At 42.4% G+C, this 72,089-nt stretch overlaps 2 protein-coding genes and 2 non-coding genes across 4 annotated transcripts; 3 read left to right on the top strand and 1 right to left on the bottom strand.

Annotated features, from left to right (window-relative positions):
* The first annotated feature begins 14,522 nt into the window (after positions 1-14,522).
* LOC128715914 (neuronal acetylcholine receptor subunit alpha-7-like) lies at positions 14,523-64,784 on the top strand. The gene is made up of 13 exons (XM_053810836.1): positions 14,523-14,673; positions 34,169-34,308; positions 38,754-38,798; positions 47,692-47,801; positions 48,356-48,536; positions 51,420-51,495; positions 56,901-57,095; positions 57,256-57,342; positions 57,425-57,534; positions 61,861-62,006; positions 62,074-62,196; positions 62,264-62,402; positions 64,503-64,784. The coding sequence occupies exons 1-13, from the start codon at positions 14,523-14,525 to the stop codon at positions 64,653-64,655; spliced, it is 1,656 nt and encodes a 551-aa protein (XP_053666811.1). The 3' UTR covers positions 64,656-64,784.
* Positions 14,951-15,841, top strand: LOC128715915 (uncharacterized). The gene has a single exon (XM_053810837.1). It carries the CDS (start codon positions 14,951-14,953, stop codon positions 15,839-15,841), a length of 891 nt encoding a protein of 296 aa, XP_053666812.1.
* Trnap-agg (transfer RNA proline (anticodon AGG)) lies at positions 16,364-16,435 on the top strand. Its single transcript has one exon. It is a non-coding gene; the product is annotated as a tRNA-Pro (tRNA).
* Trnal-uag (transfer RNA leucine (anticodon UAG)) lies at positions 54,567-54,646 on the bottom strand. The gene has a single exon. It is a non-coding gene; the product is annotated as a tRNA-Leu (tRNA).
* Positions 64,785-72,089: the final 7,305 nt, after the last annotated feature.

Here is a 72,089-nt window from a genome sequence, read left to right as displayed (position 1 = left end):
GTGTGTGTGCGTGCGTGTGTAAGGCTGTTAAACGAGTGAGCGTTCGAAATGCGTGCATAGTGAGCTGTGAGGATATCCTTTCTCTGCCCGTCCAGCTTTGGACTGAATGGTGGCTAGGCTGCGAATCTACAGCAGTTAGCAACGTTTAATGGAAAAGGTAATAAGATACAGCTGAGTGCAACAGTAAGGACAAATTTGATCTACAGTTCTTTCAGTTAATGTATGTTTTTTTCATAGGGTTTTCATTATGTTACAATGAGATGTTGTGTCGTTCTGGTATTTTTGGAAAAGTTAACATTTAACACTATTGTTTCTTTAATATCGGTTTTTATTTGCATTTGTAAAATAGTGTACTATAAATGATGAGTTTTCACAAACCACAGATTCGAATTTGGAAAACATTTGTCGTCGTTTTTTTATTGTACATCAAACAAATGAAACAACTAGTCGTGCACTTTTTTCTTTTCCTTTTGCCCAATGCCCTTGCCAATGTGTCTCCTGCGAGATGTAGAACAAAAGAAACCCCGTTTTGAAATCACGGCCACCCACACACAAACATGCACTGCGTACGATGTTCTACTAACACCATTACCCAGCTGGTAGAATATGTTCCGTGGGTGAAGTGAGAGATTTAGCTATTCGTAGTTAGGTTGCAAGAAGGTTGAAGCATGTATCTTTCTAAAACACACCTTGTTACACAACTTAATACATTTGAGTTAAAGGAATGTGTTGAAAAAAAAAATCATGAAACTTTAAAGGAATTGTTTGATCGTTTTGAGCGCGTAGAACATCTCTTGAACTAGGTGGTGATTTTTAAAAAATATAATATTATAAAACTTTTTGCTGGATAATTGATTATTAAGGCCTGGATAATAATAATGATAATGATTTCAAGAACAAGAATAGAAACATAATGTCAAGATATTACATTCTGAACTTTAGGGTAAGAAAAAAGGTTATCTAAATAAGGAGTAGTCAAACTATACACTATGCACTATACAAGCGATGTGTCCTATTTGTGTACCTAAAGACTTGTCGATTTTTTATTCGATAGTTTGAATGTTTTTCACATGTTTCATTTTATTACTTTAGTGTTTTATGATACTGCTTCAATTCGCAGTTTTGACCGTGTTGTATATCAATTAAAGTTTAACATTTACTGAAGGAGACTGTTGACGTTCACTTTTTATTGTCCTTTTCTTCTAATACTTCTTCACTAATATTCTCATTATAAACCCATCACAATTGCTAACAAATATCAAGGTCTATGCTAAATGCGTGTGATGCGATATCAAGTCCTATGATAAAACGATCAACGCGTTTACCGATGAACACTCGCCAGATGAACGCACCGCAACCGTGAAAAGGACACGGGTGAATATAAACGCTTCGTAGTGTGCGTGCGTAATTTTTCTCCTTTTTTTTTTTTGGTTGCTCGATTAATACGACTTTCAACACACCCACACATGAGTGAATTCATGTTGCGACGGACTCTTTATTGTACTACCTCAACACCAACATAATTCTGTAGGGACCTGTACAGACTGTGCTGTGCGGCTGTGTGCGTTCTTTCTCCCGAACGCTCCTATCCTGCTCCATTGTGCGGTACGGTTCGGAAAGTTTGGGGCTCTGGAAAAATCGCTTACCGAATGATTGGTGCTTGTATTGGTGACTGAATGACTTTATGCTTCCCATGCATACCTCCGGCCATACCGCGGCCGGTGCCTTCCGTTCCGTTCATCCCACCATCCGGTGTGAACAATGAAACAAGTGAAAATTTGTCCTTCAAAAGTGCGTTCTTTAAATCGGCCATTCTACACCTGTGTGATGTGTTTACTTTGTCACCTCCTTTTTTTTTTGTTATTATTGTAGTGTATGCGCCATGATTTCCTTTTTTTTTGCAATTCTTTTGGAATTCTTTCCTTGTTCGTGTTTCATAGATATCACCAAAGGACGTTATTACGTTAAATTATTGGAAATTTGTGGATATTTTCTCTGCGTCGGCTTTCATGGATACTTTTAGATACTTCAGCATACTTTTTGGCAGCATGTTGGTGGAGAATTGCCACACTTGTGAAGTAAATGGCAAGCATTTATGGATGCATTCGCTTCCATCGGTTTAATCATTATCCGTTCGTTGTGTAATCATTTCGTAAATAAGCAATCAATTGTTTTGATGTAAAAAAAGATAAATATTTCGTTTTAGACAAAACCAGGATCCGAGTTATCTATTTTAGCTAAATTAAATATGCTTTTTAAGTATAGGACATATTTTATTCATAACATTGCTAACTGAAATAATTGCTTTGGATATACGAAGCATTATTTACACAAAAAATCAAGGATAAAATGAATGTAAATTTAAGATTTGGTAAAGATGAACCACGCAGCAGGCCCTTCAGGTTTCATAATGAAAAACCCAACATTATACTTACGTTTGAGCATTCCAGCAATGACTATTAAATTCCCTAAGTTCATTTATCAGTGTCTGCTAAACCCATATTGTTTTCATTTGCTTTGCAACAGAAAAATTCAGCCGTCTAGCGGAACAGAATTTGCGGTTTTTATCAATTTATTAGTGAAAATCTTGTTTTTTTGCATGGTCCGCATGGCATACAGACTGACACTGGTTAATTAGTTGCCAATGCGATACAATTTATGCCGCCGTAATGAAACCGCTCACTCAATCAGTGCACCAAACCCAATCGGTCAATTGGTACGCTTCGAATCAGGTCAGCTCCGGTGGTTTTCCGGTGATTTTAGTTCGAAAAAATCCCCCTTTTCTATCACCCCGTTGGGAGGCATTCCGATCTAGTTGGGCTGATAAAATGGCCTTAAGTGGACAGAAGGAAAAAAAAACACACCCACACACATAAACGGCTTACCCACCCATATATAACTCTTACTGGGAAAGCTATCGAGTACGAACCTCCGAATGCATATTGTTGCTCGTCATTTTGCAACCCAAACACGTCCAGTCATTCGTGTATAATTTTGTCAGCCAGAAGAGCACGGGTTGGGTTGCCGTCCGCCCGGTACGTGCTCTCTTTTTTTTTCATCCCGCCACAACACAACAGCTCGCAACGTACATTACAGCGGCTCATCGGCTGCGGGCGGGATAGTGCGGGCACGGGTTTTAAGAGCCACTGTTGCATGTTTCCGCATTCCTACCGTGCTGCCGTGTCACGTGATGCTTCCGTTTTTCGACTTTGCGAGTTTACTCACGGACCTGTTTGTCTGCTTAGCTGTTTGCTTTGCATGAGTATGCAAATTCTCGATCCAGACCCGTGAAAGGATGTGTTGACGAGCGATGGCAGCGCGAGCAGAGCTTAGATCAGATCATCTTCAGGCTTCGTGCTGCGAGCCTTTCAGCGGCATTTTCTTGTTGCTCGCACGCTGACAAATTTCACGAAATCATGCCGTGAGATTGGAATTTCCTGGAAGCAACAATGCGATGCGCATAGGTTTAATGTTGGTTGAATTTTGCTAGTTTGGTTTTTTTTTATATTCAAGCTTTTGTGACCTAATTCTAGTCTTTTCCGTTTATAAAACGACAATTTGTTTGGCACTTAAATGGGGCTAGGTAAAATTAATATGGATTTAAGTAAAATGCAGGTTCAAGTTTTAAATGATCTTTTAATACATTCATACAAAAAATAATTTCCGAATCGTTAAATGGTAATTGATAAATAATGTTAATAATAATTGGATTTTGAATTATTTCCTGTTCTTAAGTAATGAATGAAATGAAAATTGGCCCTGTTTCAAGAAGTATGAATATTTCATGATGAGATTTCCGATGAGATGCTAGAAATTTCAAATAAATCATAACTCCAGAGCATTGATTTGCATCCTTAATCGATTGATTGTATGCAACATTTGCTCATAAATAATTGATCAAAGCTTGATGCTTCAGCGTTGTTGGATTTAGTTTCCGGCAGTGCCAGGAGTTTTGTGCAAACTGAGCAAAAAACCTTTCCGAATGATTGGCGCTGCACTAGGCAAAAGAACTCTTCATCCAAAAGTGTCATGTCCCGCAAGCTGACGCAGCTTTGGCTAATGTTTCGCTGATTTCGCTGCAATTGCAATAATGCTCGTTGGTTGATTTTTTTTTTTTGGCGTGTGTGCACCACTCTGCCCGTTACCGACAGCCTCCCGGTGGATGGATCGATGCGGGAGGCATTGGGAAATGCGGTGCATAATTAATCACACACCACTGAACGTAAACCAAACGCGGTGGGGTTTGCTTCCACCCTGGCCGTGATGTGGTTGTGGGTGAGTTGTTAGGTGGGAATTAAAAATTGATTCTATCAATTACGAATGTACTGCACTGGTTGGCAATAGATTCGCTTGCATCTCAAAGCGTGTTGCAAGCGCTCATTCCAGGAAGGAAAGAGCATATTTTCCGCTACCAAATCTTTCCTAAAACTCGTGCTCGTGCTCTCGGTAATATGTTTTTTGGTTCTGTGGTTTGAGATAATGTAGGAGCCTTCTGGTTTTGAACTTCATTAATAGATGATGCAGGGAAAAGTGCATCGATAGCCAAACCGTCTCTCTGGTTTCCGGTGAAAATCTGGCCATTTGTGGTCGTTGAGGTTTAGTGAATTTTTCATAGCCATATTCATCGGTCGGTCCTGTGGAGGTGTTAAGTTTCTGTTTGACTATGAATAAATGATCACCCCCGAAAGGATGCAGAAAGCGATGATATTACTTGCACGAGGAGTTTATAGGAAATACTTACCCATGTAATAATTGAGTAATTCGTGTTAGCTTTTCAAAATATCCGAACGGCCCAAATATATGGCGGTCCGGTGGCGGTATTGGTAGCAGCACTTGGCTTCACACGACAGGATTGGTCCACAATCCCGTTCTGACCAATCCTCCGTACGCAGGACATACTGAAAAAATATCCACCAAGCCATCTTCATATATAAAGTAGTTAAAGATAGAGTGGTTTAAGGATTTAATATGAATGTTAGTTTGTTGATATTACAAATTTAATTTCAAATTGCGTATACTAATAAGGTTAGACAGGAAAACTTTTGAGCTTAAGTAAAATATAAAAAAAACCATTGAAAGCCTTCATTGTATTGGTTTATCGTATTGTTTATTTTTCCAGCTTCTATTTCAGATATGAAAATAAAAGATATATTTTCAAATAAACTTCGCGTCGGTGGAACCTGAAATGTATGAATGGAAACCTTCCTTGTTAACCAAATTTTCTTTCATCGCTTATTGCGTCTGTTCTGAACAAAAGTGACCTTAATGTAGTACCATTCGAAGATCTTTCTAATTCGGGTGAACAGTTCTCCTTTTTGTCCGTACTTTTGCAAATATTCCCTGGAGATCAACCGCCAACGCAGAATGTCACTAGTTGACAAATGAGCTCTGTGTGTACCGAGCGTATTCTGCACGTCGTAAGGCGTCCGAGAACGTGTGACAGTTCACAGCAAGGGTTCGGCAAACGCCATTGCGTTCCGGTTACGCACATGTCGCAATGTTTCGCATGTTGTTTGCATGACTGTTTTGCCGTTGTTACATATTTTACCGGGGATGGGCTGTCCCGGGAAAGGTGGCGGGAAAATTTCGGTCTCATTTGCACTGTTTTGTGTGTGACGGTCGTAATGAGGAAGTTGGTGTCCGCAAGTTCATATATGTATCTGTCAACAATGTAGTCTATTTTTTTAACATTTTTCTTTAACACCATTTCGGTAAGATTTATATTAGAAATAAATAAGAAATTTACAGTAGAAAATATTTATTTTTAAGTATTTTTTAATAGGATTTTAAGAACGTTTAGCGATAGAAATTTGATTCGATTTCCCTTCGATAAGTATTATAATCTGTAAGTAAAATTAAATTGTTATCCTCCTTTATTTTCTACGTATAAACTATAATTTGCATTTTTGTGCAAAGGTAACAGAAAAGTGAACCTCACAACTTCAACTTTATCATGCGAAAAATATATAAATGCTTCAAATAGTAACATGTCTTTAGCAAAATTTTCTTCATTGACACTGAGAACACACAATTAATCAACAATAAAAATACATTGGTGACTTGTGTGGTCTGTTATTTTGTAGATAAGGTTAGAGAGGGCTGTTATTATTCACATTTTCAACCTTTCTTGCTACATCATTGGACAAGCCCTCCTTGAACTTTGAAATTGATAGTACCAAGGAAGGGATGGAAAATGTCTCAAGCAACGCATAATGGCACAATTGAATAATGGCAAGTTGTAGTTGAAGTATTCAAACAAACTTTGGACACGTTTGTCTTTGCGGTAGCAGACCTTTCTTTAGGCTGTTCAAATCAACCACTCCCGTTCAGTCAGGATCTCCGTTCGGCAACCGTGCTCTGAATGGGAAAGTTTCAAGCGCACAATACGAAAGGCAGTCCTAAGTGAACTATTCTCTCATGTGTGCCATTCATATCATCGTCATCATCATTCCATTAAGACCGAGGTACAGTAGTTACACGTTGATGGGTGTAGAGAATGTGTCTAGTACGTTGCATATAACTGTGGGTAGTAGCTCGATATGACGAGACCCATCCGCAACGATGGTTCCAAGCCCGGCCCGAACGTAATGGCGATAAAGTTTCCCTGGCTTGAAGCGTATATCATTTTAGACGAATTTTAAATGAGCACTCGCACACTACAACTGCAAAATTTCGTGTTACGGCAGCAGGAACAGCAGAACACTGAGACACCATCCGTCGTCAAACTGGTTTCGTTTCGCAGACGAATGGAATAATTGATTATTATTTGCAGAAACGTTCCCTGCCAGCGTACGTGCATGCAGGCGAGAGGAATTAATTGTTTCTACGGGTGAAAGAATAATGCATCGGCTTCAAATGAGGCGTTGGAAACTTTGGGAGCGCACTAATTGTTGCCGGCATAGATGCTCTTTGTTTTGCGAAAGTGTAATGAAAGCAAGATTCATCGTGGGCTCTGAATTACTCTCCCGCTGGGCTGGGAAATGTGCCATCGAGCCTCGATCATGGTGGTGTACGGTTTGGGTTGGGTTGGGAAAAGATTTAATGCCTTCATTTGGGCAAAGTTTACACATTAGTCCTATTTGAAAGGTGGAAAGGATGCTACGATGCTATCAAGTATTGTCATGAAATGATACCTGCCCCTAAAGTGTAGTGAGTTTGGGAATTAAAAGCTGTGCTGAGTGAATATAATTGATATAGTCGAATATGATGCTTACATGCTAGCGTAAGTTTGTTTACAAATAGGCTTATCATGGACTGTGAGTGAAACATATTTTAGCTTTAAATCCTATATTTATGTTTGGATTGTTTGTTCAAGTTCTTAACACCTACAAGTAGACAAATATTAGTAAGACATTTTACAGATAGGATTGAATGCACTTTAACCCCCAAGATTACCCCAAGATTCAAGCCCAAGAGATCAATAAGGAACAGCTAACATATAAGTGAATTAGACTCATCCTGGATAATTAAATTAAGGACTTGTCTTCAGATCTCAGTTTCAAAAATTTTCCCGATGTCTTTAACAGAACAAGATGATTATATCTTTCTACAGGGTTCAAACCTTTAAAACATATGTTTTGATTTGTTGTATAAATAATGAACAAATTCACAGTACGCCATCATGGATTTATCCACAGAGATAGAGTTTTACCTTAGATTGGCTCACAGATTGTACTCAAATAGGATCTTATTGAATATATTTAAGTATGTCGATAAAACTGCTTTTGTGCTGCAATTACCTTTTGTATAGACATAGATTAGATAAATTCAATAATCATCTAGAAATAGGAATAGATTAATTCCATACATTGACGTAATATTTTTTTCAACACTAACACTAAAGTATTTTTTACATTCAATTAAGCAAGAACCTGCAATACAAATACGAGCTGTGTTCGTAATTGCAACTATGTTTGTTTCAGATTACGATCCGTTTCCATGCCAACTTTCTTACCGCCTGTACAAAACATGGTCAAAGATACCTGGCATGTCCGTTTTGTTGATGTTGGATCAATTATCACGTTAACATTAGACTAATGCCAAAACATTCGTACATTTGCTGATGTGTGCAATTCTGCTTAATGCTGATTCACTCATAAATTTGGCATCGTTCTCATCTTCATCAACATTATAATCATCACCATCAAACTCGTCCGGCATTATTTCCTTTCGCCCAGGAGTTTCCTATCATCAACGCGTCACGTCGAATCGGACCCGAACGTACATTCTCTTCATCGTTCGTCGTTTCCTCCAGTACGGCGGCAAGTTTCGGCGGTGGGTCGTTTAAAAGTTTTTTCGCCCTCTAAGTAAAGTCCATTGCGTTTCCTCTTGCTTGTGCTAGGTTTTGGGCTTTGGGCGAACTGATAGAATTGTATTTTTTTCTTATAGCATTATAGACCGTCCGATGCGAAACGAACTTGAAAGCGAAAAAGGTAAACACAAAGAAAGGCAAAATGTTCGCTATCTTCAGACAGTTGCTGTGTGTCTGAGGCAAGAAAGAGAGACAGACACGTTTCCTAAGGGAGATTGCTCTGTTTCGTCTGTTTGAAAGCCGTTTTTGCGTACATAATTCAGTCGTTCATTTTCTTTTGATTTCTTCTCATCATCACGTTTTTTTTTTGTTTTGTTTGGTTCATACTTAAAACATGTCAGTTTGTTTGCTGGATTGAAGATTGCTTAAGGTTTACTTTTTTTTCGTTTCTTTACTCCTCCGGTTGAGTAAGAGTTTCCCAGAAAATGCTATGGTGAACAGCACCGAATGAAAAAAAAAAACGTACAACTTTTTCCACTGTTTGAGTAGCGATTTTTCTTTTCTCTAGTCAGTAATATTGCTGTGATGCTGTGCGTTCATGGCGAAAACTAATGAGGGGAAATGAAGGATTTTTTATTTCCACCAACGGCTAGCGGGCTCCGACAGTGTGGCGAGATCTTGGATCATTTTTATTTCCAGTCGAAAAGAGTACAGCAACAAAAAAAAAACCACGCCGCTTTTTGCAACCAACCAGGCGCTTCATCTGCGGACGCACCCTCGGACGGTTCCTGGCTAACATTTTAATTGAATAATGTTCCCTACTTAGTGTACGAGTTGGATGCACTTTTCCGTACTTAAGTGGCAAAGTGCCACCAGATGAAAATCCGCCAAAATGAGTCGACGCGGGGCGGAGTCAACGAGGTGAAAATATTTCGTTCGGCGAGAGCACGAAGTCTTCGAAGTGAATTTCAAGCAGGCCAATCAAGTATGCTTGAGGCCGTCTCGGTCCTCGACGAACGAGCCGGGTGGGTTGGGGGAACTTAAGAATTCGACCAGCTTTCTAGCCACAAACTAAGAAAAGTTTCAAAGTGAAGAGTGCCTAAATTAAGCGCTTTTAGGCGTACCGTGTTTGTGGGTAAAAACCGACTACGACTAAGTGAAGCATTGTGCTGTCGGAGGAAACGGAGGTTTATCATTTGGATGTTGCGCTTACTTTTAGAACACTATGCGGCCCCGGATTGTAAAGTCATACAGAGCATAACGTCGCGATTGTTTCAGTCGGTTGGGGGTTTCTTTAAAGATGCATTTTGTTGCTGTCTAGCCGTGTATTCGCAAAATTGGACAAAGTTTCGCTATTGGATGATATTAATTTGACTGTTTAAAAAAAAATAGATAAAAGTTTCAATATTTAAGTACAGAGGAAATTCAAATTCTATGTAATTAACACAATGTCAAGTATTTTAAACTTTTTCAATTCCTCTTCAAAAGAGCAGCTCAGAGGTTTGATTGTCAGGGCAGGAAAAAACTGATTCATAGAAAATAACCCAAATAATTTGACAACCAACATGTCAGACTATCACCACCAGTACCAGGGTTATCAAGAAATCCTATCAAGACCATGGATGTAGCCCACTTTGGAAGCAACTCCGTCAACACCATCAATCGTCAGTTGTCTTGTTTCGTTGGCAAACGGTTTCATTGGCAGGTGAACTGGAGATACATATTCTACGAAATGTTTCACTCCACTGTAAACGAACTGTAAACGGTTGTGGAAGTTTGCTTCTGTCTATCGATTTCATCTCGTCCAGTCTCGTAGCCGTAAACTGGGACGAGGGCATTCGAAGGGCATCTATAGTTCCCGGTCCGGTTGGCGGTCCATTTATGGCCAATAATGATTGCGACTGCCTGTGACAAAAAGGTTGACTTTTCACCACCAGCGAGCGCTAACCCGTAAGCGGTTTTAGAAGTTTTTGCCACCGTCGGTCTATTTTTAGCATCGGATCGATGGTAACAGTTGGTATCGAAAAATCGGGTTCTCTGAACCGATTGTCCCGCTTGCTGACTTGTCCACCGTATGTGTCAAAGTTTCGTTTTGTATTATCCAGCATTGCATTTTTTTTTTTTAATTTTGTACGCTACATCGTATAATCGGTGCTAAAACTGTTTTACCGAAGCCGGTATTCGGTACTGATTCGGTTGCATCACAGCTGCCACAGCAGCCAAACGGGGCATACGGCGCAGTTTTCATGCCTTGTTGAATGTATGCGGCCACTTGAAGCTTGATGCCCGATATTTTCAGTCATCCGGAGGAACATTATCTTCATCCATTTTTGAACACTTTTCCCTCCGTTTAGCTCACCTTATATACTCGTTACGGGAGCGAAGTATCGTCTGGTGGCTGTTTGCCGTCGGCTTCAAGCTCCGTTCCCCGGGCTCCGTTCAACAAAAAAATCTTCCCGTTCAAGTGGAAGCGGATGCACGGGAAGCGTCAGACATCGTTTCCCAAAATGGGGCCATTTGCGAGCAAAGACCACACGTAGTCTTCCAGCGGTGGTGAAGCAGTGGCTTTCCGTGTGACGAGACGGCAACGGGGTGGCCATTCCAGACGCTCCCATTGTATGGTGCAGCATAAAACTACTTACTGGCACTGCTGTCACTCTGCTGGTTGTCCTTGTCGGACTGGTTTGAGGGCATTTTTTTGATGGTACGTCTGCCCGTACCAAAAGCAATCGGTGCAGTTAAAGTTGTAAACTTTCCGAATTTTCCACAGCCCTTATGCTACACCCAACCCGTTATGCCTTTATGGCTGGTTCTTAACCAAGGAATGAAGAAGAAGGGGATGATTTTTTTGTATTTCAACAAAACAAAATCAAAAAACACATTGTAAAATGATGGCACAAACCAATGTTGCAGTCAAATAAACGAGGGAAACACAGGTCCGTCCCGCAAAAATAGAGTGGGTGAAAAAATGTCTTCGCAATACACACAATAGGCGAGCCATTTTTCAACATCATGCCCTAGATTTTGCCCTCGAGACAATGGAAGGAATTCGTTTTCTATCATACCTACCGTACAGCAAACCAGACAAATAGACAGATCTTGTCCGAGCTTCCTCGATAGAGCACTTTGTCTGGAATGCTGTCTGCTGGACGAAGAGTTGGACGGGTTCGCGACAAGGTGATGTTGCTTGATGAAGCCTTGTAGCATATTCTAGAGCCACATATTTTTGGGAAGGGCTTTTCTTGAAATTTTAAAGTTTTTTGACATTTTGGTGGGGTGAGTTTAAATGCTTTATCTTAGCTAGAATGGGTACAACAGTTTAAGATTGGTTTGACTATTATTTTATTTTATGAGATTTTTTTTGTAAAGAACAAGTTTAAACTTTATACTGGAATAAAACATTTTACAAACGGTAATGTAAGTAAATTGTTATGTGTTTTAAGAATTTATAAGTTTAATTCATAAAAAATTGAATTTATTTAACTTTAGGAAATCTTAAAGATTAATCCATTGATTATTCGTTCGAGGTTCGAAGATAATTATTAAAAATCTAACCAATTTTATTGTATTGTTCCCTTTTCTTTCAGAAAGCACAGTTCATTAACAATGCATGAATAAAGTTCCGGGGATTGTAAAGCAACACGCACGGCAAAAACCAGCAGCTGCACACGTTTGAACTGTTATTTTCCCCCCAAAAAAAAACAGCACAACAGAACGATCGTCCAAGATCGTCCCACTCCGTGATCGGGTTGTACAGCGAGGCGAACACAGTAAACGCGGGTGCGAACGGCTCCTACATATTCCGAGCCCGCGGGAGGGAAAAATGAAAACTGCCATCACGAATAGCATTGCCGTCGCCACCGCTGGAAGTGCGAATACACGGTTGCACCGGAAGCGATTATTTGCGAACGTCGTCGCCGTTGTTGTGATTAATCGAACGAAGTTGAAAAGTTGAAAGCGAACGAACGCACCATCGTACACACCGGCGCGGTGTTCTTGTAGCACCAGCGTCGCCATCAACCGTTCGTTCACACTGCGCCCAGATAGCAGGGCGGCAACACAGCACATACAGCGCAACTGCTGCCAAAAAATTGCACCTGAAACAGGGGAAACTATCGGCAGCAACCTGCATCTCCAATCAGTGGGGGGGAAGAAAACTCACTCGCCATTAGCGCCATCGATTGCCGATCGACATCCGTGCGTAGACCAACGAACACGCGAATTAATCTACCGTTTGTAGAAGGTCGAAGCCCAAAGTGAAGCCACACCCGTAGTTCATTCTGGCAGTGGAGCGTACGAAAACCGGTACAGTGTGTGTGTGTGTGGTACATGATAGAGTACACTTTCGCTTCAAGGCACCGTTTTATATTCGCCCATTATTATCGCTTTTCAAACGTACATCCTTCAACATCAAACAAACATCTTCGCCACTTTTCGCAAGGAGCAAGAGTTAATTGGAACAAAAAAATAGCATTGCAATTTGCGATCTTTATGCCAATCAGCGAAAACTGTTTATCATTCACCCGCGAAAGTCACCGCTCTGGCACGTCTGTCCACCCATCTGTAACACCCCAGCACAACAGCCCCACCGGAAACGGGAAGTAGTAACAGCTGCAGCGAAACGTACGGGAAACTGCCGAAATAAAAAGGAGTGGAACGCAATAGCAATAACCGACCGCCGACTTCCGGAAGCGTTCAGATCGGGTCCCAGACTTCTTCCCGGGCCCTTCGGATCCCTGCAAAACGCGTTTTGATTTTGCGTATCCCGGACACGGAGCGAAACGATCGGTTGCACCCGTGGCGGAAGCCAATGTCGCCTGATGTGAGCAGCCGTGTTTCGCGCTGCGAAAGAAGGAGACATTCCGCGTAGTAATAATACTGTTTGAACCATTAATAATAATAATTAATATAGTCAAACTAACACTAATAAATAGCATTAAACAGCATCGTAACATTAATAATACTTATAACAATATTGATAGTAATAGCGATAAAAAAACGTACGATCATTACTCTAAACGAGGCGCACATCAAGTCGAATTAAAAGAAAAGGAATCGTGCTGTAAAACGTGCGGTTATTTTCGCGTTTGCCAAAACTAGAGTGCATCCCCAAAAAAGCTGGTCCATTTCAACGACTCCCCACAAAAAGGCAAGGTGGCGTATCGAAACAACAGCGAGAAAACCGAAAGACACAAGCACAAAAAACCCCCCAAACGGGCACCGTAGACATTTTACGTGTAACGGTCGTTGCATACATTCCGGCGCTAAGCCGTAACCCGGAACGCCGAAAAGTCAGCTTTTACGCTCTATCATTCCCCCGCCGAAACGGATGTGTCACATCGACGGTTTCCGTGGTGATTATTGCTACGTTCCGAATGGTGGTAAAATGTTCGATAGCGGCCACACTGCGCAAGTGAACTGCAGGACATTCTGGCCGAACGGTGGCCTGTAGGGTGTTGAGGCTGCGGCTGCGGAACAGTCAAATCATGCTGTGCCAATTCGAACCGGGATCGTAGATAGTTTTGCGCACCTAGAATTGCTGGCGAGTGAATTTTGGCAAGGTCTGGAAAGCACGCGACAAGCGACACTGAGAAGCCAATGCCGCTCCGAAACCGCTGGGAAACGGACTGCTGCATAACTGCTCGCTGCTAGCGATACGACGCCTGTCGGGCAGCATTTATTGTGCTGAAAGCTTGCTCTGCTCCTGCTGGTTGTTGTTTGACCGAGTGGTGACGAACAAGTACATCCCACCACATAAAATATACCCACACACACACACAGTATCATACATTCACACAATAAACCACACAACGCTTCGAATATTTAAAAACACGGAATAGTAAAAACGAGAGACACTTGCAACCGCACCGTGAACCGGCCGGAAGGAATTAAGGACCAACAAAAAAAAACCAAGCGAACCCTGCCCCGGGAACACCGGGGATGCGAAGGGAGAGAATTGAATAGACAAGACTTCTACAAAACGTTTCCGGTTGTCTGGTAGGCACCGGTGGACCGTACCATTGAAACGCCAGCAGCCGTACGTGCGAGCTCCGCTGGGACGGCGTACGAATCCTACGCCACAAACCGGCGCGCCGGCAAACATTCGGGGGACCAACGACAACGAAACATCCCTGAGCAGTATTGCGCATCGTGGGGCTCCACCTTTGGTCCGGAGGGAAGGGACACGGGTTCGGGCCATTGTCATTCGGCGTATCCTACGGACAGCGCAACGGTGGCTTGCTGGAAGTGACCTTGCGCATCGCACAACCCAATGAAGAAGATACTGATCATCGTGATCAAGATGATCAAAATGATATCGAAAATCATTATGCTGAATCGATATCATAACTTTCAGTGCTACAAACAGTTGAGGATATACAAGTGGATCATCGTGCTAATGCTGATAGCGAATTCTTCAATCTGTAAGTACTTTATGCGTAATTTTCAACTCATACCTTTTCCATCTCACTTATTCGTCTTTGTTGTATTGTTATTGGGGAATTCCCTGTCCATGTCAGATGTGAATTCGAGGGACGCGAGAACGTTTGCGGTTGCGAGTGTTTGTGTGATTCGTTGCTATCAGCTATGGTACAGCTGCTACAGCTGGACATAATTACTGTAATACTATCAGTTGGTCGAGATGCTTTATATAGAACCGCCGTCGAACCGCAGTCACGGTGAACCAGTACCACGAGCAGCATGTGCAAACAAGAGCTACTTTTTGTAGTGTTTTTCGCAGTGATTATCGATAGCAGTGTTTCGCTGCGAGCAAAGCGCCAATTTTTTGCTCCACCAGCGGAGTGCGTTATATCCCGCGCCGACATAGACGAGCTGGTGCAGCTCACCAAGCTGGTCGATGGCCGTAGATCGTCTCGGAAGCGTCCTCCCAGTGGTAATCCCACCCCGATAGACAACACCGACGAGTGTAGTCGTAAGCTTCGCGAGTTCAAAACGACCATCCAAGATGTGCTCGCACGGTACGGCACGATGCAGAAATCGTACATAACGGCCAACCAGTACGAGTTGCTCAAAGCCCAGCAGGAGACCGAACTGACCGATCTGATGCGCCGGGTGGATGGTTTGGAGCGTGAAGTCGAGCAGCGGTTTCAGGCAGAAATTGAACGGCTGCGCAACAGTTTGCAGACGCTGAAGCAACGCTTGAACGATAAGCTGCGGCAGCTGGAACAGGAAAGGGCCGTGGGTCGCCGGGCACAGGAGGCCCTTTGCGTGGGGTACATCCAGGGTGAAAATATTGAGGAAGCCGTCAAAATATACCGGGCCTTGAATGGGACCTACGATATAGTGCGGCTCACGAACGACACCTACCAAATGGACGCAGACGGTGTGGGTGCGTTAGTAGCGTTTTACGAAGGGCTTCGTGAGGATGCGCAGAAGTTTGGTACAATCGCTGGCTACGAAATGTTGCATTCGCATTTGGATCGCAACAATCAGCTCAACCGGGAACGGAGTAGGATCATCTTCCATTCGCTGGTTGGGCTGGAACATTATTACACCAACCCGGTAGATATTAACCGTGTGCAGGTTTTGCGTGTGAAAATGATTGATAAATTGCAGTCTTTTGTCGGTTGAATCACTTCCAGTGTGAAATTATAAATTAGATTGTACCATTCGATGAATAAAAATATTATTATAGCAGAATTAATGGAATTCCATACAGTAAAGATCATTGTTTTTATCAAACAATAATAATTTTACTTCCATATTTTTTTCTGAACCAGATTATCTCTTTTTAACACAAAATAATTAAAAATAAGCAACCACTTAACTTGTTGCAAACATCATCGAATTCTTTTATAAAGATCTTAATAACAAAGTACAAAATAAAAAAAAAATACTCGCAACCAGTCTTGTTGTATGCGGAAAGACCACTGTGCACTCATCCCTTCCCAAAACGTGACGGCTCTCTCGCACAGCATTCACGCTCTCACGCATCCGCCTTTGTTCGGCGCTCTATGCTCACGGGCGGCATTTCGAGCAAATACCCACGATTCGCAGCACCCCTAAATTTCGAGCAGTGTTCTCGTTTCGTGCAAGTTCGATTGAGTGAGAGCATTTGTTTTTGTTGCGTACTCGATGCGAGCTCTCTCGACGGGCTCGTTGGTCTAGGGGTATGATTTTCGCTTAGGGTGCGAGAGGTCCCGGGTTCAAATCCCGGACGAGCCCACCTGCTTGAAGCAACTCTCCTTTTTTACAACCCATCTTTTTACGACTCCCCTGGTGTTTTTATGGCGATAAAATATAGTTCTTTGTTATTTATTGGATGATAGTTTCCCTAATAATGGCATGGGATGGTAGTTTGAATAATTATTCAGGCACACATACACACATGCGTGGATTGACAAAAACACACTTGATACACTTGAGATAAATTGAAGAGCTTACCGAGCTGAGGCTTTTCCCCATCGAGAAAAACGGCATGTAGTCGGGCATACCCCCGGCAGTGCTTACGTCAATCGCTAAGCTCTGAAAATTTCTACGCATTGTTTCGCATGGTTGAAATCGAAGGAGAAGGCACTGTTGACGTTTGTGAAGACGAAGGATACCGAACCGTGTGTGGGCCGCGAACTGTATCTTTCTCGCATTCCACCGGGCCGAAGCAAAGTATCATGTTCTGGTGGCTCAAAGTGTTCTCGACCAAAAGAAAACAAAAAAAAAAACAAACACCCAGCCGCCCAGTGTTGGGGTGGCAGTGTGGGTACAACATTAAACGGATTCGTTATTTATTCATGCCAACCCATGTACCAGTGTAATAATACTTATGTGGTAAGCCGTCCGGTTCGGAGCTTTCGGAGTCTGTTTCGGGCCCTTTCCCACCGCCCATCCCCCATCCGGCGCTTTCTGGCCGCTTATGCTGGTGGTTGGTGTAACACCCCTTACTGATGCGCGCATGTCATCGAGGTGCAAAAAATCTGGATCTTCGACCCGGGTGAGGTTTTCTCTCTGTTTTCGTGTTTCTCTTTGAGACATTCACTGAATATGACGGGCCTAAATTATTAATACCCATGCCGGGGATTGTTTGCTGGCGAGAAACCGAGGCTGCAACACCGAAGCTTCACAGCAGCCTGCGGTTGGGGAGGGGGTTGGTTTGTGGGAGCGAAGGGTGGGAAATTTGGCAACAATCTGGTGAAAGAAGTGACTGCCTAGATGTGCGAGTGCTTTTTGGCGAAGGTGTAATAAATATGAGCCACCTACACACCCCGGGGGCAACCATTACGGGCTAAATGGCGACGAATGCTCAACGACCGTGCGCCTGCCGCAAGAAATGCGCTGCACCACCAACGTTTGTTTATTTGCGGAGGATCGGCTGCAATTTGCTAAAAATACGCCGCCGGAAATAAGAAGGAATTCTTCAGTGGGGCGGCGAGCGGGTAGGTAGGCTGGGGTGTGTGGGTAGAGGGTTGATAAGGATTTGCTGGAACGCTGCCAGCAGAACTATGCCGAGGATTGGAATGTTGCTCTCTTGGCTGCTCATCATTCCCAGGGCCCGGAGGCAAAAGGCCCAGCCCCCCGTATCCCTGTCCGGCATACCGTATCGATACACGGTGGCTATTATGCAACAGGCACTGTCTGAGTGGCAGAGGAAAAAGCAACAAGCCGGTACCGCACAATTCCTTCCACCGGCTGCTTGGAATTCCAAAGCCGGCGATAAAGAGGGTACGAGATGGATGACTCTTGACGGTTGGTTGGGCCCGGTTATACGGACACGGCACGACTGGCTTTCGATCGATACGACCAGGCAAGGGACGACGATTTGCGCGGGGCACAAAACCCCGTAAACTTCGTCTTTCGGGTCGGCGGCACGCCTTTTGTGCGCCTGCCGATAGGAAGAATAAGGACGTGCCGGAGTGGATTTATGAAGATACCTCCTTTTACAAGACACAGTAGCAATTCAGCACTGATTCGATGACCCCGTACAGGGAGGAAACCAATCGAATCTAATCGAGAGGCAATGAGCTATTTATAATGGTTCAGAGATCTGTCCCCCGAGACCGACCGTGTACCGTGGTGCAGCACCGGCAGACCACCGGCTGTCTCCTGCTTGTTGCAACGATGCTTTATCCGTAGATGACATCCTTCGGTTGAGTGAAGGACTTTTCACGGCAGTAATAAAACACTCACATTTCACCTCGATTTGGCCATCGGGACTTTTACCCGGTCGGGTTTGCTCTTATGTGTAGATGGGTGGGTGGGTGTGTGCAAAAAAGGTGTGATTGGGTTGAGGCTCAATACGTTCTGAAGCAGACACTTTACTTTATACTCCAGTGGTTAGATCATCATCCGAATTGGTTCGTTATTCATATCGTACCGAGAATGGGTTTTTTTTTTCACAGGCATTCTGAATGTTGCCATTTTTGCAGCCTGGTCATGGTATGCGGCAATAATAAAGAATCCATGCAAAGCATCGCAGCGGAATGCAGAGATTTGAGGACGTAATTTGTGCACACATATCGTAAGTGACTCCAATTTCCTGCTTCCAAAGCTATTGACACAATTGATAACAATCACCAACAGAAAGGTGAAAAAGTTTTTACTGGGGGGAAAAAAAATCCTCCCAACAGCTCTCCCAAACAGTAAATTTGCCAAACAGTTGCACACAAACCATGAGCACGCTTGAAAGGAGCGCAACAAACTTTGCAGCGTTTAGCCAACGGTGCTTGTGCTAAACTATCCACAAATGTATTACACGTGGCCCCGGAGTTCCACATACGGTGCTGGGGCCAGGTTAGTCTCTCGTGGGCACCGTGCAACCTCAACCTCACGAGGAACAAATTTTGTAACGCCATTACGACAGCTTTTGCCGCTGACGGTCCCCAAAGACTAGCGCTTAAATGTTTATCGCTGGCAGCTGCATTTTCAAGCAATTTGCTACCTTGTTGACCGACGCCCTCTGTTAGCGTACGGGGAGGAATGGAAGTTTAGTTGAGCTACTTTAAATTGCAAAAAAAAAAATGGCGAAAGTTGTAAATTCTAGGGTGAGTTGTGTAGGAAAGCTTAACTTTGAGTTTTTGTAAAATTTGAAGGCAATTTAATACAGCTTGAAACCAAAGTTGTAAAAATGTTATATTGCAGTATGGATCAAGAATAATGCTAAGATTTTATGTTATGTAAGAAAGTAGGTAAGTGTTAATAGGTTTTTAATGCTAAAACCTCCAAGAAATTTAAGCTTTTAAACTATTAATTATTTTAAAAAAGTTTTGAAAAACCTGGATTTTGTTTAAATATTCCTTAATCATACTTTTATAACATAAATGTCAAAGTAATTATTAAATTATTTTTTATTAAACATCGAAATACCTGGATTATGCTTTAATATATTCATATATTAAATATATTATATTCATAGTATCAGCTATGGTAGAATTTGTTTTTTTTCAAAAATTAATTTAAATAAAATTTTAATTGATCTGAATCTCTCCATTCAATTATTCATTCCATTATTCATATTCATGTAAGTAAAAATCTGCGTTCGATGTAGAAGGCGTTTAGTGTCCTTTTTAATTGTGTATTCTTGGTGTAAACGTGAAGCACCAGGCGTCTCCGTGCAGGTAACTGTCATATACGAAATTTGAAATTAAAAATTTTCAAATGCTAGTAAATTTTCTTTGAGTTTTTTATTTTTTCCCTTACCAGTTAATTTATCCTTATAACCAGTTAATTTATCATTCATTTTATCAGAAAATTAAGGGAAAAGAATAATAGTCAATGATAACATGTCAAAATTACACGAAAGAGCAAATTAACGACTGCTAATTTTGCCTTATTTAACTATTCAATCCGTTAAATTAAGGGTGATAATAATAATAGTTGATGGTTTAATAGTTTGCTTTTAAATTTAAATTCTGTGTGCATTTTATACGTACACTGCAACAGTCGATTTATACACTCTTTAAATAGTTGCACACAAACCAATGTGCGGAACTTTGCCAACAAACAAATGTCATTATGTTGCTACTTCTGGCGTAAATGAAGAACACAGCATAAGATTTCATCAGCAACCCGTTCGTTCGCCCCGCACCGTCCTGGCAGTGGGCAGGATCTTAATTAGCCGAAAGACCGGTCTTTGACGCTCACCGGTGGACACACCCGGATATTGTAGTATCCCTTTTTCATTTGCCAGCCGGACGCAGCGCTCGGGGCTGTGAGCTGCCTCGTCCACGGACACCTTACGGCTAACGAACTGCTTGAAACAAGGTGATGTGTATCGCATCGTGTGTGTCTGTGTGTTTGTGTGTCATTCTCGATGGAAGCTACATTGGGGACACATCATGCAGGCGTCCACAAACTTGAGCACATTCGCATTCAGTGCCCCTGGAGCTGTTTTATCTTTACTTTGGCGTACGCTGCCACTCACACACCCTTCTGCCCTTGTCCTGCGCGGGCGCCCGATTTTCCATTCCTTCCCGCGGGTGACATTTGTTTAGATGGGACTAGAAGTTTTCACCTTACCGGGAAACGGACGTACGGTGTGTTCATTAGATGGCAAACGCCTCAAGCTGGCTGGAACCTACATTTGCAATGCTTTCGCTGGTACGTGTTTTATGAAGCATGGGATTTATAATACGTAAGTGTATTACATGGCTCAAAACGCGACCACTGCTTAGTCGAATTTTGCGCCAAACTCTGCTCTTTGCCTTCAGTGTGCGTTTCGGCGGAAATATGTCTACAACCGTTTCAATATTGCATGACCCAAACTGTGAGCAGGCCGTTTAAACTTAACAGCTTCCAACGCCGACGGTCCATTAGTGGTACCGATCGATGGAAAAGATTTATGCCAAACCGTAGCCAATATGTGCGGAAGCTGCAAATTTATGGAACAATTACCACCAAGTGCCACATTTATCTGATCCACCAGCGCTGGTCCAGTGCAGCGCGTGCTCCTGTGCAAACTCTGCCGGACGAATGGCTACACCGGTTAACTGTCACCTGGATGCTTTCGCATCCTGCCATGGCACACTAGCCACGAAATGTGTGTGTGTGTGTGCGGCCAAACGGGCACGTTTTCCGGTGGCACCATTCGTTCCTGTTCCGGCACCATTGTGTACCGTGCGCTAAGTGTACTCATTAAAATAATTAAAACATAAACAAAACCCCGCTCCCGCATGGGAGGTTTTTGCTGCTGGTTGCGCAAAGGGGAACGAAGCACCACCATGCGGGACACTTTTCGGTTTGCCAACCAATTTTCACTGGCCGCAAGCACGGGGTGCATGGGTTTGAGGTTATGTTTTTAGTGCATGCACTTAATAAAAACAATAGGGGAGAACGAAAATTTAATTTGGCTGATGTGTGTTAGCGTGAGATTTTGAATAATTGAAGCAGAAAAGTTTCGTGTTACAAATACAACGAGCAAATAATTGTAAAAAAAACGAACTTTATTTTGTTTTTTTTCCTGAAGTTCTTAAATCCAACTGAGAGAATTAACTCTCCTTTTGTTTGGACACTTCAAGCTAAGATAATTTTCTGTGTTGATTTCCTTGGTTTTATTTACCTTAAAGCTGAAAAATTTTCTTTACTATATATGAATGATCGATTCATTGTATTCTTCTCTAAGCCTACTGCGTGGAGACCCTGTTCATTATTATAGCTTGTGGTCTGTCATTGGACATAAGAGAAGATTATGTTGTAATTAAGAGTTTACTATCCCTGGATTTTTATTTGGTGATTTAGTGATTGAGTGGATCAGAGTTGATTTTTTGTTTCCATGACAATTTTCTTCGTATGTGTGCGGAAAAAAGCAAGAAATTCAAAGTAATCAGAAATAAGACAAATGAATAGCATCATATTAGAACAAGTCCTGGGCAAATATTGGTTTGCAAAAATGAAAAATTGATAACGAGGAAAATTACGATCACTGCGAAGTACCGGAAACCGATAGACACATGATTTTTGAGTGTACCAAGCACAATCTACCATTGAGGATATCATTTGATGAATTGAAAAAGCATAGGAAAGATGGAGATGGGAAAGTTAAGGAAATTGTAAATTTCGTAAAATTAAACTAAATTTCTAAAAAGCCAAATCCAAACATAAATCCAAATTAAGCGAAATTTACCACTAACTAACTAACTCGACAATATGACTCTTTGAAGTCGAGAAACAATCAAAAAATTAAGATAAATCTCTGAATATGAACGGATGAGCATAGTGCAGCCAGTCATAGGAGGATACAGTTCTTACTCGAATGGGAACCAAAAATACCATTTTATGGGATTTTGAAATTCAATAATAATTTATCATTATTTATGAAATTTTTTTCAATTTCTGTATCTTGCTTTATTGTAGTACTGGTTTGGAGAGTTCTTCGAAAGTCTTAATGATCTTTTTCTGATAATTTGTCTAACATATTTTCTTTCAAGATCGCTTGAGCGAAATAAATTAAATAAAATCTATTTTTCTTTCTTTTTGTAACTGCTCTAAACACAGTTTGCCAACAAGTCAAAGTGATACTTGTCGTAATAACGACCAGACGAAATTAACGGTTAAAGAAATCTCAAATTACAAAGGAATTTTCACTCGTTTCTTTGTATTGAAACTCACAATTGGAGCTTTCCAACATTGAACAAAAAGCAGAAAGTATTCGTATACGTTTTTTATGCTGTTTCATTCCATGTTTCTCTACGGATGAAGGACATTTAAAGAGAATAACTCAAAAAAGACTTAACATGAAATATTACCTTAAACCATGATCCTAATTTTAAACGCAGCAGTGCCTCTCCACGTTTTGTCGACATGCGATTATACTCCTTATACCAATATGTGCCCATGCTCTGTATGTAGATTGAATGTAGCTGTTGAAGAATCGCACAGATAAATGAAGCTTCGTTTTAGCCAGCAACCATTTCACCAAGGACGGAACCTTGCTTCATGCCGTTTCACATACAGAAACACACACACACACATGCATACCGCAGCTTAAACAAACCTATCTAACTAATGAACAGACCCCTCCTGCAGTTTAGCGCTTGTGAGACACCAAAAAAAATAAACTGGGACACGCGGGACAAACTAACAAGTAAAAACAGTAACAAACGCAACAAACGATTCATAAAAGTATGCAGCTAAGGCAGCAGTTGGAAATCTTTACGATATGTGTGGGTGGTTTTTTTTCTTCTATCACTATCATATGATACATCCACTTTCGTCCTTCGGTGCAAGGTTTTCTTGAGCGAAATCCCATGACAGGACAATGGCCCCTCTATCCACAGGGGAATGAGACATGGTGACACACATACGCCCCACCCGCATGTTCGCTGTACGTGGGCGCTTCGCTGCAATAAAACCAGGCTGCATTTGTGCACCGAACGGATGGGAAGGAGAATTTCTCCGCGAGGAACAATTTCTTTGTCTTCCGGCCACATCTGCTGCTGTTACGGCGATTTCCAGATAGCAGGCACGCGCTTGCGGTGTGCACGGCATCCACGGTTTTGCATGTGAACCGCAAAAACTCTGCCTCGGTGAAGATGCACGGCTCACAGCAGCACAGCTCCTGGGCGAGTAGAATCGGAATTGTCATGCACTTAGCAATGGCGCATATGGAGCATATGTGTGTTTCTCTGGCTTTGTTTCACCCATAGCTTTTTTATTCACGCCCCAACACCTTGATAATGTTCATAAATTGGCACAAATTTAATCAACACGGTGGCAGCGGTGGCTGGCACGGTTTCGGACCGATCAGAATTGAGAGATTGCAACACATTATGCTCGCTGGGACCATTAAAGTGTGGGGCCGCTTTCAAAGCCGGCCTTTCACACGCGCTAGGATGGCTGTATCTTTATGCCACTTGCTTGAAGCAGTCTGAAGTCACTACGGGACACTACGTCTCTACGATAAAAGATTGAACTCTAGCCCCCCGGTCAGTCGGATACTTATCATCAGTCGGGGTTTGTCCACATAATGCTTCTCTGCTAGCCTCAAGCCACCCGCACACGATACTCACAAATCCCATTCAATTAATTGCATTACACGCTCTATTTATTCATTCGCTACATCATAATTAATACGCATGGGTTGGCATGGTTTTTGTGGTGATTGCGTGTAGAGTTGGCCCGTGCCAGTGGCTGAAAGCGAGACGTCTTCATTCAGCCCGGTCGGCACATGGTGTTGACGGTACTGGCGTGGTGGGTGATAACGGCCACTCGACGCTCCCATTCATGGGACGCAAACTAATCGCGTAAAAATGATAATCGATCCACTTCACCGAACGACAGCGAACGTTGGTTGAAGTGTATACCACCAGACCTGATACGGAACCAGGGATAAAACGATCCTGCGAATGGCTTTTTAAGGGTGATTCTTCCCCGGCCGTTTGTAAGCGTTGCGTCACATTATTAAAGCATTATTATTTGCCACCATTTTGAGTGGCCGCTGGTGCTTTGCGCTCTGTAATTATCAGCAAATTGTTCCTGGAAATGTTTCTAACTATTGCAATGCTTTCAGTAGACACCGAAACTTCAATTAATTATTGAAACTCAAGTCATTTAACCACCCATCGGGGTTTGCACACAAGTTCCAACGCTTTAGACCCCGCTGGAAAACAATAGTAAATTGCATTTAAGGGCTTTACGTCAGTGGAATACTTGACCGACATTGTGCAGGAGAGAGTTCCCTTCGGCGGTTAGGTAAAACAAATAGTTTATGATGAAAATTAAATAATTCGGAATAGTTCCCCATCCGCCTTCCACAACCATTTCCATCAGGAAGGAACACCATTCACCGAACTCTGTCCGATCACCGAATGGTTGCTGATATGTTGCAGCTTTATGATTAATGTCCGGTACGATGGAGAACTCCTCCTACGGCGATAAAATAGTGATTGAAGTCTGCAATCGAAAGCAATACAGCCAATAAATGTGAAACATTCAATCGGATTTTACGTCGATTTGCTCTGCATCACCACAAATGAACGTTTAGTAGTTGTACCTTGGTACTGCTTCACATTTGCTTTTCCATTCAGCACATTCCGCAACCGTATACTGGCCATACCGAAGGACCTACGTAGAGAACGGATGCTTCGTACGCTTTAATATCGACACAACCCCAACACACCACAGAAAGGAACCGTTCCTGGCGATGTTCCAATGGATGCCCACGCACTACGCCTTCCCGAAAACCCGAGTTACGATGAGAATATGGTTTTGTTTGCTCCTTTTCTTGGCAACCCGTGTGGGAACGGGGCCCGGTCGTCGTCATTCATCGATCGGTGTTGCATAACATCCGGGATTTTGCTGGGCCTGCTGGGCCTCGTCGAAACGATACATCGTACCCGTCCCGTCGCGCTTTCGAGGGTTGTACCACCCTTACCGGGTGTTTTGTTTGTGTGGGTTTTTTGGGGTGTGCACTTTAGACTTGTATTAAAATGAATGACTGTCATCAATCATTGCCAGCGGAGCACTATGCAGACGCTGTGGCTCATTCACCCGTGACCGGATCGGTTATGGTGGTGACGTGACGCGAGCTTTTTCCAGCGCTTTTGTGTGACCCCCGCAGCATCCGAGATTCCATAAAACTAAGCACCCCCGAAACTGTCCCCACAGTTTCCCTGCCAAGGATGGGGGTGAATCGTGCTTAGGAATTGATAACAATCGATGATAAGAGTTTATTTTTTCCAATAGCGTGACACTTAGTAATATTCCCGTTTGTTTATGTCCTTTGCCTATTCCTATTCTGATGCCTAAGCTACACTTTTCAAAAACCAATCGTTATGCTATAACTGTAGGAAATTATTCACCAAAAAAAATAATAACAAATGCAATAAATGATTTGCGTAAAAACTTGCAAACCATCCCACCTGCAGGAAAGCTCTCCCACTCGAAGCATCCAAATGTTGGGTCCGGAATTCTGCCGCTAATCCTCCGCGTGAAGACCTTCCGGCTGAAATCCGTTCAGCGGTGCCGTCGTGAACGCGCGCGCGTGTGTGTTTGTGCGAATATTCTTCGCATACCAGCGCATACGCAACGGCACGACAGGATTAGACGCTTAAAGCCTTAAAGAGACCGACAACCGACCCTTTACATTTCGCACCGCACAGCATCCGGTCGGCTTTGATCTGTGGGGAATCATTTAATTTCCATTCAGGTCGAGAAATTCGCTATTTGCAAGGATTGGTTGGTGTTGTTGGTGATATTTTCGTTGCGCGCATAAACGAACGCTAAGGAGTCTTGAGGGAAATGTTCGATCACTGTCGCCGCCATGTGTCGGGGTAGCTTTTAAAGCTTTTTTTTGGGTGGGGGGGTGGGGGGGTTGGGGGAGGACGCGTGTACGGATATGGTACGCTCAGTTTTATCGATTGGTTTGGCTGTATGCAGAAACGGTGCTAAACATTGTTTCCTTCAACTCGTTCGGTCTGGTTAAACTTTGGCTTCCTTTCGGTTTGTTGCGTCCTTTCTCGCACTTCCCGTCCCGGTGGTTGTCTGGTTGGTTTAACATCGTCGACATTTTGGCCCCTTGCCCATGCCCATTACAATAAACCACCGATGGTTGGCGGTCCCTGTGGAGGTTACCGGTACGAATGGGATCCCGCCCGGGTTAAGATTCCGTTCCGAGCGAGCTTTCGTGCGGGTAAAAGTTATCGTAAAAGCGATCGAGTGTCGCTGGTGAAGGGAAAAGTTCGCAAGTGAAGGGAACGAACCGGGGAAACTTTGCTAATCAGAGCAAACCGGCAAGGTATGATTATCGTTGAAAATTACTTTGAACCGTAGCGGGAGCTTTTGGCACGGCGGAAAATGTTAATGTTTTGTATATTAATTTCTACACGCTTATTGTACCGCTTACTTATACTATTGTGAAGAACAATATTTTTTGTAGTTTGCAAATACAAATTTAAGTAAAATATTGTTTTGTCGGACATTCTTTCAAAACCCTCTCCACCAGCTGCTTCATCATATGCACCAAAAGATTGTCACATAAAACTAAGTGAAAGTGCGCACCGAGTATTGTGCCACTATGGCCATGCTTGGCGTAAGTAATGACTTCTACCCCCTTTGAGTAGAGGAGACATAACCAACAGCTGAAGCTAGAAACCACTGTGGAACGATTTTTTAGCTGCCTTCTGACAGATGCCTTTTTTCCCTATTACTTTCAACCGGGCACGACATTGCAGGGCGAAAGTTAAAATGGAGTTGAACGGAGTTTATGTTTGCACAAAGAAAAAGACGGGCCGTAAAAAATACAAACACACACACATCCACAGAGCATGGAAAGGATGCGGGTGGGTAGGTGGAAACGGAGCGCAGTGAGAGAAGATGGCTGGGTCCTGGACTTGATTTGCTTCGGTACGGGTACACTGGTAGCCTGGTTGTTGAGCCGTGATTCCTGGGCCCCGAGACGAGTTGTATTTAATAATGCACATGTTCTGCTACCATACTTACCTGTTAGCGAAAAGCCCCGGCCAAGAAGCGCCAGGGGGCAGAGGGGCAACCTTTTCCATTATCTACGATGGCCCCCGTGTTTACCTTTACAGTGGCTGTGACACGCGGCAACGGGCGAAAACGGCAGCCACAAGCGAGTTTCATTACAAGCAAGAAACAAGCAACCGATGTTTGATTGCAGGAATGGAACCAATGGTACACGGGTGTGACTCTTCGCTTTTACACAGTATCGTCGCGTGTAGTCCTCGCAAAACTCGTCCTCACCGCTCCAGTTTACCAACCCATAACGGTTTACAGAGTTTCCTCTTTGTTTCGTCGTTTTTTTTTTGTTGTTGTTGTTGTGTGTGTGTAATATTTATCTCAGTGGATGGGTGTTATTTGACATGGTAACAAATAAAAACAAGCCTGCCCCCGGGAGGGTGGCGCGAGGAACGGTGTGTGTGGCTGAGGATGCAGAAATGAAGAATTTTTCGTGCATGCACCAGACAATCTCGACCACGGTCTCTTCTGAGGGTGAGCACTTGAAGGTGGAGAAAATGAGCCCCCATCGCACACAAACACGGAAAACAAATTAGTGGTTTGTCAGTGTCACTTTTTCAAGCATCATTTCACCGTTTGCAGCAGTGGGAGGGGGGTTTCGGATTAGTTTTGCGTGAAGCAAGGTTTAGGCGGCGGGATGTATTGGAATTGAACAAGCGGTCTGGAAGTGGTTTTGTACGCTGGAATAATCAATACAAATGACCTGATTTGTGCAAACGGTTGAAAATGTTTGTGTTCGCCTTCGACATGCACTTGACGCATTTTGTACATGTAATGGTGGCGCAGGAACTCATTGATGAATGCTAAGTAATGTCCTTTTCGACATTCAATTCTTATCATTCTGTTCGACCACAGCATCAATTAATCATTGTTGCACACTTAAGAGAGAGTTCCTACTTGGCAGGTCACTCAAATTTAAACCTTTCATGACCAATTTCTACCATTCCTACCATTAGACGAACGACGAAAGCCTCTCGGTGCTTAATACTGAGACTAAAGTTACTGGTTGTACGACGTATGGACCTGTCTTTGGGCCAGGATGATTGCACTAGTGCAGTAGATGTACTAACTCTGCTGGGCCATTCTATGCTGGGCCATTCAAGAGTGTAAAAAAGCACAAAGTAAACCATGTTGCTTGTTTCAAACAAAGTTTTGGTCATATCTCTTCAATATTTAAACGGCTGTTTTGCTTACATAAATTTTCTAACGCATAACCAGCAAAGCTTCTGAGGCTGTGTAATTCTGTATGTAGACGCATCGAGGAATAGTGTCTCCTGACACGAGCAAGCTTCCCGCTAGGCATGAATGTGGGTTCTCTATGAAGATTATCTCCTTCAACAATCCAAAAAAATCCTTTAATTGTAATATGTACGAATTTGTTATGTTTGCGTTCACCAGTGTCTAACTAGTCTTGTATAACCCTTGTCTCACTTTGTAAAACAACAAGACTTTAATTACTCCTTCTCATCTAATTGTGAACTAATTAAATCAATAAACAAAAGACAAGTATTCTATTCTTCGAAGTTATTTTCGTTTTTTTATAATTAATGTCTGAACGTTAGGAAGAATAAATAAAAGCTTACAAACAACGTTAAAACACTTAGGAGACCTTGTCATCGTGCAGCTGTTGGATAGCAATATCAAAGAAATACTTTGTAAATGTAGTCTCATGTTGCGTTCATCTAAAAATTATTACACCAGATGAATATTGCAAACAAGCACTGGTTTTTTTTTTTAAACCAGTTCAGCAACAAAATGTGGCCCACTGATCGATTTGGCTCCCGGATGCTGTGACACAAAATTAAGAACTTCCGCTCGGCAGGCCCATCACCATTCGGTGACTTCACCGAAACCGCTCTAACCAGTGCAGATAAGAAACCCCAAACCATCGGCGTTGGTCGGATTGAAGTGAAAAGCGCACGACGGCATACGACGAGCTCAGCATTTCCCTGTACAACCATGCTGCGTAATCAGCATGTTGCAAACGAAGGGTACGGTAAAGGTTGGTTGGATTGGTTTAGGGAAACGAAAAGTAAAAGAAAAAAAACGTCCCCAGGACCAACGCGATGACAGCCACCTTGAGAGCGATTCTTGTGGATTGCTGCTGCTGCAGGAGGGGAAAATAAGCGAAAAATCGAAACATGCTGGCAAGAGGAACACGGTTGCAGTGCGAAAAAAGTACTGTAGAGGAAGTGGATATGGTGGTATTTGTGGCGGTCCAGATTCTGTCCCTTCTTCATTTTTCTCTACTCCATCCCACCCATCCCCCCAACCCGTATCGGGCCCCCTCCCCCTCAAAACACACCGGTACGAATGGTTATAATGGCGAAAGGGCAAGGGATGATCACGGGCCAGGTTGTGCGAAAAACCTTTTTGAGTAAATAAAGTATGATAGAAAAATAACAGTTGCCCCCGTATTTCCACCCCACCCGGATTCTGTGCCTACCGCTCCACAGCGCCTTTTTTGCCATCCGCACCACACCCGCACCACAGCATCCCTCCCGAATATGCCGGAGCATGCTGGATGAGACTTTGCGTGATGTTTTTTTATGATTTCGTTTTTGTTTGCTGCTGAAATTCAGTTTTTTGCGTTGCGTAGTGTAAACGAGATGGGTAGCAAGCAGGAGTGAAAAAGACGCCGATGAAATGTACCCCCCCATCCAAACCAAACGCTTCGGCGGCGATCCGGACGGATGGAAAATCAGCAGCTGTGTGTTGTTGGGTCAGAGAAAAAACGCAGCCTACTGCGAACCAGACCGCCTGCTAAGGGGATCCGGAATTTCTTGCATTCGGTCTTAGTTAGTTTTGCCTACATTCGACGCTGCTGTTGGTGCCCACGGCGATCCGGGCTAGCAACAATTTTTGCTGTGCTTTATATGTGCACGTCCGAGCGTCAGTGGAGGACACGCGAAAGGAAAGCGCAACAGCCGCAGGAGTTTGGAATTGAAAAGCCCAGTACGTTAAGGGAGAAACCCGGCTCGGACGTTCGGCTGGTGTGTGTGTGTGTGTGTGTGTGGTAAGTTTTTTTTTCGTAACAACAACCTGAAAGACACCTCAAAGCGTGCAAAGGCAAGTGTAAATGAGAGCGAAGGAAATGAAGGAGTTAAAAAATCACAAGCGTTTCTCGCCGCCGGGCCATACAGGTGCCACCGTAATGAAGACCCCGTAGACGAAATCGAGTCGACCGTACCGACCGAGTGGTTCCGTTTCGGGATCACTTCCGGTTATAGCGGGTAACGAGGTGGAATGCTTTTATTGGGGGATTTTTTTTCTTCCCCTCCCCTTCATCTGGATGTGCCATGATAAACGGCCAGTGCGGTCTGCTTTCGCTGAATGGGGTGATAAGGATTGGGCGTGCGAAGAAATGGAAGCTCAACCGCAAACGGGAATGCTACGTCACCGTAAGGTGACTGCAACATATTGGCAGCGGTTGTGGCCGGGGCATGGTAGAATAAATGAGTTAGAGCTTGCAGAAGATTTGCCTCTAGTGCTGAAGCTCTCCAGACCCTCGACATCGGCTAGCCACGACAGGTAGCGAACACTTGCGAGAGGATGTGGGGCCGTGTGTGGGGTTGTGTGTGATGGGATCATTAGTTTAATGACCTCATCCTGTTTTGTGTCACTTGGTGTACCGAGAGGTAGCATGAGCCAGTGTGTGTGTGTTTTTTTTTGCATTCTGCTCTCTACATTCAACTTGATGCAGCTGTGGTTGTAGGTTGCAACCGGAACAATCTGTCGCAGGTGTTAATGAGACGATACCGATTGTATTCCATTTCTACCCCATTAGTTTTCTAGGTTGTTTGAAGCGTGCTACACGAGGTAGAATCTATTAATAAAGAGTTAAACATATTGAGAATTGCAACAGATGCGTAAGGTTCTGTAATGATTATTATTATTTTCTAAATAAATAAATAAAACAATCAAACAAATCGCTTACGTAAAGCCTAAACCTAAACTCTATTCATTCTTTAACTAGCCACAACTAAGGAGGGATTCGAAATCGAAATTCGGATCGAAACGTTATGTTTGTGTAACTGATTTATTGCTTTAACATAGACGATAATGTATTAAATTTTTCATCCACACCTAAGTTAAGTTCGCTTTCAATTATTGGCTACCAGGTCTGGTCTGGTTAGAATTTTGATTTGGAACTCCACGAATCCTGACGTTAAATATGACCTCATTGCTTGCGCTGGTCACGTTTTCGCCGTCAGGAAGGTGGAATCACTTCTCATCCATTTATTTATTCCTCGACATAATCGATGACCAGCAGTGATCGTGGCGAACGAAATGATGCCTGTACGTGTAAACGTAGTGCGTTACCGTATCGGCAACGCGTCTCCTCCCAATCGTTTGATCTCCCGCGTGTACAGTTGTGCCCGGTATGGTGCTTTGGGGAAAAATAAAACGACAAACCGACCGTGCCCCATTTCGTGCGCCGTCGAAAGGAAAACACCATCTTCACATACCGCTCCACCTGGCAAACAACAACGTACAAAGAGCGACACGAAAATACATCGCGTCGAGTGAAACGTGCCGCAAGTAAAACCGGTGAAGTAAACGAAGTGAGTGAAGTTCTCCGTCCGACCAAAAAAAAAGGGATTCATCTGTACAATGGCATGTCATCGACGGGCCACGTGAACGGCCTTTCGGTCAATAAGGCCCCACAAATGATGCGAGGTTGTGCTGGTGCAGATTGGCCCCCGCAGTTCACCTTTTGAATGCTGAGCACGGATTTTTGGTCCTTGGGGGTTGTTTTTTTTTCATTCTCTCACTCTGCCAACCGGCGTAAGGGGCAAAGCGGTGTGGGACACCTTAAGAAAGAAGGAGGAAAATATTGTCCCTTTTATGAAACGGAATCGTCGAATTACCTACTTCTTTCCGCACGGGTTGTGATGGCCATCGGCTTTTCCGTCGAAGTGGTTTAGGGGATGAATTATGAGCGACTTTATTCGCTTTCTTTTGGGACGGTCAGCTATCTTCTTCGTCTGCCGTGTAGTTTATTGGGCTTTGTAGCCCAAGAATATTCAACAATGGTTGGCAATTTTGTTTTTTTTTTGTGGCTGCGAGTTTTCACGACTGGATAAGATGATTTGGGGTTAAGTGCAAGTTGTGAAAAAAACGATAGCTTTAAATAACTCTACTGCCTAGAGCGTATTGGTGACTGTGAAATTCTACATATTAAACGTAATGAAATATCTTCACAAGTTACCGTTTTAACAAATCTTATCATTACTATTAACGTTATTGGTCAATCCAAGGCCAAACCGTTTGTTTCTGTTGCAATGGAGTTAATTTTTCAATTTAGAATTACTGTCGGTCGCTACCTTCCATGGCAGCATCATTAATTCACCTCTGGATCCGTTTGCGATGGAGGCGCCCGGTAGCTTACTGCAGCGATATGGCTGCGTACGTTGTTTGTGGCTGCGTACTCCACCTTGCGCTCACCTCTACAGCCTGGCGTTCGGGAGGGGGAGGAAAAGATTCCAAGCACGTTAACGTGGTACAACTGGGGCCTGAACCCCGGTTTCTTAAATCCGAAACTTTACGACTCAAGTTTACCGAAGCGGATGATACGTCCTTACCGTCTTACCCCGACAGCAGCATCGAATGAGCCCCGTGTCAAAAACGTAATCCCGTGGAAAATTGAACGCACAACCTTTCCGTGTTTTCTCCTGTTTTTTGCTGCTGTTGTTCTTTACCGCTACCTACCTCGAAACGGTTTAAGATGGTAGGCACAAAACAAGGGGAGCTCCCTATTGAATGGGAAAATTCTCCGTTTATGTACGGAGCACGGACGGTATGGGGGGAAGGGGGGCATATTATGAACATGTTACACTCGATTATCGTGTGTGTTTACTCATATGTGCACACACATACACACCCGTGTAGTGGCGGTTCAACCCATAGGCTCGATTTTTCAACCGACTCATGGAAACTGCCGTGCCGCTCCCATTAGGACTGCGGGAAATGCTAAGCTAATGTGCCGCACACACACACACACACACACACACAGTGCCGTTTGGCAAGGAATTTCATTTTCTGCCCTCACATTTCGCACTAATAAAAAGGGATTTTTCCTAATTTTCCTTCGGTAGGCGTTGTGCGCCACCGGCTTCAAGCCGTTGTCGCATTGGATCTAGCAAACTCCCACCGGGTGGGGCATGGCAAGCCAGAATAAAGTTATTTATTTCCATTCATGCGGATTATGAAGTGTAATTATGTTGGAGGTACTGAAAGGGGGAATGTGTGGTGCGGTGGAGGGAGCGCGTGTAATGAATTTGCACACCGGAAAAATGCCGCCACCAACATGGACAGTAATTAAATCATCTGAGACACATATTTCATTTGGTTCGTCTTTATTTACAGCATTTTCGGTACCAATTTCCGCATCGTGCCATTATCAATCCACATTCCCTGTTACCACAAATGTATAATGCCTAACTGCTGACCTGATCGTAATTCTCTTTCTCCCTTCGCTTTCCTTTCCAGTGTGCATGGCCGGATACAACGAGAAACGACTGCTGCACGATCTGCTCGACTCGTACAACATCCTGGAGCGACCGGTGGTGAACGAATCGGATCCCCTTCAGTTGAGTTTTGGTTTAACGCTAATGCAAATCATTGACGTGGTAAGTTCGCGACGTGACATTAGCTTTTATTACACCGCCGTCAGACGTGCTTCGAGCAAATAGCCGATAGCGACGGTTGTTTCGCCGTGAGAAGGTCCGATGCATTTATTTATCTCTGGTTGTTTGCAGATCATTTGATTTTTTCGGTACCCATTTACGTCGATAACATTTGCAAATGTACTCAATGGATCTTGTGTAAAACGCTGTTGCTGTCAGGAGCTTTCCCAAATACGGTTCTCGTGTATTCCAATAACACAATATCTGCATACTTCCTTTTCATTCCGTATCATTATCACCATTCCGGCGTCTTTCGCCTTTTGTTGGGCGATAGTTAACCTCGAAATGTGTGCCATAAAAATCGATCGATGGATGGATGGGTCATTGAGTTCCCTTTTCCGTTTTTTTTTTGGTGCAAATATAAAGCTCACAATTCGATTAGCTTCGATTTGTTTTACGGTTGATCGAGCTGATGAGTTGGTGGCATCGATTTGTCCCTCAGCGAGAGACAGAAAAGAATGCTTTGCTGAAGTCAAAGGCACGTCAGTCCTTTTCACTCCCATTCTCCTTCCGATTCCACTGCGGCTGAGACATCGTTAGAGTTAAAGCTCGTTAAAACGGGAACGCAGATCTAGTCGTTAGGATCCCCGTACCATCTTCTGTAAGTTCGGTGCCAATCGAACACAACCTTTGGCCACGGGTCATTAAAACTTCAAACGCCTTCTCTGGTTGGACTGGCCTTTTTTTTTTGCTTGCTCGCCTTTATCAGACATTGTCCCGATGGTGGGATATGGAGTTGGAGTGAGAATAAAATACCAACCACCTGCAACGGAACTAAGCGTATGAGACCAAAGCTTAATCTTCTATATGTGTGTGCGAGAGGGTGGTTTCTTTTTTTCTTGCGCGATCCAAAAACGAGTCTGCGCTGGTGATAAAAGTAAATAAAATCATATTTTTATTACCTGCACGTGGACCTTTCGATACAGCTGAGCTGTCCTAAATCTACCGAAATGTGACCAAACACTTAGCAGCAGATATTTGAAGTGTTGGAAAAAATAGAAAATGGTGCTGGTGTCCATTTTGTAGAAGTGTAATAAATAAGGCAGCTGATTTATTTTGGCAACGTTAATTCAATTACTAAAACATAATCAAAAATTACTTTAATCTGGTTTTGGAAAAATGTATTTTATCTTTTGTCAGAACACGTGCTGAAAATTGAGCACTTGGTTTAGGTTTTCCTCGGACCTTGATGATCTCCTAACTCTTAGATAAAGTCCTCTGTTCGAAGTGTGGTGAAATAAGTTCTGGCTCTGGCATAAACGTTTGCAGTAATAGTTTCACATCGCAAAGTTCATATTATTCAGATAGTTGGCCAATATTTGGAGATCGTTTTACCCTCGATCTTCATCTTTCGATACTGTCCTTGGATGGCAAGCACAGGATTTCTGTTTGAAACTTTGGTCTTTCTTTCTGACCTGACCCCAAATGGAAAATAGGCTATAGTTCGGCTATATCTGGCAAATACAAAATACCTCATTTGTTTGCTCTCCATATGTTATTGGAGTCATTCGTTTTTTCTAACAAATTATTGGAAAAAAGCCAACATTAGCTAATCTTAACGAATTTCTGTGTACGATCTATGAACAACAATGTTTCTCTTTTTAAAATTGACACCGGTAATCCTTTCTTTATAATTGTTTTCGCATACAATACCACTCGGAAACATAAACAAACGTGGGCCACCGATTTCTGCAATCGATTTATCCCCTTAATCTGAATTTATGTTGCAATTCCATGAATGCTAATCTCTATCACAAACGGTACCATAATAATTCTTTACGGATTATTCTAACTACCCTCGTTTCGAACGTAGTAGACTGCATCGCGAAGTGTGCTCATTCTATCAGTGTCCCGTGTATTGCCATCTGCAAATTCTATTTGCTTCCTTTTAACAAGGGTTCCAATCACTCCATCCACCTGTAGTTAACCTGCACCACAGTGTGCATAATGTGAAAGTCTCGCGCGGAACCCTTGCCATGGTGAATCGTTCGTTGCAGTTTCGATGTTCGGTTGAGCCTTTATTCAATCGGTTCGATACCTTCCACTCGCAGCGATTTCTTCAGCTCTTTGCGTTATGAAATAACAAAGCGAAACAAAAACGGATATCCGTTTTGGAGTTCCCTGTCCGTCGCGGCACACCATTCGCCTTGCGCGTATTGCTCTCATTTTTCACCCACAAAAACGAGCACCAAGTGAGGTTATCAAAAGTGATTTTACATAGCACATTTAAGGGCTGTAGTGGATTTGCTTGCGAAATTTTATTACATCTGTCGGTGTCCTCCAGTGTGGATGCGAAGGAATGCCATGCACTAGCGACACCTCAGCCCGGTAGCGAACGGTTTCGCCGGGGGTCGGGAAAATGGGTGGCAAACTGAAGCTTGTACCCGGGCGTACGCTGCCAGTGTTCGGTTTCGGTTTTTGGTACTGTTTTAGGTTCGGGGTTGAATGCGATCCTTCTGTTCCTTTTTTTTTGGTTTCGTGTTTCACGGTTTCTCCACCGAAGGGATATAATATTCACTTTAACAAAATGGGTCTTGTGAAACGGAAGAGAAAATGGATCGTTCGCATAAGCCGAACACAAGTGAGCTGCAGCGAAATGGGTCGGGAGGAAATGCTGGGAAATGCAAAGCAGAAAGGCCGCACTTTTGCCCGAGTACCGAGTAGTGTAGTGCGCTTGCGTTTGTAAATTTTTAAATAAATGATTCTCTCACCCATGCCTACTCACACGCCACTCGGTTCTCACTTTCACCGTGCTCAGCTCATGCTCCTGCTCGGCGTAGGTTGAGGTCAGTTTGGCCCGGTGTGTGTGTGTGGCACTTCCACTACTGCCCAGCTTCGACGTGAACTATCTATACGGGTGCTTGGTTGATTGTAAGTCAGGGCCAAACAGGCGAAACAAGGCCTGGCGCTCAAATTCTTCACTCCATTCTGGTTCAAGAGCAGTGCGGCAGTGGTAGATACACGAATTGGTAGAGCTTGTTTTTCTTCCAACGGCCACCCATGCCCTCCCTCCACTACCGTGTGCCATTTTCATCACTAGGAGTGTGCTTCAGATTAAGTGCTTTGTCCGAAGTGCGATATGGGAGCTGTAATTGAGATGCAAATAGTCGTCGTCGCTCTTTCGCCCTTCCGACCCATTTCGAGCCCGGTACCTTGGTGGTGGTTTTTCTTCGTGTTTAAGTGAAAAACGAAAACGCTACCCGTCGGACAGGACAGCTGGAACTGGAAGCAGGTTGAACATCACCGTCGACATGGTTGTATAACAACGTATCCCATATTTGGTGGAAGGCAACCAGCTGGAAGATGATTCGTTGCCCTTTTTTTTACTCGCGCCCGCTCGTGTACGTCTGCGAACAGTGTCGGGCTTTGTGTGAGTGTGTGGCACACCCGTGCCGTTCATGTCGGTATGTAAGAGTCATGTAAGTAACGAGAAAACTACCAGCATCATTTTTGTGTGACACGTCCCCGTGCTGGGGCATCGCCGTGGGCCGCTTGCATAATTGATTTTCCCAAACAATCTCCCCGAGTGCCCCGAGTGCCCCTCCCCCCATGTACCCCCGAACCCATAAAGATCTGGTCTGGGGGTTTCGGGTTTTAAGCTTCATACATTTCTGGAACAACGAAATTTTAGTGGAACACGGGCAGGATTTTGCAAAGGGGATTTGCGAACGTCTCAGGCCAACCTGCAAAAGGGCACCAGGCGAAAGGCAAGATAGTGCTTACGTGCTTAGTGCGGGTGGTTCAATTAGCAGTCTCGATCATAGTGCCATGACCTGGAGGCGTGCAGCTTGTCGGACGTAAAAGGTTGAGACACTGGTTCACTAGCCAAATTTGAGCCCTTCAGTTCGATGCAGTGATTGTAAGCCATCCGCCGCGTTTCCGCCCGAAACAGGACAGTTCCATTAGGGGTCAGCGCCTGCCGGCTAGTTGGAAGTTTGACGATGAAAACAACAGGCTTAGCAGATGCATCCGTCGAACAATAATCGATAGCAAGGTTGGAAAATAGGTTGGTGAAGTAGCAAATTTTGGGGAAGATCTGATGGCCAGCACTAGTTTAAAATCGGGATTTTTCTCCATATTTTGTTGTTACGGGTTTCGGTAAATAAAAGCCTTGGAAATCCAAAAATTATCAGTCCCAAGGTTATTGTGTAACAAATATAAACTAATTTATAGTTTATATATTAGACAATAATTTATTTTAGAGTGATCTCAACCGTATCTTTCGGTTGTGTTATGCTCTAATCTGCCAATTCCATATCTCGACCTAAAAAGCGCTCAACGCAACTCAACTACATTTCAATCGAGCCAATTACAATGCCTTAAATATTATTTATGAAACTATATAAGAGTACTAACATAAATTTATTGCATTCTTCACCTTCTTGCAGGACGAAAAAAATCAGCTGCTCGTGACGAATATTTGGCTAAAACTCGTAAGTACGAATGACAAAGCGTGGTTCCCGGGTAGTTCGGAATCGAAACGCGGCCGAATGGAGCATCGTTGTCGATCCCTTCTGCGTGCAGGATAGTTCACGGCCTGATGGAAACGGATGGGCGGAACAATACTCTATTTGTGTTACCGAAACGATTACGCTACACCGTGCGAATGGAGCCACGCTGTCACACTACACTCTTTGTGTACCAAATCCGTTCCACGTTGTATCGTTTTGACACGTTTAATTATTTTCAACACCACATACAGTGCATTTGTTTTGTTTCGATGAACACAATCATTCACCGGCGATACGGAACGATTTCGAAAAAAAAAAACACATATTCTTTACCGTTTATTCATTACAAATGATCCAATCAATAGGTTATGGATGAAATTATGAGCCGAAACAAACCCAGATCATTTAGCTGTTTGCCCAATCACATTACCCAGCAATCGCAGAAGCACCACACTTATGAGTAAAAGAAACAAGAAATGAGGTTCAATTTCGAAAGGTTTCGTTTGCCGTCCGCATTAAATTGCCTGCCAAAAAAACAACACCAAACGTGACTTTAGATACGTGTTGCTCTAAAGCGAAACTCCGTTACCAGGGGTTTGGGAAGGGTGGCCAAACGGAAGCCAAATAATCATCACGTGCTCAGATCGATTGCCGCCAATGGCAAACCGTTCGGAACGGTCCGGAACATTTTTCAGTCGCCTTGGCATCGGAAACAATTTTAACCTGATTACTTGTTCCGGGCACCGGAAGCCGATCCCGAAACGATGTGATGATGTTTGGGTTTTGGTATCGAATAGGAAATTCGTTCCAGCGTTTTCGAATCGTCAAGTGAGAATTGGATGGTTTATAAGTGGCACACTAAAGTTTAGTCTCAACCGTTGGCAGTGAGTGAGTGCGTATGTACAAGCTCCTTATTCTAGGATGCCCTACATGGTAAGCAATGGTAAGCGTACGATTATTTCCATCACTTGGGAAAATTCACATCAGGACCGAGTGTGAAGACATAACATAGTTAACAAACGCTCCTAACCGGCCGGAAGCCAATTCACGAGCCGTAGCTCTACGAAACAAAACCCACCAAGAGCCACGGACACAGCTGCCATTTGAGGGAATGGAGTTGCGTACTGAATGGTTTTGTGAGCGGCCATTGCTTTTGCTGATTCCTCCCTCGGGTTTCGTTTCAACTGAACCCGTGGCGGAGTGAAAAACTTCACCGGAACGAAAATCATCAGGTCCGCTCTCGCAAACACAAGACCGAACGCTCTTTAATAAATAAAATATGAGCCGAGCAATTTGTTTCGACAGGTTCGACTTCCGTTTCGTGCGCGCTTCATCGGCGTAGGTGCGACGCCATTCTCCAACGCAACGAAGAACGCGAACTTACCACAGTCGAAACGATCTCGCTTTGCGTGCTGTTCGGCATACCCGCCCCATTCGGGCAGATAAGCTTTTATTTATATCCTGCTCCTGGTGGGCCTTTTCTTCGGCTCGCATCCCATCTCGTCAGTCCATCTTGGGCAAAGGTGGAGGCCCATGGCACGGTGCATGGATATTTTTGGTTCGTACCTCCTGCAAATCCTCTACACCAAACGGACGGTCCACAATCATCATCGTCGTGGTGCCGTTACCGCAACGCGAACTGCAGAATGTCCGGCCGAATTGAAGCGAAACCACCGGAATTACATTTTCGGCCGCTTCAGAACGGGCGTCCCGCGCTGTGATTGTTCCGCTGCCCCCAGCTGTCCACGGCCACCACAGCAAACCCATAATATGATGTGCAATTTATTGCGCTTTTGGTGAAATATAATCTTATTTTGGACCCCACTTGGCTCAAACCATCCCGCGGGTACCCGGACCTTCTTTTTTTTGCGCGGTGTCCAGAGTGTGCGCGAGATTTTATTTTTTTGTATTTGTCGGTCTGTTTTTTTTTTACAGCTTCTTTTGTGTTTTGTGCCTCATTCGGAAGATGCTTTACCTTACGTGGGGGGTTTTTTGCCGGCACCTTTTGCTGTGTGCTTGGGGCTCGGTCATGAACTCGAATCCTGCGGTCGGGCCACAATCATTTGTGGTGATTTTTGACCGGCATTTCTGCCGTGGCGGCATATTTTCGTTACTTATTTATGATGCCACCTGCCGTACGCGGTGCGTCTCATGCCTGTGTGGCTCAGTCAGCACCGGAGCTGTCCGGATGCGATGAGACGTTAAGCGACTGAATGGAAGCGATGAAAGGGGGCGTTTCATTTGTCGGGGATTTTTTTTGTGTTTGAATTGTGTAGACACGCTCATGTTAGAATGGATGGTGGCTGATAATGTGCTTTTAATAATCTCTTCGATGGTTTCTAACTACACGCGGTGTGCGAATGATGTGATTAGAGTTCTAGCTTTTAGGCAAGAATTTATAAACACATCTTCAAATTTAATAGAATGTATTGTTCCGTTGCCATTGTGATTCCATTCAGTTGGGATTCTATTCTTCGTGAAAAAGTTTGCTTCGATGATAAACCAGTCGCCTCTATTGTTAACCTAACCGAACTTACATAGGTTGCTATGTAGCTACAATTTTTCAGTTGTGTGAGTGATTTTCGAGGTACAGGTTTTTACAAAAAAAAAAAATATTTTAAGTTTTCATATAACTATATGAATACAATGTAAATGTTTCTAAGCCAGATATTTAAAGAATAACTATAAAAAATATGAAGATCACTAGCTAAGGTATAAGAGGTGCCCACAAAGTTTAATTTCTAGGTCTCGCCAAGCACACTTTTCTCGAAAGATGTGAAAAAGCTTAAATCAATGCTCAATGTTGTTGACTTACAGTATCGAGAGCATACATTTTTCTACACTTATTTTTGGAAGAACCTCGGTTTAAACGTATCAATTTTGAATTTGATTCTACTGCAACTAAAATACGAACGCGTAGTAGTAATTCATTTATTTGATTAATAAATATTCTGCTTCGTAAAGATCCTTCCCTCAAAGTGGCTCTGCACACCAGCTATCCATATTGCATTCTGCACGTGAAGGCAAACATTACAAAGCAAACCAACTTCATAAGCACACTGCCTTTGAAGTATGCCCACCAATTCCCGGAACTGAGCACTGGGAAGCTGATACCTACTGGCCGCTCATTCGCAATCTAACATCCGGTCCAAACCACGATCTATGATTTATTGCATCCCAGGATGGCCGAGTATGGGCTGAAAGGGATATAAATTACATCTGGCAGGCCGTGGGTCCTTCCGGCTCATGCACCGGTCCGGGCTTGATGATCATAAAGCTTCATCATCAGTCACGGTGGTTGACGGTGGCTGTAACCATCAGCCGAACGCACACACGCAGACGCTCGTGCACGTTTCATCTTGATGCCAACCCATTCCTCGTGGTGCTCCATTTGGGAGTTGTGTTTCGGTCCGATTTCACCCGGGTGTCTGGTATCAATTACATACTTTTTCTCCTCGCAAAGCACGCACGCTGGCTCACCGTTTCGTTGGCCTCAGCCCAGTTGTAGGGCTGTGCTCCATCCGTCCACCAAACCCTTCAATGAAGCTAACTTCAATGGATAGCCCCACACGTGCGAAAGCAAGCAGCACGCCTCCGAGTTAATCCCGAAACGGATTCCGGGTTGCTGAGTGCCTGCCCGCCCGGTGATGAACCGGTGAAAATGACCGCTGGGAGATACTACTGCTCGGATTTACCGAACGGACACAGAGCAAAAGGAAGGAAGTACACATGAGGGCGTCGGCGACGACCATCTCGACGAGCTCATGCAAAACTCATTAATCTCCACCTTCCGGTCCGGTGCGTCCTGGTTGCTTCCCACAACTCTCCCCGCTGCCAAAAAACCACCTCAATATCCGTTGCTGGTGAACAACGAAGAAATGTGGACTTTCGGAGCTCATATAATTTGATTACATCCCCGGGGTAGCATGTCTCTTGCCCGGTACGCTTGCCCCTAGCCTTAGCCTGTACGTTCAAGGCCACCGCAAAGATGGCCAGAGGACGGCTCATCGTTCATCGGTTGGCCTTGCCAGCGGTGATGAATGTGTTTAATGACGTGTTGCATCTCAACCGTCTGCCCACTACTGCTCTGAATGGAAAACCGGACGCCACCACCAATGGTCTGGTATTAACTGCCTTCATTCGTACAAACCTTCGCCAATTGGAATAACTTTTTTCTACGAAGTACTCACAGTACAATATTCGACCACCGGTAGATGACAATTCACCGATCAGCTTGATGAGAATCCGACCTTCACAGCCATTTGCTCGAATATTAATTATCCATTCCAGTGAAGCAGAGATTAAATGAGGTCGTAGGGAAGCGTCTGGTTCACTGATTTCGTTCTTCCCTAAGTCCATGAGCTTTCGTCTCGGGATTTTTATTCTCTAGAGTAGCCAAAATGCTGCAAAGCCCTAGACCGATTTATTCCCCATATCAGCGAACAGATTGTGCAAATCAAATCTCAAACAGGCATTTTTGCTATAATTTTTGTATTGCATTCCACGAAGTGTCAGACATGAACGAAAATGTTACCACGAACATGAAAGCAGTAACATCCGTTTACACATAACGAAAACAGGCTAAATCGATTCTGTGTTCGGGTCGATACCTTCGGGAGCAAAGTTTGATTGTGAAAAATCGGTGGCTCCTTTTTCACTCGGGCCAAACTGTGCCGAAGCAACCGAAGCAAAAAGGATCCCCGGGAACGGTTAGTTTAAAATTCTAATGGCCAAAGGAAAAGTTTTCCACTTTGACAAAACTCTAATGCGAGCGATGAATTTTTATACTATGCGCGTGTTGAAAGTTTTTGTTCTTGTTTTTTTTTTAAGTTGATTTTCAATTAAGCTTTTGCTATCTGTTTTCTACACCAGATGAGATGACATGGTTTTTTAAGCATCTTCTGCATGGCTCGTGGCCTTTTTTATATTTCTTTGATTATTTTTAAAAGATCTATTGGGTTTGCAAGTCAGTTTTCAGTGTTGTTTCACCAGAATTTGAGGATTTTTCGTGAGAAATTGTAACGAAGTACTTATTGCGAGGGATTTTCCATCAGAAACTACAATTTTCTCTCGTGTTTCTTCGTTTTACACCTAAACAAACTCTCAGTTTTTAAACACTAGAACAATTGGAATCCATTTGAGATTCCCTGGTATAAAAAAGAATCCCATACCCCAAGTAAAACAATCACGAAGAACATCGATTGAACCAAATAGTAGTCGAATAATGTCATGCCTAAACAATGAGGCGCATAAGGTTGAATTAGGCATCCACTATTCATCAAATATGTTTAGACTGTAATAGCGAAAGTGTTTATCGTTTTACCTATTGTAAAAATTACTTATCATATGTTCAATTTCTCTCAATGAACTAGCTGTGTTCGATAACATTCCTCACTGACCAGATTATAACAAATTAAATGTCAATAAAAATGCCCAAATACAGTGATCCAGCAGATGTACAACCAATTCATTAGAATTCTATAAAAGGCTGAAACTTACTTAAATACCTAATTTCATGTCAATTGTTTAGAATTGTTGAATGCTTCATCATGAAATATTTTAAATGTATCCTACACAGTTTTAATGTGAAAAAGTACTTTTATTTTTCCCCATTTTTCATGGAAAATCTATTTCATCTCGAAATAGCATTTGTCATCCCGCAAGGCACAATGCATGCACACTAAACGAACGATCAAAGCGTCAAAAAGCTCATCCTGCACATGTTGCCAACGGTGATAAATAAAAGCTTTACTCACACCATTCATAGTAGCCATACACAACAACAAAAAAACATACACTTAACAAACTGATATTATGAATCTGAACGAAGTAAGGCGTAAAAAGGGAATATTGTCGAAAAATATTCCGAGACACACGGGCATCGTGTAGCGCGGGCCCCGTGTGTATTGTATCTGCCTCGAGGGTACAAGAGTTTCGATTGGAAAATGCCAATTTGCTCCCGATTGTCCTCGCCAACGCCTCAACGTTCGATGGTCAGAAAAGATGGTTTTCCATGGAAACGCTGTCGTTTCCAGTTGCCAGTTCGTTTTCAAAAGCCGTTTTGTTTTGTGTGGGGGTATGTGTATTGTTGTTTTTTTTTTTGTATAAATACATTCACCCACTGGGTCATCTCGCCCATCCATGCAGAGACGGATGCTGTCACCGACAAACCGACGCATGTAACCGAATCGATAGTTTTTTTTGTGTGAGCCCATTTTGCTGAGCAAAGCGGAAGTGAATGCGTGCTGTTGTTGGTACGTGTGGTATTTTATGCTTTTCGCTCTGCTAACGACAATCCTGCACGTGCAATTGCACTGGGGAAAATCGATGTTTTCTCGTCACTGCGCCAGACTCGCTTCCGGCACCGATGGTGGTAGCTACGGTACAACAAGTTGGACATGGTTTGCATGTTTCCAGGCAGCTATTTGTTTTTTCCCGTGCAATTTATCGTATTCGCACACGCGGTAAAAGAAGTGCCACTTTTGGTGCTGCCGTTTGTCGACAAGCTTGTATTGCTTTTAGCATTTCCCCGATGTTAAAGAGTGTTGATTGTTGCTGCACAAATATAGTGTTCTCCGTGTGAAATGAAATAGCATCTTTAGATAACTACTAATGTCAATTGTTGAGTACAACAAAAACTCACTAGTAACTCATTTAAGATGGCAAAATAAAGAAATTTTCAAGCAAAAGCTCTGAAAGCTCCCAAGTCCATGACAAATTCAAAATAACTCAGCTCTTCCTAACTATGTGCTGCAATGTTTAACAATAGCTTAGCGTTTTATTTGAAACTTTTTCTTCTCTTTTCAACGTCTCCTTCCCGCTTCATGATCGAAGTGATTGGCTACATTTTGTGCCCGATTAAAATTCCATTCAAGTAGCACTATTCATTCCCGCACCGTGTGCTAATGCACACAATTTGTGCCCCTTCTTAATGGCTATCACTCGCAACAAAGCCATAATCTTGCTAAAAGTATGGATTGCACTTTTTCAATTGTACACCCGAAGCGTTCTCTGGCCGCCCAAGCAAAAACGACACCCCGCCGTGATTGTTGGGCAGAATTTAAAATTAGATTAGTTTGTGACTCCCCGAACACTCACGCCCTGGCGGGTCGATTTATTTGAATGTTAAATTTTCCTCTCCCCACGATCGGCCACCGAGAACGAGACCAATTTCCTCGTGGCGGCAAGGGTCACGAGCAAATTGTCGATGAAACGGCAATGACAAAGACCCGGCCTTGGTCGACCTCCGTCGCGAATGGATGATTCTGTTTCCGGCGCACGTGATCGAATTAGACATTCGGATGGCGTATTGTCGTTTGTGTTTCACGGGCTTCGGTCGACTGAGGTAATAGTGGGTGACGGTGGGATGCGGTGAGGGATGCGCATGTGAGTTACGGGTGCGGGAGGTCGTTGGGGTGAAGGTGAAGTATATAAGCACATAGCGAAACGCTGGTAAGAAAGTTAGAACGACCCCGACAGTACAGTGCTGGGTGCTCCGTTTTCCGAGCTCACCTTGCCCGCCGTTTGCCATCGCCCGGTGAGACAATGTCCGAAAGAGTAGCATCGTATTTTCGTCCTTCTGAGTCATTGCTGTTAACCCACCCCAAGGGGAATGTACCGGGTGGGATGGGCATACGCTAGAAAGGCGTCCAGTTTGCTTATGTCACCGCTCGAAGGCGGTCAGTAGTCACATTGCCAACGTGCCACCCCGAAGGGCACATAACACATCCTGGACGAGCCGTGAGGGTGTGTGTGTGTGTGTGTACAATCGTTCTGCTCACGGTCGGATCGATTTCATCACGCCTCGGGAATGAATCATTCATGCGGTTTTGGTAAACACTATCTTATAAGACAGGCAACGAACCCAATGCTGAAAGTGTGATGCTGGGTAAAAATTTGAATATTTTCCTTTTTTTTTCTTGCCGGGCGTTCTTGGCTTTCTGAAGTGCGAAAGAAAAACTGGTCCGGGACGGACAGAGAGAAGCAACAAACGGCTCATCCGGCACAAGATGTGGATTAGATAACAAGTGACAAACCCTTGTCTCGTTTGGAACACGTTTGAGAGCTGGGTGTGTTTTTTTTTTATTTCATTCAGAGTACCGTTGGGAGTTTTGTTCATAGAAACATCCGGTAGCAAAAAAAGGGATCTTGAAAATACTAGCCGAGCAATGGTTAGCATGCGGACCGTCGTTGTGCATACGATAGTTGATAACTAACAGGAGAATCTGTTGTGACTTCCTGCCGATTGATTGCGTAGGGGATGGTACAGTGATTGGCTTGATACAGTTATAAATGGTTTGTGTTTTACACTTCTCTTCAGCACACTTTCAAAAACTAATTCCCTTTGTAATATGTGTGTATGTTGTTTTCTTAATATATATTTCAACTTCATAGCGGACCTTATGGAATGTGTTTTATTATAATGTTTCTCTCTATTTTCTAACCTGTTTCATTTCATCTCGTGTGCCCACCACCGGCCGGATATTTGTTTGTATGTATGTGTGCGTACCGACAAACAAAAAAACACCGGTGCATTGGGTGGACATTATTGCACTGAACAAAAAATTGCAATCAAAATTGAACCGAACCCAATATCATCGCCAACCAAATTGTGCAACGTTAAAATCACGCCAATGCACCCGGGTGTTCGTGTGGACAAATAATCGCTTAAAACAACGCCCCTCCGAAATGCACAACGTAATCTGTGTCTGCGAATATGCTCCGAATCGCAATGCGACGCAAAAACCGTACCGAACTCAAAAACGAAAACCCAATCAATCCAAACAAACAAACTATTCTGCCAATGTTTGTATCCTTTTGTTGCAACATCAACAAAAAATAAATGTTAAAACAACCAAACAAATCAACAACTCAGGAATGGAATGATATGAATTTAAGGTGGAACACATCGGAATATGGTGGTGTGCGTGATCTCCGGATACCACCGCATCGGATATGGAAACCAGATGTTTTGATGTACAACAGGTTGTTATTCACTCTTTAAACTCCCGCACCTTCTAATGAAATCAAAACAACTAAACAGAACAATAAATTAATTCGAATTTTTTTGCATTAAAACCATCAAAGCAATCCACCCTTCCCGTACCCCGTATCGTGATTACTTTCGCACTTGATTATTATGAATTTCGCAATTTAAATTATTAATTCAGCATGTGTTCATTCTGATGTGTTTTGTTTTCCCGAAGCGCGTCCTTAATTCTGTTAATTCTTTGAGTTTTACAGTTTATGAATTTAACTTTTTTATAAAAATATAATTTGTAATTATTTATTTCAAATCATCACTCCAAAAAGCCTCCCCTTATTCTCGCTTTGTTCTCTTTATACCCCTTTCATCCTGCATTTCATCACAATAATAAAATTTAAATAAAACAATGCTTCTATTCAAATTGTTTCGATTTCTTAACGAAAAAAAACAAAAAACCTTTACAACTAAACTACTAATCTAATCTTTTCCACAACCGAACAACCGACCAGAGCAGTTGAAATGTACTCATCATTACCGTATATTTATATTTTAGTGCTGATGAAGGCTTTGATGGCACATACCCAACAAACGTAGTCGTACGCAATAATGGTTCTTGTTTGTATGTGCCACCAGGAATCTTCAAATCAACATGTAAAATAGATATAACGTGGTTTCCATTTGACGATCAAAGATGTGAAATGAAATTTGGTAGTTGGACATATGATGGTTTCCAGGTAAAGTTGATGCTTGCAAATTGTACAGATGAATGATTTACATAAACATATTTATATTTAGCACACCAGCAGAACCAATTATTAAAAATATAATACGTACCATACCATAGCCAGTAATAAGCCACCCACAGTACAGTTACTAAACGCAAACTACGAGACAAAAGAATACTTGCTATAACCTACACCTGCGTTGCCTTTTAGAGCCACAGCTAAACAGTGTCGCGCAAAGAAAAACCAATTCACATTCCGGTTTAGTTTGATCGCCTATATTTGTGCAGGCACTCAAATATACTACAGGAGTTGCTTTGGTAGCACAACTTAGAAGTTTCACATTTAAAGGCTGTAAATGTAGACCACAAACTCAATGGTCGAATAACATCAAACTGTACAAATGTGAGTTGGTATTTCAGCCGATCCTTTCCTTAAGGAGTACTAGAATCGTCTGGCTGTACTTTCGGTGTTCAGTTTAATATTTTTGCGATAGGAATTTTCGTTCCGTTATCTCTTTTGTGTTTTTTTTTGCTATCACCAAACTGAAATAGAAGTGATCGCTGCCACCTGCTTCTAGAGAGTTGAAATTTGTTAGATGGATTAGATGTGTTCAATATTAGTTTTTTTCCGTTTCGATTACTCATCTTTGTAACATCACAATTGGCGTTTCATGATTCCTAGAAGAATTACAATTATATTACTAGAAGTATTTTTCTTGTCCTGTGATATTTTTTACTTCCATTTTGATTCTTAATTAAGAAACTTCACTTGGTTCTTCTTTAGCTGAGCTGATCACCCTTGAAAGTAATTCAGTATTCTTCTAGCGATTGTGCAATCCATGATAAGTTTTCCACGCTTCCGGCTTACAATAGTGTCTTCCAAAACATCTCCCTTTTGTATATAGTATCGGCAGCTTTACTAGCTCTTTTTCATCGCATAGGGATTACCCCGTAATGCCGCTCCATTAAGCATTTTTTGTTGCAAGGAATCTTAGATTTCCTGTGTTTTTTTTTTCATGTAAATTTAGTATACGTTAGCTACCTTTTGTTGTGTTTAAACGGGTGTTTAGCGTTTTACGTGTAAGTAGGAAAAAAGGCTTCATTTATGTTTTATTATTTACACATTTTCGGAAGCAATATTTAGGCTGTATTCTATCTACAAAGTGGAGTAGAAGTAAGTGACGGCTAATAAAAGGCTAAGGATTTTTACAAAGATGTAGGCTCATGGTACGAGATTACTCAAACGCAGCAAAAGCTAACCGACAAGGAAAATAAATGCATTTTATACTTGAAAAAGTATTTCATTTTCTTAACAATCGGATCTTTGTAGTAAAAAGCATAATCTCGTGGCTTGAGCATACTGTGCGAAAGCGTTCTGTTCAGGTAGGATCAACGGAAACCGAGTGTAGATGAATTTCCAATGGAAAGCACACACGAATCCCGTCCCAGCAGCACCAGTGACCGTCGAAGACTTTTTTGAATATCGTTCCCGTTTGGCGAATGGCCACCCCCAGCGAGAAGATGGCCATTCCTACTAAGCGTTGGGGGGATGGATGGGTTATGTACCGATGTTTCGATGCATCACAATGAACCGACATCGTAGGCAAATTCGTGCGTCATTTGACAGTTCGGGAACAGCTTCAAAAAACTCTTCGTCGATACGGTTCCTTCTTGGGGAGGGTGGAAGAAGAAATATAAACCGATACAAACCATCATACAAACTATCGAACGATAATCATATCATGACCATTCGAAAGCTCTTAATCCTGAGTCAATACGATGTATGCGATAGACAAACAAATCGTTCTATAAAGCGAAACTTTAAACATGTAAGCAATCATTCAGGCAGACAAATTCATAAAAGAAGGCCTATAAACATGGTACTTACGACGATTCGTAAAGAGCAAACACCGAAGAGGGTACAAAGCACTGGAATCATAAGGAGAAAAAACAATGCATGGTGCAAGTGCATAATCTAACACGTGCCCAACTACACGAGCTACTCACCAAACCTTTTTCCAGCCACATAATTGAACGGTGAAGTTTGGATTAGGAAGCGCGCAAGGATGATTGTGACGATCCTTTCCAATACTTCCACAGTCGGTCGGTCACATAGAATGCTGCTTGCGCTACAGAAGCCTACATAGGGTCCATATTATATGAGGGTCGTTCTCGGGGAATTCTAACAAACGTGTTTCTAAACTCTTTTACAGATTTATGATATGTTCGTTTGTTTGTGGAAATTATAGTTTTTTCCTACTTTCGATTTTTTTGTGTCTTTTATTTCGATTACACATAGCTTCTATGCATAATTTTATGTTGCTTTATCGCTATTGGGATGAAAATCGGAATAGCTTTCTTAAAACAGAAGTTTCCATTATTTTTGCATGTCACTTAAGATAGTGAACCAAATATTGTAATGATTTTTACACTTATCAAAAGAAAAAAGCGAAACGAAAGTTGTGTTTTTGTGTTCCGTTTAACTATAGTTTGTGTTATTGTCATATTTGTGTGTATGTATGTGTGTATTGTACGGAGAGAGTGCGATGAGTGAGTGACTGGATTATGTGTCTTGTTTCGTTGCAATTAAATTTGTTAAAAAGAACATAGAAAATTAATCTTTATAGCAAAGTTATTTTGTTTTTTTCTGTTCACTAATCTATGTTTACGATTGAATGTTAGTGTGTGCGTGAGTGACAGTAGGCTTTGTGCGTGTCTGGCTTCTTATGCGAAACTAGCTACCATTTGCCTACTCTAACCGAACACATAGGTGCTATAAAGTACATTGGACTGGCTGCAAGTAGCCCTATCAGCCGTAGCAACAAAAACTTATCACCGCACGCATGACCGCATACGTACTAATACCGGAATTCTTTTCTTTCTGACATTGCAGTTAGACTTACAGTTGCAAGATGAAGCAGGTGGAGATGTCAGTAGTTTCGTGACGAATGGTGAATGGGATCTTCTAGGTAAGGCACCGATACTAAACGTAGCTTAAATCGATAACAACCAGGAATAATGGAATGGAAAATGAATTCTGAAACTAAAACCTGAACAGGAATGGAAAGTTAATCTGTATTGGAAGAAAAACAGCATCATTTCATTCGACCTAATGGGCTGAATTGCCAAACGCATGTAACAATGCCATCTCAATTGGATTCGAACAGCAAACACCTTTTTCCTTTCCGGAACGGAAAAAATAGAAAACCAATAGACAATGCCAAAAGCAAAGCTTCATTGTTCGACTCATCCATCCGCAAACCAAGTAAAACATGGCTTCACATTATCATGTCATGCCGTCGTGAACATTAGTTTGCTTAACCATCACCAACATAACTCATTGCTCATTTGTCATGTAAAGATTCTAAAAACATACTTAAACGTCGTATAATTTGGTTTGTTATTGCAAGTTTTCTTTTTCTGGTACTACCACCAGCTGGTCAAGTCTGGAATTCCCTTTTAATCGGTCGTTACAGAGACAGGGCTTTATTGTTTAACTTTATTTCAGCTTACTTTGCATTAGAAAAAAAAAGTATTAGCTTAAGCTAAATGCTACCCCTGCTTCGATAAGGCATCTCGAAACGATCTAACCTATACATATGGTTTACATAGCTCAAGTAGAAGCACTTCACGATAGCGACCTTTTTGAATATCGTTGAAAAGCAATTGATTCGCTTCGACAACAGTTTTGCAATAGTTCGTGTTGCTTCAATTTGTGGCACAAACTTTGTCCGGTCCGGATGAAACATTTTCCCATAGAAGCCACAAAACCAGCATTGTGATGTGTGCAGCTAGCACAGGAAAGAAACGTAAGCGACCCTCCCGCCCAATCAGCTTTCGAAGATCTGCTTTCGACAGTGTTTGGCTGGGTAGGAGCCCGAATTGCCGTACCGAATTCCTGGGCTATTCGTTTTGTCAAGTCTGCCGATGACAGATTTCGATTTTCATCAAACTCAGATGTTGAGCGCGCCCGGTATGCATACACAGAACGAACAGAACGAAAAGTTGTGTTTTTTTCTGTTCGTTTATACTGCGGTAACACCGTGCTAGGAGTTTTTCGCATTCTCAGAGAGCATTAACGTTAACAAAAATAGCTTGTAAAACAACACTACAACAGTGGTAATTGTTTAAATCGCAAATTTTAAACAAGCTCGTGAAGGAGCGAACTGTTAAGTGTTATGATTTTAAGTGTGGACACAAACGAAATCTCATGTGTATAGAGTAATCGTACATATGAGCTCGAAGTGAATTTTTTTAATTGAATTAAGTGTAATGCTAGTAAGAAAACTTTGCGACTAATAACAATGAAATTACCTGTGTTATCTCTAAGGAAATATTCCTGGTCAATTGGTTTTGTTTGAAATAGTTTTATCAGATAAGTTTTCTTATCTGTTTGATTGACCTATACCTGATTATGTGTTCAGAAATACATAATTCTTGGTTGACTTTTAATATAAGATGGAACCAATCGTGTGTAGGGAATTTTATAATGATGGATTTGATATGTTATTGTCGTGGAGAATAATTATAACAAAAGTTGCTTAGAATTTTATTTTACCCATCGCACCAGCCTAAAATGCACTGCGATAATTAAAAAAAAAACAAATCAAACATTAAACGAAGCAATGGAACGGATGTGATGAACGAGTACAGAACCAGGAAACGACAATGTAACGCACTATTATCTAAAACGAGCTTACGTTAAAAATGCGCTAATGACATCCGTTTAAGACCGTTTATGCTTTCCATTCTGCATTGGCAACCGTGCTTAAGTTAGCCAGTTACGTTTTTATTTTCAAAACTAAACTCAAAAACGCTAAAAACCCAATAACTGCACCTGTAAACCATAAAGCAAATGAAACGAACAACATTAAACTACGTATTGCACAATTCCCATCGTGCACTACCCGCCAGGAGCTGAGCCACGTCTGTCAGGGCTTTCAGCTTCCTTCTGCCGAAGATGAAAGTGACGAAAGCGAAACCGAAAGGCCAATTAGCTCGTTTCCCATCGAAACTGCATTCTACATGAGACTGATCAAAACTGATGCAAACGCTAGCGTAGTTTGGTGATGAAACGAGCATCCTTGAAAGGGATTGGACCGTACCGCACAGCCAAAAGCCAGAAGGACACTCGAATGTCCACCAGAGAGGTAGAAGAGCTACTCTCTGGCGGTGCTTTCCGCCATAATGGGCGCTGACCAACGTGATTCACCTTCAGCGGGTAGTCGCGATACACGAAGATTGCGCCATTCGTTAGCGCGTTAAATCAATCGTCACGAAACCACTGTTGTCTTCGGAACCCCGATCTTCATCCCCCAAATGTGCGTGGGATGTACGATCCCAAAACAAACTCCAAACTCTGGGCGCGCACCCCACCTACCCAACCGAGAATGCGCGAGACAAAGCGAAAGCGACCGATCGCGCGGGAAATCATACGACGTGCGTTTATAGCCAAAAGAAGACTGACGGTTCGGAGACTGTCGGTAAGTAGTTCCGTGCAAACGGCAAACAAACGCAGTAGGCCGGTAATAACGACCGAACGTGTCCCGTAACGACTGGGGCCACCATCTCGCGCGTAACAGGGCGAAACAGTGCTTACGGGAAGGTTCGGAACGATTTCGGTGCCGCAAAACGCTTTGGCTCGATTTAATCAGTAAGATATGTTCTTGTTTTCGTTTCAGCGTCTTGTTTACATGAATAGCCCATACCCCAAAGCGAGTCAAAATTGTTCAAAGATAGAATGCAACTGAAAATTTCCATCCATTAATGAACCATCGAAAAATGTTCCGTGGTCGCCCCGGTGCGCGATTACACTCGGCAATTATTTAGAAAAAAAGCATTTTTATCTGAGATCCTGAGTAACGTTCCGTGAGATAAATGAAGTTTCATCACTATTTAGGGACAGGTTAAGAAAATGGGTAGTTTTGACTATAGGGGGATGTATCAAATATTTCACATATCTAATGCCAGTTGCGTTTCCCCTAACACTAAAAGCTCAAAAAGCTCCGCTCATAATTCGTAAGCAAATAAAAATCAGCTTTGACAGCGGTGGGATTCGAACCCACGCCATTTCTGACTGGTGCCTAAAACCAGCGCCTTAGACCGCTCGGCCACGCTGCCTCGATTACCAACACCGTGAGTCGACGTAGTTTCGTTGGCTTCCATACTGCTCCCGCAAGCAAATTCCATTCCCTCCCGTCCAGGCCGTTGCCTACTGGGAGTTGATCGTTGCATTTAACAATTTGCTAACTAATTGCCATAATCGTTTAAGACATGATAGAGGACGGATTTTATCGATTCCCGCTAGCCTACTTCTCGCCCGGACATCCCACGTGCGAACGGTCCACCCAGGCCATCAATGCCCCGTGCTGACAGACATTGTTTACTGGCGCACTTTTGCATAACCTCAGCCAAGATGCCATTAACTATTAACCGCACGGCCCAGTGCCTCATTTTGTTCCCGCTCTCCTATTCTTCCATTCTCTTGGGAAGGAATGCGAGACATCATTGTTCCTGTGTTGCACGGGACCAGACCCCGGGGCCGGGGCTTTGTTTATTATAGCCCATCAGGCGAAGAATAAATTGAACCTTTCCGTTTAAGCAGGACATTCCGGATAAATCCCAACCTTACTTTGGCCGGCGGTTATTGATCGAAAGCCACCCCGGATTGTGTGGCTCGGTGCATGGAAACATAAAATGACGAAGGCTAATGAAGTGGCTCCAGCGCCCGGGTTGGATATGCAGCCCGGATCAAGCTTTTGTGTTTTTGTGTGAATGTGTACACGTTTGCGTGTATGAGTGTGGGACTAGACCCCTCCAACACCTCCTGCCCGTCCGGTTTATGAATGGTTAAAACATGCAAAGTGATTAAATTTATTACGAGAGCCCTTTATCACTAATCCCACACCAAGCTGGAGGATGGTGCGCCCGTGGGATATGTTGTTGGAATGGAAAACTTTGTCCCATAACCATCCCTCCGGTGCGGTCCGGATGGCCACGCGCTACCATGAACAGCGGATGAAGCGTGCGGTACAGCGATGTAAGCACGCTAAGTCGACGGGAAAGAAAACATTCGCACACGAAAGGACATTAAACTTAATTCCTCCAAAGGATGGAAAACCAGCCCCGGGCTGAAGTTCGTCCTCCAAAGCTGCTCGGGCACGTGCAACCACTGAACTACTGGTCCAGTGAGTTAATGTCGAGTTGTGAGCATGTATGCGGTTGTGTATAGATGTGTGTATCTATCAGACATGGGTTGTGTGTGTGTGGGTGTGGGTGAGCGCATTGGTTACAGTCGAGCTGGCAAGATTAAATATTCAATAACCACGCCGGAAAAGGATCACAACTAATTCAATTAATAGCTGTCCAAAGGTGTAACTGTCCCATAAATGGAGAGAAAACGGCTGAAAACATTAGCCTTTAAGACGGATGGGCCATGGTTTTGGTTTTTGCTGAGTAATGAGCTAATGAGCAAAACTTGTAATGGAAACGTTACTTTCAGCAATGCCATTCAGCATCAAAAGTTTGGCTGTGAAATGATGTTCTTAAAGCTAGGAAAATTTTGTTTGATATTGATGAATTTGTTTGTTGCAGATTTTTGTTTTGTTTGCAAAATTATCCACCTAAGATATTTGAACAGACACCGGCTTGAGAGATCGCCGGTGTTATTGGACGATCTGTCTTGAATATTGGATAGTAATAGTTCATACTATTACCTTTTGTTTTAAGTATTTTTTTTTCAGTTTGTTCGCTATCTTTAGAAACAAATATTGGCGACTATAAACATACGATAATTCCTTGTAGTACCTTCATCATAAAGAGTATTTCCAAACGTTGCTTCACGATTTAGTTTGTTAGGCAAATTCTAACGTTTTCCAAACTGTGATTATGTTTTCATTTGCTCATAAACTCGCCAAACAGTTCACAATCAGTCTTCATATCATAACATTGACTTAAAGCTGACTAGTTTTTTTTTTATACAAACAACCAACATTCCAATGGAACGGAATTTGTTTGACAGTTAGTAAGAGACAGTTGCCACAAAACTTACACGCTTCTGCCATAAAATGGAAATGGTGAAGAAATGGAATTTACTCTACACTGTGTAATGTAGCAACTTGGGATTTGGTTCCATCAATGGACGATCAAGCTAGTTTCGATCACTAGTTATGAATGGAAATTGAACAAATTCTCGCATCAAAGTACACTAGCACTAGTATGTTTTCTTTCCGACAAAAAAAAAAACATGCAAATAAACACACACAAAACGCACCCCTCTCTACAACCCACCAATTACGTTGCCTTACCATTCGGTGCGGTCAATTGTTACTCTATCGATCGATTTGTCCTGTGTTTCCACGGTTGCGCTATAAAGGTGTTCCCGGCAAGCGTAACGAAATCTACTACAACTGCTGTCCAGAGCCTTACATCGACATCACCTTCGCCATCATCATTCGAAGGCGAACACTGTACTATTTTTTTAATTTGATCGTACCGTGTGTGCTGATTGCGTCGATGGCACTGCTAGGATTCACCCTGCCACCAGACTCCGGCGAAAAGTTATCATTAGGTAAGTGGGAAAGCTATGGTCACGCAAACTGAAGAGTATCACGTCAAATGTTCGTTTATCAATGTCGAATCTGTTCGCTGAGAAATGTTAATTTTTTTATAATTTGTTAATTATTTTCACTAAACCACTTCACTTTTATACAAAAAAAAATCTATTTCAGGCGTAACAATTTTATTATCACTGACTGTATTTTTAAATATGGTTGCTGAGACAATGCCAGCCACATCGGATGCTGTTCCACTTTTAGGTAAGTTGTTAAAAAGGCATATTTTCATACAGTGTTTGCGGACGTTTAAATCGTTTCGTTCCTTTCACACTTCTCTTTCCAGGCACATATTTTAACTGCATCATGTTTATGGTTGCATCATCCGTTGTTTCGACGATTCTAATTTTAAATTATCATCATAGAAATGCGGACACACACGAAATGTCTGATTGGGTAAGTACCAGCAAGCACCAAGTTAGATAACGACACATTCGTACAGGCAGTCCGCGAGATACGCGGTTCCTCTTATACGCGGATTCGGAGATAAGCGGTTTTTGGAAATTTAACCTCTGATATAATTTCTAGCACAAAATCTAAGCAAAAAGGTGAAAAATTGCTCGAAAAACCCATCCTTTGTGATATGCAACATTTGTTTGTTAATTTATGTTAACGTTTGTTTTCGAAAACTCGACAGAATTGCCGAATAAATAAAATGTAGAGAAAGAAGTCAACTATGTAACTTTGAGTATAAACGGTTTTGCATCATACGCGTATTTTTCCCGGATTATAGCTGTCCGCTATAATAGCGTATCTCGGGTCTGTACTGCCTGTACAGACAAACGATAACACGCGGCATATATCGCTGTGTGAAGTGAATTTTCTCCCTTGAGATTCATGCCCTTAAAGCCATACCGGGCATTCTAAATGAAGCGGGTGTGAATGCATCGCACGACCTAGGGCGCATTCAACAATCGGGCACACACGGGCACCAAGGTGCATATTCTGTGAAACCTCACCGAATCATTCCCGATTCATGTCATGTGGCAAACGGCCTTCTGCCACGGTTTAATGAATACTTATGCGAGTTTTCAAATCTCCCTTGGAGAGATGCCGCTCATCGTTGCGGTATCGTACGGACGCGACAAAATGCAATTTGAAGTTTGCAGTGTGGTTATTTTTTCCCCGGCGAAATGCCATACCTTCGGTCGCTTGGTTAGTGTGTGAGCAACGTTCGAAAGTCATTGCCGGTGATCTAGAATGATGTTTCTCGGTATGAAATATGAATCCCATTTGACCAAAGGGCGACAAAAGGTCTGCCAGTGTTGAGATTGCAGCCATTGTACGGTTGGTATCCGTGCGTTAGGAACAGACAGCTACGTGTCTGTATGGCACATAGGATGTGTATAATGGCGTTGTTTCGTAGCGATTGCCTTGGCAAAGATTGCGTACCTTTCTGTGAAATGTGCCTAGCAATCAGTTGGCATTGAAATGAACTGCGTATTAACAAAATCGGCCACTATCGTTACGGTTCAGAACGGAGCGTGCAGTAAAAAGTTGTTCGTGGAATAGAACGCACATGATTAGCAATTATGGGAAGTCAGTGATTTAAAGAGATTTTATTAAAAAAAGAATACACAACGTTAATGAAGAATTAAGAATATTTGACAGTGTTAAACACTTTGGCGGTGTAATTGATTGATTGAGAAGGCTTGCAAAAGAATCCGGCAGAAAATGCTCAGTAATTCCAAAAGCTTTTGTAGTTGGAACTGACAATGTTTAGCCCCTTGTCGATGGAATTGAATGATTTAGATAGCTTACAGAAGTACCTCAGCAGAGGAAGCTCTATATTTCGAAAACCGTTTAAAGCGAAAGTATTAAATCTTACTGATCATTTAATGTAATGATCCTGCTCAAGTCATTCAAGCTAATAATTCGGGTGGATGGATGGATTTCGTTAAAACATACGTTATGAGCATAGATTATCATTCTAATTTCCTAGTTCCAGAGACGTTATCCGTCTAGGTAGCGCTTTTGGTTGACAGGAATTGCTGAATTCTTGACGTTTAGTTCATAGTTAAATGTACGATAAGGCTTCAAAACTATCGTGCACTTTTACTTTCTCCAATGTTGCCTATCAATTGTAAAGTCATAAAAACGGAATGAATGTTAAGATGTTTTGGGGGCTACTTGAACATAGTAAATTCATTTTAACAAGCGCAAGCAGTATGCTTTGTATAAGACTACATTTTGAGATGTTGTGCAAAATGTGACATAATCTACGAATAATTACATACAACATATTTTAGACATGAAAGATAAGTTTTCCTCCGTTTCTATAACCTTTTTTTCATTTGGGTTGCAGTAAAACACAATAATGAACCTCTTGGAAGAAAAAGTCCTTCCAATACACTCTTAAAATTCCAAACAGCGGAGGAAATCTAGGTTTCAGATATCTTTACCTTCACCATGTACATGGAGATTACGCTGGAAGATGATTTGTTTTCCTTTTTTTAAGCGCAATCTCTTGGCTTTTTTTTGCTCTATCCTGCATTACGCTTTCCCCTTGTTTTATCTATACGTTTCGCGACGTTATTTTCTGCGCTTTGATGTTTGCTGGTGGCGCATTTGCTAGCCCAATGTGTGTTGCGGTTTTTGTCGGCTCAAAATGGAGAAGATTTATTTATTAGTACATACTTTTCCTCGTGCTTTTTTGCTTACTCTTTTATTCGCCAGCACCGTATGCCACTCCATTTTTTCTTCTGACTGCGGCATGGCAATCGCAAGCCAATCGTCTTCACCGACTTGCTAGTGAGCGCAAATTATCTTACCACCACCGGTAATAACGTTCGCAAGATGTTGGGTCGTGAGGGAGCACATTGAACGGCCTGTCCTTCCATGTCAAATGATGAAAGAAAAGCTGATAACGTGATCCTTGTCATCTGTCCATCGTGTTTCATGGCTTATTTTTTTCTCCCTCCTGCAATGTTTTGTTCTACGCCACTCTACTCCTACTGTCCTTCAAGCGCCTCCTGTCAACTTGTTTTGTGGCAGCAGAGGATAAGAACAAAATGCAGGCGGCTGATTTGGTTGGGCTTTTGAAAGACATTTTTCGTCATGGCGATCGGTTTTCCACCATATCGACCCTTTTTCACATCGTACCGGTGTGATAGATAAGGTACGATAGCTGTCGACGGCAACGACGATGACGCCTGGCAAGGAGCAACTCGTGCCTCTTTCATCGTCGCTATCGTCACCTCTTAACATCCACTCCTGCAGCAGTGCAAATGCTGCCGAAACGGGATCTCATCAAGAACCTTTCGACGAGTTCCCAGGAAAAGCAGAGAGAGAGAAAGGAACAGAGAAAATCATAAGCAAAATAATCCCGCTTGACTCGAAGCTCCACCGTTTGCTCTCCGAAGGAAGCAAAAAAAAACCGCAACGCATGCTCTTGGATTATTTAAAATCATATTAGATACACAAACAAACGCGCGGCTCGAGCGATTATTTATTCAAAGCACATCCCGTGAAGGATGATGATTTTCGGCACATTCCCACACCCCATCCTGCAACATGATGGTTTCCTAGTAGCAAAAGGGAAGTTTAGCCGGAAGTGGATGGAGACGTCCTTTCAGGACGTTGTTTGGACGCAGCAAATCCTCGCCGTAGCGTGTCGATTTTGGGTGGAAAATCGGCTAGCGAAGGGAGGAGTGTGGCAGTTGGCGGGTTATGGATGATATTCTGGAAAATTCTTAAGCAAACGGTACAGCACTAAACGGCTGCTAGTGGTGAAGCCAAAGTCGTCGTCGAGCGTGTCTACGCCACAAAGCAGACAACACTAGCACTGCTGTCGGAGCGGCGTTTAAAGCCATTACGCAGCTGAAAGCTTTTTCGCTGCCTGGCACTCATCAGCCGAGTGCTTGACGGTTGACGAAAAATTCAATCTTTGCTAGTACATCCTAGGGAAGGATGTGTGATCTCTTTGTGGGTGTGAGAGCTTACGGGGTTTTTTTCCTCCCCTTTAGCTTTTTTGTAAATTTTATTTCCCCCCCTTCAATGTGATCTATTTGGTGTGGGATAGCAACAAATAAGCAAAGGATATAACCTCGCATTCTGCTCGTTGCTTGTAGAGCCCTGTTATGAAGGGTACGTATTGAAAGGACAAAGCAACCGTATCATGTCGGTTTCGCGTAATTCTTATCGTCCAATTTCAGTCCCGTTCCTTGGTTATGTGTCATGTGCACGAGCACCGGCACCGTGTGCGCCATTTTCGTTTATGGGAATTTTATGGAAAAGTTTATTAAATTCATTACGCTTCTAGCCGTGTGTGTGTGTGCCGTAAAATAGGCAAGATCCGCGTGAGAGTGTCTGTGCCAAACGCGTCCGCCTTCTGACGAAGCATGACTAGGAAAGGGGGCAATACCATCTGTAAAGCAGATTCAAGTGTTCTTTTTGCTTCAAACGTTGCTTTTTGATGCTAGTAGCTTAATTTAATTTATTTCTATCAAAGATCCACGGTAATGTGTGGAAACTGAGCGGATAGGTAGTTTTGAATTGTTGATGAAAACACTCACTTCAAAACCATGTCACGAGAAAGACGTTCCGTTGCAACAGCTGTGTGCGATGAAATATTACGTATAAAGACAAGATACTTTTATACACCTCAAGACCAAATTTTAAACATACACCTTCACAGGGAGGTATTAAAATTTACAGCTAATTGCTGAAATAAACCTTAACATAAGTGATATTAATACTGCTCCTTTGTTTTCCAATTCACAGGTTAGAATCATATTTTTATACTGGTTGCCATGTATTTTAAGAATGAGTCGACCCGGTAGAGACTTATCGATGGAATATCCACCAACGCCAACGTCGGACAGTTCCGAGCGGAAAGCGCACATACAGGACGTCGAGCTGAAGGAGCGGTAAGTAGCGGTCGATTTGGAGGCGACTGTATGCACATCCGCTCTAATTCAACTACTCCTCGCACAGATCATCGAAGTCCTTACTAGCGAACGTATTAGATATAGATGATGACTTTCGTCACAACTGTAGACCATTGACCCCCGGAGGTACACTGCCACATAATCCAACATATTTCAGGACTGTTTACAGGTAAGACGTTGCACGGCGATTCTCTGCTTCGTGTGTACTTCATCTGCCCTTTCTACTCCACTTGCAGCAGTGATGATGGAAGCATCGGACCGATCGGAACTAATCGAATGCCGGATGCGATAGCGCCACCACACACGTGTTTCACATCCTCTGCTGATTACGAACTAGCTTTAATATTGAAAGAGATACGTTTTATCACCGACCAGGTATGCACACACGGGGAAAAGACGGTTCTTTCCCTTACAGTGATACGACGGGCCTACGCTGCGGTAACAGTCGTGTACGGCCAAATCAAGGTTCCCAACTAGCGAAACCCCAATGTCATCCCCGAGCAATACGAATTAGAAGTTGCTATTGTCACAAGTCTTTCTTTGTCCTTCGCACACACTCTTTCGTTTCGTCTCTTCGCCACGTTTGGTCATCAATAATCCTGCATGTCCTTCGTACTTTTGCCATTGTCACGCTATTGCTATAAAACGAAGAAGGTTCCTTTAGGTGTATGCGTTCCTTTCTCGTTCCGGTACGAGTTTGCTCATGCTTTAGCGCCACCTCACGCGGACGGCACGGTGGTATCTGATAAATGGAAATATGTCGGTTAAGGTTAGGAAGATTGATGTTGTTTAAAGAACTGTCCTTGGACGGTGCGCAATCCAACCGGACGACCGTCCGTCGGATGTGGGCTTGGGCCTTTGCTGTGGTTTAAAGGCGACAAAGATGACTATGGTGATGTTTGCTGTCCGGTTTCACTGCGATAACCATCTATCATTAATTGGTCAATCGATCAAGCGGTTCTGGTTTACGTTCCACCCCCGTGGTGGATAACTTTTTTTTAAATTCCATTTCAGAGCTAAAGCATACTTTTTCCACACGAATGGAACTTTAATCTCATTTTTGAAGACATTTTAACATAGACTGGAGGAATCTAATATATAGAGAAAGGACCATCCACATCCAGGACCTGGTCTCGTATTTCGCAAGGAATAACCATCATTTGGAGAAAACAACAACAAAAAAACTTGTTTTTTTTTCATCATTTCTTGGGGCGAACGGTTGGAATGAGATTTGGTAGGAGCTATGACATATTGAGATACGTTATTCACACCGTTTATGATGGTTCCTCCATTTGGCCAATGGAATCAATAAATAATCCCTTAGAATATACAAATCTCAGAGGATGAAATGACCCTGTGCCTTGGATAAAAAACAAAAAAAGACTGTGTCGTCTATATACAATTAATGCGCAAAGCTTCTTGGAAGTAACTGCTTCAATTTCTCTGCTCCAAAATTATCCATTTTACAATTAACCTGAAGTAATTCTTCCTACATGTGCTACTGCACAATTGATTTAAAGAAATCGTGGATCCTCCGCTTGCCCCGTGCCCATGATACATGGTGTAGCATTAAAGCTTTAAATGCAGTATGCGTTCCAGTGTGTCATCGGCCTTAAACATTCTGCTGCAAGCTATCCAAAACGTCGAGCCTATCTTCACTACTTTACTCCTACTTCCCATGCCTGTACTAAAAAAAAACAGTAGCAAATGTAAGCAGATCCTAACCCTTGGTGCATTTGTCATCATCTAGCTAAGTACATCAAACCAATAATTTCAGTGCTATTGCTTATGACATTTTAACCTTAAAACCACGCCCCCCTTTTCCACTTTCATAAATACTATTTTAGTCTTTTTAAATAGTTTTATTTTATAAGAAAAAGTAAAAGATATTTTTTACATTCATATAGAAGTGAAAAATATTAGCTATTTCCATTCCAGAAATTGTAACATAAAAAAACTCATACCCGAACTGCATACTTAGCAAATTTAAATAAAAACAGTGTTCACAATACAATTAGCACATTTTCAAAACTATTTATCATATTTGCACTACACAAAAATGTTTAAATAAGACGAAATAAGAGAAAGCGTGAATGTTTCTACTTATTATCATTAGTAAACGTTCACAAATAGTTTCAACTCTATATTTAGTTTAAATAATTCTGAATATTTGTTTTTAATGTAACTTAAAAATAGTTTGTATGTTAATAGTATCAATTCACATCGCAATACTTCTTCCACGGAAGCTAAGATCGAACTAAGTAGTGCAGTCGTAATATTTGCTATTTTTCTATCCCACACAATGCCAGCAGGTTTGAGAACATTTTTATTTACAATCTTCCTTAATCCTTACTCAGCATTTGTGTTTGACGATTTCTTCTTTGCTTGAATAGACATTTTTTGTAAGCACATTTGCCACATTCAACACTGCAACGGTCTAATTTCCTTCGCTTTACTCTCTTCCCTTTCCAACAGATACGAAAAGAAGACGAAGAAAGCGATATTGCGAAGGATTGGAAGTTTGCAGCAATGGTAGTTGATAGATTGTGCCTTATAATTTTCACATTTTTCACAATAGTGGCAACCATAGCTGTCCTATTTTCGGCTCCGCACATCATCGTTTCGTAGCCATATGATAAGGGCTATTGTTATTGGTTTTTCCACAAAATCAATTTGTTACTAATTAAATTATTGTCAAGAATTTTTAAATGAATTCTTCGTTGCGCCATTGCGTCGCGTCATTGTACCGGTCGGTGATGCGGTCAGCGGTCGGAAAACGAAACACGGTACGCCGGGATGTGTGGATGCGAGTGAAAAAGAAAAACAAACAAACTAAAAAATTCAACCAAAAAAAAAACAAGAAGAAACACAACCAACGGGCATTCGTGACACGGCAGCACGGTACCCCATGAGCATGTCCAGCACGGCAGCGCAAAAGCGAAGCAACTCGGTAGCAAAGCAACCTCGGAAACCGACACGCTGCTAATCGGACGGTATGGTGCAGAATGCACACGAACTGGGGAAGCATCGTGGCAGAGCGAAATAGCCAGAGGGGGGGCGAAACAGATGATAGCTTTACCTAAGGGCAAAAGATTCGACCAGCAATCATTTTCGACCAAACATAAAAAAACAACAAAACCTAGAGCAAAGTTAGGAAAATAATGTAAAAGAAAAATCACCTGCAAGAGGAAACTTGACAAGGGGGAAAGTCAGCGTCAAGGCACGATATGTGGATCGTGACTGCAATAGATAAATGTTTCCACCGATTCAGCCGAGGCAGCGATCGAACTAGTTTTAGTTTCAACCCTTAGTTGTAGTATCCTAGCAAACACGGAAAAGGGAAAAGGGCCGTTGTTTAGGTGTGGTACTGGTTGAAGGGCGCACAAAACTGCCGCGAACGTACACTGTACTTAGTCAATAATTCGAGGGCGAACGTATTGCCATTGCACGTAAGTGGTAGTAGCGGTAGAGTAAGTTGATCTCCAATCCACATCAACGCGGGTGTGATCTTTGGTGCGATCCGGATCGGTAACTCTAACTCTGAACATCTTCAAAACGTTCGGTGAGGCATAAACAAGGCATTCAAGATAAGACGTACATCCTAAACAAAACAAAATGAGGACAGCGAGAGCGATCGGAGGTGCTGATGGCCCCGAGATTGATATGAAAAAGAATTATATTTTAAGACAAAAGCGTTAGAATGTTTAAGTGGAAAAGTTTCACTCGCCAATCTCGGTAAAGCATACCTTTCTGCGCAAAGGTTGTGACGATGTCTGAATGCTGTTTCCATCTTTGTTCCACCCTTTTATCCCATTTTCCATAGCATTCCAATAATGAACCAAAAGCAATAAGAACATTTAAAACAAAAAAAAACACTACATGCAAATCTCAACCGTAGCTAAGCTATATGCGTAAGAATTGTAACGTAAAGTACTACACCCTTACATTGGGGAATGCGCGTAAATTTTCATTTCTTACCAGTGCATCGTGCGTGTGTGAAGGTGGACACATACGGGGAGGAAGGCAATGGATGAACACATAGTGAGGTGCGCCAAGGAAAGCTAAATTGTACATTTTTCTCTACACTAGAATTAACTCCATACAAACACACATACGAACAGACATTGATTCGTGGTGACGTATTATTTGTACTTTCTTCGTGGGAAGATTCAAGTTTGTGTGTGCAAGACAAGGATTCGCGAGAAATCGCCTAATTCTATGGAGAGTGGTTTTATTTCCCGACCTGTTATCAAACTTTCCTCCAGGTATGGATGCTCGTCTGCTAAAGAAAACACACTCAAACCACCCGCTAGGTTTGATCGTTTTGCAGTTCCGATCGATAGTTTCCGTTGTTGGGTTGTGTTTTGCGGGCTAGCTGGTACATATTCAAAACTGGCGATCGCGTCTTGTGCATAGGATGCGCAAACCCCTTAGTTCATCGACAGACACTTGTATAGTAGCTACACAACCCGTAATGGCCGGGAATGGCTTCGTTAGTTTTGTCTCATGACTAAAACCATGACGCGACCGTGTGATATAGGTGAGATGAGCGACGCGTACGCACCGTACCGAAACACGAATCGAACACAACGGAGACCGCCTTCAGAAGGCAGAATAAATAAATCACTTTCCGGGGTTTTGTGCGCTGGAAAGCGAATGCTGTAATTTAAAACAACACAATATTTAAGCACCTAACACACATGCACACCGTATCGTATCTCTGCAGCAGGATGCGAACCGCAAAACCTACCTATTGGGACATACAGGGAGGGAGGCGCAGTGGGCGAAGCGGAAGTACTTCGCCGCTTTTCCACCGAATGTCGCCACGGGAAGGGGTGGCGCCATTTAAGTTATCGTATAAGGGTAAGCACACTCGCACCAAAGCGTGCGTTGATAAGTTGTGTGAGTCGCGAATGTGGGCACGTGGGAGACAGGGAGAGTGTTTCTTTTTGCGTTTGTCGTTTATTAGTGTTGCCATGTTTTTCGTACTACCGTCCGCCGAACGATCGATCGACACTGTGCATTTGCGAAAACACAAAACTGTGGAAACCGATGGTTCCCGGTCGATCGTACGGCCGTACGGGAAATGGGAAATTTGTGCAACCGAAACAGTAAAGTGAAATTTCTAAATTACTAATCAAAGCCGACTGTGGAACGGCTCGCGGGATGGATGGGTATGGGAATGGTGGAAGGTACCAGGAGTACATGGCACCCAGCAAACGGTGTGTGTGTGCGTGCGATGGGCGAGGATAAGGTTCGCTAACCGTTGTTGGCAGGACGATGATGAAAAATCAAATGATATGAAGAGGAGAGTGTTAAGATAAATAAAATAAATGTGGAGTGACGATTTTTTTTTTCGCAGTAAATTTATCCTTTAAATGCTGTTTAAAATTCGGGTTTTGGTTAACAAACGATTTTGTGTTTAAGCTACGTTTCTAATTTATCTTTCATTCATCATTCGTGATCGTTTAAGTTTGAAACCCATTTTTCCATTCGAAGTTAGCGTGAATTTATCTTTCGCGTATTATTTCTTTTAGAGAAATAATTTCATTAAATTATCGGTATGTATATGGAATTCATTATTATAACTGTGTTGAAATTAGTGTGCACAATCCTCATCACCTTCATGTGATGTATCATCTAGCCAACCTTTTTCCTCGTGCTATGGCAACGGGCGATAGTAGAAGATCAGGCAAGAGCATCCTTAAACTTACGAGTTGTATTATTAAATTATTAGCAAAAGGAACAAACTAATGGAGAAAAGAAAATCCCACAACGTTCACGAACCGTTCCTAGCAGAAACTGCGGTTCAGTGACCATTTTGTACCATATAGTAGCAAGAAGTTTAAAACAATAATGCACAGATATTTACTCACACGCCTACACGAGCAGCAGAACTACAGAAAACTAAACTAAAGACTCGATCAAAACGCACCTTCCGCAACAACAACAACAAAACAACCCTGTTACAATCCTAGAACTGTGTAATCGTACAGTGAAAAAACTGCATCCACATCAAAAGAAAATTCATAGCACTGGAGGGAAAAGTCCAACCGGCAAGATAAATGCGGTAAAGGTAAAACCAAACAATAGACACACACACATACACACACAAACGGAGCAAACTAATAAGTACTAGTGAAGAAAATGCGCAAAAATTATCACCAGCGGCAAGACTGTGATATATAAAGAGGAAAAGAAGTATTATTAACTCGTAACGGAAAAAAAATAAACACTCGAACGTTAAACTCTGTGGCGGTCACACATAAAAAGCGTAAGATCGGTAAAAACTGCATCTACATCTCAAGTCCAAGACGGATAGAAAGCGTTTCCAAAAAGATCGGAAAAATATCAAACGATAACAACCAATGAGAAGATCAGTAACAGAAGGCAAACAAGGCAGAAAGAGTATACAAACGGTTCGTATCGAAAGGAGACATTTTACCAATATTTTATTAACTTGTTCTCAAATAAGTGATGCTTTGAGTACTTAAACAGTTGTGCACAATTGTAAATGACTGACTTTTATTAAATTCTGTATAATTTATACAATATCAAGTCCATCATTTTACGACCAATGTAAGCATTAGTTAATAATACAAACTGGTCTAAGTCTTATGTGCATGATGTCTCTGCCTATAATTGACATATGTTTTTATAATTAAGAACAGTTTTTTTCTTTCACACACTATTTCCTTCAACCGTGACAGTAATACCAGCACAGTATGCTCGATAAACCATTTACAGCCGTTACGTTTGTGCAAACAGCGTAATAAGAAACAACCGATCCGTTGACATTGGGATTTACGTGACAAACCGATGGAAGAAATCTACAGTCGCATTTCTTATTAAAATGTAACAAATTCAACGTTGATATTCGACCTAAGACTTTAACAAAACCAAAAACCAAAACAAAACAGAGCATAAGCAAGAATAGAGAACAAGCGTTCGCGTGTACCAGTTCCCAACCGTATGTTCCTGAGGTTAGGCCAACCGTAGGAAAAAGAATCGAGAAGAAGCAAGAATTCATTCCGCATCGACTTACTGCGTAAGATAGTTTCCATTCCATCAAATGAGCAATCTCTTCTTACCGTGTAGTAGGAACAACTTTTGGCACATTTACTTTCCACACACTGTTGTAAATATGTCGAGTTTGAGTTGACGCAACACACTCTATTCAGGTTTACGGGCTCGTTGGTTTATCCACTAACCTTAACATGTAAATCATTCAAATCTGCCAAGGAGCAAATGACGGTGTCAGATGTTTATGTGTATGTTAGCTAATGGGCTTACACTATCTGTTTGTTACTTGTGGATTATAGTCTTTCGAGCGTAATCGTTATCAGTTTAGGGATTTGCTCGTTTCTACTGCCAAACCGATTCATCATGTGGCCGGGACACTATTGAGAGTTTATTCGATTTAGACGTTTGTTCAATACGCAGGCTCTTGCCGTGTGTTTCCTTTAGCTTCAATGTGTTCATGCTCTTTCATGTGCTATGGAGCGGTGTCAAGTATATTATCATGCCAAACTGTCCAAGACAATTTATTGTACCCTGTTCTATGTTATATACACTCGTTTGGCATTATTGTAGCAGTGTGCGATTCTCTAAGTGTAAGCGGATTTTTCCAATTTCTAAACCTTAACAAAAAAAAAACAAACCGATTATGTAGTTCTAGCTCGTGTGAGTAGCGCGTGTATTCTCTGTTCGGCGTGAACGGGACGACAAAGAGACAAGAGAAATGACAAAAGTGATAGTGGTGACACAAGTGAATTTGTCTCCCAAGACATTATTTAGACAAATTGAAACAATCCTACAGAGAATTAAGCAAATAGAGACCCCCGATCAACGATACAACCCAATCACGAGCTGTAGCTAATGTTCATATTGTCATGAGCAGATGGCGAAGCAGCATTGTACATAATTCCACATTTTTCGGTGCGTGTGGTGTCTGTGTGAGTGAGAGGTAATTCCACTGGCACAGCCATTGCCGCTAAACCGGCAAAAAATTATACATTTTCAATCAATTATGAATAGATAAGCCGATAGTTAATTGACAGTAAAGCAAATTCGATGAGTAAGATGGGATATAAATGAGAGCAACAAAAAAAAAAAAGATAAGCTAAACATTAAAACCAAAACGTACACAAAACACACAACAACAAAACCAAGATACAGAGAAAAAAAAAGCGTAATGTTAAAAACTTAAAAAAGGTAAATAAACATAAAAAATTATATATATACAAAATATACATATAACTAGTTATACATACAGTACGCGTACACTAATTATAGAAACAATGAATTACTAAGGATAAATCGTACCATCGGGCGCCCCGTCGCACATGGTCTTACATCAACTGGCTGGTGGAGGGGGGTATGCGGGCGCGAACGGCAAAAGTCCTTTTGGTAGCTAATCCTTCAGTTTTTGTACGGTCCGCCCGGGCATCCCCCCGTTCCAATACGAGCAAATCGAGCGTTTTGAGCGTGAATTATAGCACCCACTTTCAGCGTAACCGGTAGGCAGGGCGGGAGACTGACGGGGTGGAGGCGAGGTGATGGAGAAGGATGGTCCGGACCAACTACCGCCCAAACCACTTGTCCCGCTCGCCCTACCCCGTGCGCCCCCCATACCCGAGCCGATGGTGGCTGAAATATTTAAGAAATTCTATGAATTTTTCATAAAAAGTAAAAGTAAACCAAATTGTAAAGTTGAGAGCTAGCGTGTAAGAAACATAATCAATTCTTCTAGGGTCGATAAGCAAGCGAAAGACACTTACTGATATATAAGAAATCAAATCGGAATGAATCCTTTAACTCGTAGAATTACGCTAGACTAGTGAAGGAAATTGAGCAAAGCAAAGGGTGGAAAGGTCAGAATATACGGTAGGAAATGCAAAGGAAATGCAGGGGCCTGTGCTTCCCTTTTCAGCCGTTACTTTAAAGCCGTATGAGCAAAACAGGTGCACCAACACACAGACAGAAAAAAACACACACACACACACACTCACACGTACTAGCGATAAGAAGAATCGTGGTGCAAAGCAGAACAAGCCAGGCGAAGACGATTGGAGAACACAAGGACACAAATGACGATATTGTTGAGTGAGCGATTTTCGAAAATTAAGCATATTACAAATTAAACTAACAAAGAAAAAAAAACCCCTAAAAGAAGAAAAAACAAAACAAAAATGGTGGCCAATCAATTGCAATTAAGCGATAATTTATTAGATCGATAAATAGAACAATGCGAGAGTGCGAGAGTCGAGCGCGAACGAGAATTTCCCCCAGGGCAAACTTAAACCATTCTAGGAACCAGGCGACGAAGAGTGAATGGTCGATCGGTACGAATTGGAAACGAAAAATTACACTATTAGTAAGGTTTACTGAGCATTGCAAAAGTATAAAGTTTAATTACATCGTAAAAAAAAAACAAAACAAAACAACTGAGAGCATGAGAATTACCTGCGAATTGTGTGCCAAGCCAAAACTAACGCGGCTATGGGAACTGTCTTTAAGAATGGTGGCAAAAGAAGGTGAGCTGGTCATCGGTAGACGGGTCACGCCCACGGTGGTGCGAACGCGAATGCCTGTAGCCCACCGCGCGCAGTCCTACGATGCAAAGCTAGCCAGAATGTTAAGTCAATGCATATTTAAAAGCAAAATCCACATGACACGATCAAGGTCATCTATTGTTAGTAAAAAGAAGTAAAAAAAAAACTTTCACGCAAAAATCTTGCATTCCTAACTGGAAAAACGTTACGGTCAGTTTCGGAAATTCGGTACATTTTCCTACTTCACGAGTGAGTTCGTTAGGCCGGCGGAAGGTAAAGTGAAAGCGAATAAAACAAAGCTCTAACATACATACTAAATTCCGAAAAATTAATCGAATTTCACTAAAATAAAAGAAATGCCAAAAACACACACTCGTACACCTTCACAAAAAAAACCAATCACCACACAAATGCCAACCCAACGCACAGCAAAAACCACAGCTCTTAGAAAATAAAATGTTTAAACAATCGCAAATAATTCCGAGAAAAAAAAACACACATACACACA

The sequence above is a fragment of the Anopheles marshallii genome, chromosome 3 (assembly GCF_943734725.1).
Source record: "Anopheles marshallii chromosome 3, idAnoMarsDA_429_01, whole genome shotgun sequence".
Taxonomy (NCBI): domain Eukaryota; kingdom Metazoa; phylum Arthropoda; class Insecta; order Diptera; family Culicidae; genus Anopheles; species Anopheles marshallii.
Note: the sequence above shows the minus strand (reverse complement) of the source record. Positions and strands in the feature narration are given on the sequence as shown.

Coding starts and splice junctions, on each gene's coding strand:
- LOC128715914 (XM_053810836.1), top strand. CDS start 14,523: ATGAAGAAGATACTGATCATCGTGATCAAGATGATCAAAATGATATCG. Junction 38,799..47,691: donor CGAATATTTGGCTAAAACTC/GTAAGTACGAAT, acceptor TCAACAACTCAG/GAATGGAATGATATGAATTT. Junction 48,537..51,419: donor GGACATATGATGGTTTCCAG/GTAAAGTTGATG, acceptor CTGACATTGCAG/TTAGACTTACAGTTGCAAGA.
- LOC128715915 (XM_053810837.1), top strand. CDS start 14,951: ATGTGCAAACAAGAGCTACTTTTTGTAGTGTTTTTCGCAGTGATTATC.